Source organism: Chiloscyllium plagiosum, chromosome 15 (genome assembly GCF_004010195.1).
Source record: "Chiloscyllium plagiosum isolate BGI_BamShark_2017 chromosome 15, ASM401019v2, whole genome shotgun sequence".
Lineage (NCBI taxonomy): Eukaryota > Metazoa > Chordata > Chondrichthyes > Orectolobiformes > Hemiscylliidae > Chiloscyllium > Chiloscyllium plagiosum.
In genome coordinates this window covers 75,448,395-75,520,483 of record NC_057724.1, presented here as the reverse complement: position 1 = coordinate 75,520,483, position 72,089 = coordinate 75,448,395, and positions in this window count along the sequence as shown.

The following is a 72,089-nucleotide window of genomic DNA, read 5'->3' as shown; positions in this document are numbered from 1 at the left end:
AGACCATCCTATTTCTCAAGGTCCCACCTACCCCAGAAAGAGCCCCAATTATCCAGGTATCTGATACCCTCCCTCCTGCACCATCCTTGTCGTCACATGTTCAACTTCTCTCTCTCCCTATTCCTCCCCTCGCTAGCACGTGGTGTGGGCAACAAACCAGAGACAATAACTCTGTTTATTCTAACTCTAAGTTTCCACCCTAGCTCCCTGAATTTCTGTCTTAAATCCCCATCTCTCTTCCCACCTATGACGTTGGTACCTATGTGGACCACGACTTGGGCTGCTCCCCCTTCCCCTCAAGAAACACGAAAACATGATCAGAGACATCACAAATCCTGGCACTTGGGAGGCAACACACTGTGAGTCTCTCTCATTCCCACAGAACCTCCTCTCTGTCCCCTGAAACATAGAGTCCCCAATGACTAATGCTCTGCTTCTTTTTCCCCTTCTCTTCTGAGCAGCAGGGACAGACTCTGTGCCAGAGACCTGTGCCCCATTGCTTATACCTGGTAAGCCATTCCCCCCAATAATGTACTTGTTGTTGAGGGGAATGGCCACAGGGATCCTGCACTGCCTGCCAGTTCCATTTCCGTCCCCTGATGGCAACCCATCTACCTTCTTCTTGTACCTGAGATGTGAATATCTCCCTGTAACTCCTATCTATAACCCCTTCCACCTACCAAATGCACCAAAATTCTTCCAGCTCCAGCTCCAGTTTCCTAACATGGTTTTCGAGGAGCTAGAGTTGGGTGCACTTCCCACAGAAGAAGTCAGCAGGGACAGTAGTCGTGACCCACATTCTGTACATTCCCACATTCTGCAGGAGGAACATTCAATTGCCCGAACCTCCATTCCCACTATTCTAAATTCCCATTGAGACTACTGAGAGCTGAAAACAATAAGAACTAGTCACCTTACCAATATGGCAAATAGAACATTTTTCTTTTGGTTCAAGGAGGAGGATGAGTTGGAGACACTATCCAAGTCATGCTTTGGGTAAAGCAAACTGCCCAAATGTATAACTTCACTTACCCAGCAGTCCCATGTCCGCTCCTGCTCAGCGTGCACTCTGCTGATACACCAGGTAAAATTTTATACTTTAAATTTACCTTCCCATCCAGCCCCTGGTCCTTGCTGTCTCTCTTCCCACTGCAACTGCCACTGAAAAATTGATGTTATGGATAAAGGGGATAGACAGGAAAGACAGTTTGTTCGTCCTCATTTCAATTTGCAAGGTGATCGTTATAACTCTTCTACTGGCCAACATGCTGCTTCAATTAACATTCTCCAGATGCTTCTATTGGATTCTAAGAGACGTAGATCGCTGGTACACTTTTAAGAAATCTCTGAATTTTTGGTTAAAGGTTACAGCTGACAATGATTATTGCAGGAAGGAAAAATTAGTTTTCTTCATGTTTATAATGAGTTTTGACTGCAGAGAACAGAGAGATTATTCCCAAGCTGGGAAAAAAAACTGAATAGTTCTTTCTCTGTAACTTGCTCCCAGCTCCAAGCTGTTCAATTACCTGAGAACTAATCACACAGGTGATGGCAAAAGGATCTCTGTCATTGATAACTGATGACAGAGTGGACCAATCAACTTCTTATCACCAACACAAGATGCATCAGTGCATACCTTGGTTTTGAAACATTTACAACCCTGATCCAAGTTAACTTGTTCAAACCGTTATTGAAACCTATTGCAAGCACGGTGTAAACCGATGTGTTTCAAAGCATTCAGTGACCATTTCAAGCATTGGTTCTAAAACAGCTCCTTCTCATTTCAATCCCCAATTTTTTTTTAAAAACAGAAAGTTAAATTACATAGCCTTTGCACAATTAAGGACTATTCCAGTTCCACTCAGGGGAATCTTTACCAGATTGTGACATCCAAGTTCCAGAAAAAAAATCTCTCCCCTGAAATGATGTGGCCAAAACAGAGATTGTTGATATTTTGATGAAGGGCCAGCAACCTAAATTATTCACCCTATTTCTTTATACAGAGACGTTGTTCATGCGACAGTGATCTTCTCTGATTCCTAACATCCATGGTAATTTGATTTTACTTTGATGCTAACGATTATACCTCATTTAAACACTTCTGCTAAGGATCACTGAGCTGTCACATGTGTTTCGGTGCTTCTCAGTGGGTAGCATTCTCAGTTCTGAGTTTGAAAGCTGTGGGCTCAGGACCAACTGCAAAGATCTGAGCTGAATATCTGTGTTGTTGCTTCAAGCAGTACTGCGCTAGAAGATTGCTGTACCTTTAAAGATGACATCTCTCACATGAGACATTGGACCCAGGCCTGGATAGCTCTCTTGTGTGGGCCTTTACCATTGAATCCCAACAGTACGAGAGCAGGCCATTTGGGCCATCAAGTCCACACTGACCCTCCAAAGAGCATCCCATTTAGTCCCACTTTCTCCCTGTATTTGCCATGGCTAACCCACCTAGCCTGCACATCCCTGTACATTGTGGGAAACTTAGCACAGCCAATCTACCTAACCTGCACACCTTTGGACTGTGGGAGGAAACCCATACAGACACAGGGAGAAAGTGCAAACTCTACTCAGTCTTGAGGCTAGAATCAAACCAGGGTCTCTGGTGCCGTGAAATAGCTGTGCTAACGACTGAGCCACATGCACTCCTTGTGATCCAATTGGACTATTTTGATGAAGGAGATAGGGCTTAACACATGTTAATCATCCTGTTTACATCCCATTTACCTTATTAACTTTCAGTCTCCTCTTATCAAATTCATTAAATGAGCACAACTATCTTCTAAAGATGGGAATAAACTGAAGAGATGCCAGTGTTTCTGCAGCTATCTGCTGAATGATAAAGTTATTCCAGGAAGACCATGTGGTGAGAGGGGATCATACATTTGATGTGAAGGATGCCATGGGTGCGATGGGTGAATACTGAAATGAGTCTGGTGAGACACAGCAAGACAACACAATCAGCCTCAGTCTGCAAACCCCCAAAATAACACGGCACAACTTAGACACAAAATGGAATATTCAGCCCAGAGTCTTTGAAATTACCTAAACAGATGATGTAAGTTCATGAATGGCTGCAGTCCACATGCTGTGGGTTGACCCACGATGCCATTGAGGAGAGAACGGAGATATATTTCCAAGTCAGGATGGGGAGAGACTTAGAGGGGAATTTGAAGGTAGTGGTGTTCCCATGTATCTGCTGCCCTTGTCCTTCAAGATGGAAGTGGTTGTGTGTTTCGGAAGGTGCTGTCCCAGGAACCTTGGTGAACATCTGCAGTGCCTCTTGTAGATGGTATGCAGTGCTGCTACTGAGTGTTGGTGGTAGAGGAAGTGAATGTTTTTTTGGATGTGGTGCCAATCAATCGGATGTTTGTCAAGCTTCTTGAGTGTTCTTGGAGCTGCACCCATCTAGGGAGTATTCCCTCACATAGTGAATTCTATATATGTATCATACATACACTGATTTTCATATATTACAGCAAAAGAAGGAATGACCTCGTGGTATTATCACTGGAGTGTTAATCGAGAGACCCAGGTAATGTTCTGGAGACTTTGTTTCCAATCTTGCCTCAGCAGATGCTGCAATTTGAATTCAATAAAAATCCACCATTAAGAGGCTCATGATGAAAATGAATTCATGGTCAATTATACAGTCATAGAGATGGACAGCACTGAAACAGACCTTTTGGTCCAACTCATCCATGCTGACCAGATATCCTAACCTAATCTAGCCCCATTTGCCAGTACTTGGCCCATATTCCTCTAAACCCTTCCTATTCATATACCCATCCAGATCCTTTTAAATGTTGTAATTGTACTAGCCTTCTAAAATACTTCTAAAATAAAAAAAAAGAAAATTCTGCCAGAAACATTGATTTTCCTGCTCCTCAGATGCTGCCTGACCTGTTGTGCTTTTCCAGCACCACTCTAATCTTGACTCTAATCTCCAGTATTTGCAGTACCCACTTTCACCTATTGGGAGTTCACGTCAATTTCTGGTCAATCGTAATTCCAAGTATGTTGCTCAAAATCATCAGGTGAGGAAGATGGAGCGCTTCGAAAGCTAGTGTTTCCAAATAAACCTGTTGGACTATAACCTGGTGCTGTGTGATTTTTAACTTTGTCCACCCCAGTCCAACACCAGCACCTCCAAGTCGAAAGATGTTGATATTGGAGGATTCAGTGATGGTAGTGCCATTGTATGTAAAGGGGCAATGATTAGATTCTCTGTTTCAGACTGCATGTCATCCAGCTCCTCTCACATTTGGACAGGGACTTATGCAACAGAAGGAATTGTACTTCAGGCCAGCAAAGAATGTTCGACTCATCGATTCATTCAATAATGTTGGACAATGCATACACTTCCAGATTATGATTAGATTACTTACAGTATGGAAACAGGCCCTTTGGCCTAACAAGTCCACACTGACCTTCCGAAGAGCAACCAACCCAAACCCATTCCCCTACATTTACCCCTTCACCTAACACTACATGTAATTTATCATGGCCAACTCACCTAACCGGTACAACTTTGGACTGTGGGAGGAAACCAGAGCACCCAGACGAAACCCACGTGGAGAACGTGCAAACTCCACACAGACAGTTGCCCGAGGCAGGGATTGAACCTGGGTCTCTGGCACTGTGAGGCAGCAGTGCTAACCACTGTGCCATTGTGCCACCCTGTGTGGGGTGGATTGGATAAAATGTTATGCAGATTCCTTAAACAGTACACTGGGGACATTTAAGCGACTCTTGGATAGGCACGTGGATGATATTAAAATAAAGGATATGTTGATTAATTTGATCTTAGAGTAGAACAAAAGATTGTCACAACATCAGGGGCCAAAGGGCCTGTAGTATGCTGTCCTGTTCTATGTTCTATGTTCTATGTTCTGTGTTCTAATTCTATGTTCTAGTATGGCTTCAAGTAAGAATTAGAAGAAATGGAATCCGTTCGGCCCAACAAGTCCACACTAAATCTCCGAAGAATAACCCCTCAGACCAAATCTCCTACCCTATGTTTACCCCTGACTAATGCATGTATCCTACACATCCCTGAATATTATGGGCAATTTAGCATGGCCAGTTCACCTAACCTGTACATCTTTGGATCGTGGGAGGAAATCGGAGTACCTGAAGGCAACCCACGCAGACACGGGGAGAAAGTGCAAACTTCACACAGACTGTCACTTGAGGCTGGAATCGAGGCTGGGTTACTGGCGCTGTGAGGCAGCACTGAGCCACCGTACCAGAAAGGTATTTGATTGTTTTGCATATTTTTTCTGGTTTGGGGATGAAGTAAATCGATGAAAGTCAATGAATAGTGTGATAATTCCAGTAAAATAGCAGGAATAAACCATTTCATCAGCAGAGTTATAATATAAAATGAAGCCCCAGGTTTTCTGTGGTGAAGTTTGCTCAACAATAAGGGAGCAGCATTTCCAATGTATGCAATTTGGAAATGCTCATTTCCTTTAACAAGACTTAATTCTCTAATCAAAATATTAAAGAAGTGTTAATGGCTTTGGGAATGGGCATTTAAAGAGAAAAATGGTTAATTATTTTAAAACTGCATTAGTGATTTGTTCGACCTCTCCCAGCAACAATCTCTGTATCAACATCAGTAAAACTGAAGAACCTGTATCGAGGTACCTTTGCATCTAAGGTGGAGCTGTAAGTGGTGATTTGTAAACTTCTCCATGCACTCATTTGAGAACACATGACAATAAAGCTTATTCAAACAAAGGAGCTAGTCACTGACTTCAGGAAGTGGAGTGGAGGGCACACCCCCATCAGCACCAATGGTGCTGAGACACAGATGCTCCAGAGTGTCAAATCCTGGGCGTGATGATCACGAACAACCTGCCCTAGTCCATCCACGTCGACACAATGGTCAAGAAAGCACAACCATGCCTCTACTTCCTCAGGAGGCTAAGGAAATTCAGCGATCCACAAGGACTCTTACCAATTTATTTAGATACACCGTAAAAAGCATCCTTTCAAGATGTATCATCACGTGGTATGGCAACAGCTCTGCCCAATACCACAGGAAACTACAGAGAGCTGTGAATAGAGCCCAGTCCATCACACAAAGCTCCATTGTCTCCATCTTTACATCCCACTGCCTTGGGAAAGCAACTAACATAATCCCACCCAGATTATACTCTTTCACCCTCTTCTAACAGGCAAAAGATATAAAAGTTTGAATACGCATACCAACAGATTCAAGAACAGCTTCTTCCCCACTGTTATTAGACTTTTGAATGGACTTTTGAAATATTCATTCTGACCTCTCACTTCCTCTGCACCTTCTCTGCAGCTGTAACATTGTATTCTGCACTCTGTTCTGCTACCCTGATGTACTTAGTATGGTACAATCTGCCTGGATACCACACAACACAACACTTTGCACTGGTCCTTGGTACATGTGACAACAATAAATCAAACTCAAACTCAAACCATCCATCTCCTCACAGCTTAAAAAAAAACTCGTAAAAGATGGAGGACAGAGGGATGATGATAAATGTAACATACATAGGACACCATCACGGTGTGTAGTGACTGCCTTTAGAAAGAGGCTTTAATGAATCTGTAGCAGTGGATTTGAAGGCTTGTGACAGGACAATAGTAAGTTAGTCTTGCAGTTCATAGCCATGACAACCAGACTTAGTTGTCTGCAATAATATATAGTCAAGAAAAAAAGAGATTTTACACAAAGTAGAGAAGAAATGGATAGGAACTGGACTGGAGGAGTTGGTTAAATCCCTAGCTGATAATAAGAATGGGAACTTATCACTGATGATTTTAAGGATATTGTAGTAATGACCACAGCATTCAAACGTCCCTTTAATCATGGAGCGTATGGACCTGGTGGAGGAGGTGATGGCTTAGCAGTACTACTATGAGACCAATAATTTAGAAAAAGCAGTTAATGTACTGGGGATTTGGGTTCAAATCCTTCTACAGCAGATGATGGAATTTGAATTTGAATTCCATTTTAAAAAATATCTGGAATTACGAGTCTACAGATGACCAAGAAATGATCGTTTGGGGAAAACTCTTCTCATTCACTAATGCCTTCCCTTTCAGGAAAGTAAATCTGCCATCCTCACCTTGTCTGGCCTACATGTAATGCCAGATCCACACCAATTGACTGTTAACTGCCATCTGAAATGGCCTAGCGGGCACTCAGTTGTATTATGGTTATGAAGTATCAACAAAGAAGTAAACCAGAGGTCCCACCTGGCATTGATTTTAAAATAGCTCTGTTTACCCAGCAAAGTCTCTCTTACTAACACCTGGGGGTGAACATTAGGAGAGCTGTCTCACAGACAATTCATGCAACAGCCTGACATAGTCATACTCCTGGAATCATATATCCCAGTGGCCACCATCACCATCCCCGGATATGTCCTGCCTATAGTGTTCAGGGATGCGCATGTTAGGTGCATTAGTCAGGGGTAAATGTAGAGTAATAGGGTAGGGGAATGGGCATGGGTGGATTAGTCTTCGGAGGATCGGTGTGGACTTTTTGGGCCAAATGCCACACTGTAGGGATTTTATGATTCTATGATCAGCAGGTGGTGTACAGTTGGAAGGGAGTTGCCCTCGGAGTTCTCAACATTAACTTCAGATCCCATGAAGTCTCATAGCATCAGGTTAAACCTGGGCGAGGAAACCTCTTGCTGATTACCACGTACTGTCCTTCCTCGCCTAATGAATAAGTACTCCTCCATGTTGTACAACATTTGGAAGAATCACTTGAGGGTGGAAAGTGCATAGAGTGTCCTCGGGATTTCAATGTCCTGACTAATGAGTGCAAGCATTCTATATGCCTTCTTGACCACCTTATCCACTTGTGTTACTGCTTACAGGGAACAGTGTATCTGTATGCCTAGATCCCTCTCTATGTTAATGTTTCTAAGGGTTCTGACATTTACTGTATACTTCCCACTTGCATTAGATCTTCCAAAATGCATCACCTTGCATTTGTTCAGATTGAACTCAATCTTCCATTTCTCCACCCAAATTTTCATCCTATTTAAATCGTGATGCATCCTCTGGCAATCCTCCTCACTATCTGCAGCCCCCCCAACCTTTGTGTCATCCAGAAAATTATTAATCATGGTCCCTGCATTCTCCTCCAAATCATTATTTATATATTACAGACACCAGAGGTCCCAGCACTGATCCCTGTTCAAAGATCACCAGTCAGCAAAACACCTTTCCACCACTAGCTTCTATGATCAAGTCAGTTCTGTCTCCGTCTTATCAGCTCAATGTGGGATCCCATGTGATTTCACCTTCTTAACCTGCCATGAGGGACCTTGTCAAAGGTCTTGCTAAAGTCCATACTGACAACATCCACTACCCTGCCCTCATCTTTGTTGCTTCCTCAAAAACCTCAATGAAGTTTGTGATACATGACTTTCCCCACACCCAACGATGCTGCCTATTGCTAATAAGTGCACAGTTTTCCCAAATCCTGTCACTGAGAATCTTCTTCAATAATTCCCCCATCACTGATGTAAGGCTCACCTCACTGCAATTTTCCAGATTATCCCTGCTGCTCTTCTTAAACAAAGGAACATCATTGGTTGTTCTCCAGTCCTCTGGGATCTTTCCTGTTATTAAAGAGGATATAAAGACTTCATACAAGGCCCCAGCATTTTACACCCTTGCCTCCATCAGTATGCTGGGATAGATCTCATCAGGTTCCGGGGACTTGCCCACCTTAATTAAAACTCTAATTCTCTTATTAAACTCCCCTTTACACAGATGGATAGATATAGACAGGGCCAATAAAAAACATGGACAGAGGGTAGAAAAACTGAAAAGCAGTTCAGCTGTCTTTGTTCACAAGATCTGTTGAGTTGATTCTTGCTGATCAGGAGGCCTCTTCTGGATCTTTTTACAAAATATTTATAAAATTTACAGCATGCAGCTGGTCCATTTATAAAAGATCCTCAACTTCTCAACTAAAAATTGCAGCTTACAGAAACTGAAGGAAAGAAAAGTTGGTTGTCTTCCAGTTTCAAGTGGCTTACTGCAGAGAACGGAATGGCTTCTTCTTGTTGGTGCAGATTTAATCACTTCTCACTTATCTTGTTCCCAAACCCACGCTGTTCAGTTACTTGAGAACCAATTACATGGTTGTTGACAGGCAAAAGGCTTTTGTTGTCAATAACTGGTCAGTAGTCTAGAAACCAGACACCTTCTCATTTCCATCTGAATCCAGAACATTTCAGCACCAGTTTATCTGCAATCAGAACTTTAGCTGTTGCTTGTTCAAGCAGCTATTTACATACTGCTTACCTTGAGTGTCAGGACACTTGCTTCTCAAAATGTGCGAAAATGGTTAGCACTGCAGCCTCACAGCACCAGGGTCCCAGGTTCGATTCCAGCCTCGGGCGACTGTCTGTGTGGAGTTTGTATGTTCTCCCATGTCTATGTGGAGTTTGCACATTCTCCCCATGTCTGCGTGGGTTTCCTCTGGTTTCCTCCCACAGTCCAAAGATGTGCAGGTTAGGTGAATTGGCCATGTTAAATTGTCCATAGTGGTAGGTGCATTAGTCAGAGGGAAATGAGCCTGGGTGGGTTACTCTTCAGAGGATCAGTGGACTGGTTGGGCCAAAGGGCCTGTTTCCACACTATACGAAGTCTAAGTATAAAATCTTTTTAAACACTGGTTCTCATTTTGGTCTCTTGCACATAACCAAAAAGAAACAAAAATAGAAGTTGCTGGAAAAGCTCTGCAGTTCTGGCAGCATCTGCGGAGGGAAATCACAATTAACATTTCAGGTCAACCTTTGAAGGGTCACTGGACCCAAAACGTTAACTCTGATTTCCCTCCACAGATGCTGCCAGACTTGCTGAGCTTTTCCAGTAAGTTTTTTTTTGCCTCTGCTTTACAGCATCCGCAGTTGTTTCGGTTTTTAACAACAAGAAAGACACGATGTTTACACTGTCAACTTTATTGTATCCCAATTAATTCATTTTTATTTGACCAATATACCCTACTGCACTCAATTTGTTCCAGATCATAAACTTTTTTTTTAAACTTGAATGAAGCTTTGCAGTAAATGTTCTAGTCTTTAAAAGTCAAGGGAAATGAGTAAAATACACCTGTCACCTGCCCATTTTCCCGTGATATCATCTTTTATTTTTATCCCAAAGCAGTTTGAGTGACCTCCCACTGGCTCTCTATCCTCTCCCAAGCAGGATTTCAATTTTTGCTCACCTGGAGGTTGACAAGTTTAGAAAAGTAAAGAAGGACTTTATTCCCTCATAACTGAACTGATGAAAGGACAGTAATTTTACAACACATCTATCAAACTCATGAAATGTACTCCTCAAGGTCAATCTGAATGTCATGAGGCACCAATGTCCTTCTTTTCTCGGACAATTCTGAACACCTGATTATTGCAGATAAAGGACTGACTGGTGAGGCACAAGAACAAGAAAAAGCTTTGTTTCTCCTGGAGAATGATTACAAAGAAGACAGCACTGAATTATCATTGCTGCCCGAAGGGGTCATGAATGGAAAGATGGCATTATTAGAGGGAGAGCAGGGAAAACCACCAGCAAGTACAACAAACATTGGCTAAATTTGCGAAACTTGTTGGGCCGAAGGGCCTGTTTCCACACTGTAATGTAATCTAATCGAATCTAAGATATGATCGATGGTTTGGCAACATGTGGTAAAGGTGTGGGAACCAGAAAACATTGTACAAGTTCCGAAATGAACATTGCTATCGGAAAGTGTAATTGATTGGCAAAAAAAAATTGTTTAATGTCAGAAGGTGAGAAGATTTTGCAGTATTACTTCAGAATGAGGTGGAGTGGAGGTTATAGTCCAACAGTAACAAGGACCATACACCAGACCCACGATAGCTGTGAGAAGTAGATGACCTTATGATTGAGATATTTCAGTGGCTGCTGACAAGTTTGAAGAGAAATTGACAAAAGATAACAAACAGAAGCAGTTAGAAAGCTGGAAAGAAGTTGGTGTACATACTGAGATGCCAATGGGGATCAGCTAGAGTGATGCACAGATAGACATTTAATGGAAATATGCTTCCTCATAGTATACAGAGGTCTAAACTCAGGCCAATGACTTGTGGGATTTCAAAGAGAGATATGGTGATTGAGATATTCAAGTTGATTCCCCTCCAGTAGGAAAGGTGAACCTGAGGATTTTCTTGATTCTTTGAGCAACATATTGCCAGGAATGTACGTCCAAAACTGTAGTCCTGAGTTAGGTCAGCCTGGTTGGAAGCAGAGTGTACTTAGTTGAAGTTAGAATGAATCAAAGATCTTGCAGATACTGGAGATCTGAAATCAAACACAAATTGCTCAAGAACCTCAGCAGGCCTGGCAGCATCATTGGCAGAGAAATAGACACTTGGATAATATTTTTCACAGACAAAAGCAGAAATTGCTAGATAAACTCAGTAGGTCCAGCAGCATCTGTGAGAAAGAAACCAAGTTAATGTTGTCAACAAGGATCATTGGACATCCTGTTTTACTGGTTCCACAAGCAGAAATTTGGAAAAATCTTTATGATGTGGTTCAAGCAGAAAGTGCAGAAGAAACTCAGCAGGTCTGGCAGCTTCTGTGGAAATAGAAGCAGAGTTAACAGTTTGAGTCCAGTCCAACTTTTCTTCTGAAGAAACATTTCAGACTTGAAATATTAGCATTCGTTTTTTTTGTCCATAGATGCTGTCAGATCTGCTGAGTTTCTCCAGCACTTTATGGTTTCTGTCAGATTTCCAACGTTCACAGTATTCTGTTGAGATCTTTCTGATGCACATTGATGAATTTTTGTGGGGAGTTTCTGAAGACATCAAGCCATGCATGATAGATAAAATGAAAAGGATTTTAAGATCGTAAGCCAATCTTAAATAGAGAGGATGAGATACCAAGCATAACTACTTGGAAGTGACCTTGCAACAATAATCTGAATTAAAATATGTAAACCTTATTCCAACAAATGGGTTTAAGATGTCACAGAAAGACCGTGTAACCAAGGCAGAAACAAAACAATTGATGAATTTGGTGGCTAGTTGACCTGGTTGTGTAATCAAAGTGGACTCAATGCCAGATTTGATCTAATGGAACTGAGTGCCATGTGAAAACAAGCTATGCTTGAGAAGGTTTCTGAGACAAAATAAACCAGTAAAAGAAATTAAATTCAGAGAAAAATACATTCAGAGATACAAAGTCATGTTCAGTGATACTTCAGATGGAAAACTTCCAGCAAGTTTGGCAATATTCACTCTTCAGAAGTTCTAAAGAAACTGTATTGGACTTAAAATGTTAACTGTATTTCTCTCTGCAAATGCTACCAGATATCTGAGCTTCTTCAGCAATGTTTTGCTTCTTTTTTAGATAGAAACAAACAGCACAGAAACAGAACCTTCTGTCCAACTAGTCCATATCGAACATAATTCCAAACAAAACTAGTCCCACCTGCCTGCCCCTGACCCACATCCCTCCAAACCTTTCCTATTCATGTACTTATCTAAATCTCTTTTAAACATTTGTAAATGTACCCATATCCACCACTTCCTCAGGAAGTTCATTCCACATGCAAACCATCCTCTGTGTAAAAACAAAATTACCTCTCATGTCTTTTTTAAATCTCTCTCCTCTCACCTAAAAAATGTGATCCCTACTCTTGAAATTCCCCATCTTAGGAAGAAGGCAACCACTATTAACTCTATTTGCACCCCTCATTATTTTATAAACTTTTGTAAGATCACCTTTCAATCTCCTATGCCCCAGTGCAAAAAGTCCCAGCTGTTCTTTATAACTCAAACCTTCTCTGCCTGGCAGCATCCTGGTAAATCTCTTCTGAACTCTCTCCGGTTTAATGATATCCTTCCTATAACTGGGCAACCAGAACTGGCCGTAATATTCCAGAAAAGGCTTCACCAATATCCTGTGCAGCCTTAACATAATGTCTCAGTTCCTATACTCAAAGGACTGAATAATGAAGGGAAACACGCTAAATGTCTTTTTAACCACCCTGTCTGGATGTGACGCAAAATCTGGGTTGCATTGCATCAGGTCCCAGATATTTGTCCAACTTTATATTCTCTAAGACCTCCTGAACTTCCTCTTCTGTAATGGTGGAGGGTTGCTCTTTGGACTGCAGGTCTGTGAACCGTTTTTAAACATCAAAGTTTATTTCACTACCTTTTCTTGACTCCAGTTCTTTCACCACAGTAAAAATTGACGTGAAATATTCATTAAGCATCTCTCCCATCTCCTGGGGTTCAACACAAAGGCAACCTCCTTCATTTTAAGAGGTCCTACTCTCTCTCTAGTTACCCTCTTGCTCTTAATGTATTTGTAGAATCTCTGGATTATCCTTAACTTTATCTATCAATGCTATCTTGTATACTCTCTTTGCATTCTGATTTCTTTCTTAAGAATGCCCCTACACTCTTTACATTGATTAAGAGATTCAATTGAATCAAGTTGTCTATGTCCAAAATAAAATTCTCTTTTAATTCTTGACTAGAATCTCAGTATCTTTATTCATTCATTGTTCCTTAATCTTACCAACCTTATTCTCATCTTCACATTCATAGGATGATAAAAAATAGGAGCAGGAGTAGGCTGTTTGGTCCCTCGAGCCTGCTCTGCCATTAAAGACTTTTTGTAGACTCAGCTCCATTTACACACCCACTCCCCATAACTCTTAATTCCTCAATTCCCCCTCATTGAGTATATTTAAGATGGAGGAAGATAGTTTCTCGATTGTAAAAGGGATCAAAGGTTATGGAGAGAAAGCAGGAAAATGGGGTTGAGAAACATATCAGCAGAGCAGGCTCGATGGACTGAATGGCCTAATTTCTGCTCCTATGTCTTATGGTCTTTATAGTTCAAAAATATATCTTTGTCATAAAAACATTTAAGAAGGTAGTCTCAACTGCTTCACTGGGCAGGCAATTCCACAGATACACAATCCTTTGGGTGAAGAAGTTTCTTTTCAGCTCAGTCCTGAATCTGGTCCCTCTTATTTTGAGGCTATGCCCCTTAGTTCTAGTTTCAGCCATTATTGGAAAGAACCTCCTTGCTTCTATTTTATCTATTCCATTCATAATTTCATCTGTTCCGATAAAATCTCCCCGCATTTTTCTAAATGCTAGTGAGTATAGTCCCAGTCTATTCAATCTCTCCTCATAAGCCAACACTTTTAATTCTTAAATCAATCTAATGAAGCTCCTTAGTGCCAATACATAATTTCTCAAGTAAGAATACCAAAACTGTACACTGTACTTTACTGTTACTTATCATATTCTTTGTGGTAAAGAACATCAAATGCTGCCCATTGGTCTGAATAACCAAAAAAATAGAAAAGTTGAGCCTGCTGACACTGTTAAAAGTTTTCATTTTGCAAGTGTACAGTGCACACTTCCAGCATCGCTGCCAGTACTGCGATGACATCACTCAATCCTCATCCCTGATATTTATTTTGCTTGTTTAATCACTGCCATGTTTTATGCAAATCCCAAAGGGCACATGTCAAGGACTGTGTGCATTTGCAATCAGATTCTTCTGGTGGTGTTACGAGATCCAGCCCACTTGGAGTCATAGAGTCATAGAGATGGACAGCATGGAAACAGACCCTTCAGTCTAACCCGTCCATGCCGACCAGATAGCCCAACCCAATCTAGTCCCACTTGCCTGCACCCGGCGAATATCTCTCCAAACCCTTCCTATTCAGGTACCCATCCTGCCTCTTCAATGTTGCAATTGGACCAGCCTCCACCACTTCCTCTGGCAGCTCATTCCATGCACGTACCACCCTCTACGTGAAAAAGTTGCCCATTAGGTCTCTTTTATATTTTTCCCCTCTCACTCTAAATCAATGCCCTCTAGTTTTGGACTCCCCGACCCCAGGGAAAACACTTTGCCTATTTACCCTATTCATGCCCCTCATAATTTTGTAAACCTCTATAAGGTCACCCCTCAGTCTCCGACGCTCCAGGGAAAACAGCTCCAGCCTGTTCAAATCCTCCAACCCTGGCAACATCTTTGTCAATCTTTTCTGAACCCTTTCAAGTTTCACAACATCTTTCCGATAGGAAGGAGACCAGAATTGCGTGCAATATTCCATCAGTGGCCTAATTAATATCCTGTACAGCAGCAACATGACTTCCTAACTCCTGTACTCAATATTCTGACCAATAAAGGAAAGCGTACTAAAGGCCTTCTTCACTATCCAATCTACCTGCGACTCCACTTTCAAGGAGCTTTGAACCTGCACTCCAAGGTCTCTATGTTCAGCAACATTCCCTGGGACCTTACCATTAAGTGTATAAGTGCTGCTAAGATTTGCTTTCCCAAAATGCAGCACCTCGCATTTATCTGAGGCATCCATCTGCCACTTCTCAGCCCATTGGCCCATCTGATCCAGATCCTGTTGTAATCTGAGGTAACCCTCTTCGCTGTCCACTACACCTCCAATTTTGGTGTCATCTGCAAACTTACTAACTGTACCTCTTATGCTCACATCCAAATCATTTATGTAAATGACAAAAAGTAGAGGATCCAGCACCGATCCTTGTGGCACTCCATTGGTCAGTCTGAAAAACGACCCTACACCATCACCCTCTGTCTTCTACCTTTGAGCCAGTTCTGTATCCAAATGGCTAGTTCTCCCTGTATTCCGTGAGATCTTATCTTGCTAATCAGTCTCCCATGGGGAACCTTGTCGAACGCCTTAGTGAAGTCCATTTAGATCACATCTACCGCTCTGCCCTCATCAATCCTCTTTGTTACTTCTTCAAAAAATTCAATCAAATTTGTGAGACATGATTTCCCACGATGATTTCCCACGCAAAAAGCCATGCTGATGATCCCTAATCAGTCCTTGCCTTTCCAAATACATGTACATCCTGACCCTCAGGATTCCCTTCAACTTGCCCACCACCGAGGTCAGGCTCACCGGTCCTTGGCTTGTCCTTACACCCTTCTTAAACAGTGGCACCACGTCAGCCAATCTCCAGTCTTCCGGCACCTCACCTATTACTATTGATGATACAAATATCTCAGCAAGAGGCCCAGCAATCACTTCTCTAGCTTCCCACAGAACCTGACCTGCACATCTTTGGACTGTGGGAGGAAACTGGAGCACCCGGAGGAAACTCACGCAGACCACAGTAATAACTGATGCAAAATACTCATTTAGTATCTCCCCCATTTTCTGCGGCTCCACACAAAGGCCACCTTGTTGATCCTTGAGAGGCTCTATTCTCTCCCTAGTTATCCTTTTGTACTTAATGTATTTGTAAAAACCCTTTGGATTCTCCTTAATTCTATTTGCCAAAGCTATCTCATGCCCCTTTTTTGCCCTTCTGATTTCCCTCTTAATTATATTCCTACTTCCTTTATACTCTTCTAAGGATTCACTCGATCAATCCTGTCTATACCTTACATATGCTTCCTTCTTTTTCTTAACCAAACCCTCAATTTCTTTAGTCATCCAGCATTCCCTATACCACCAGCCTTTTTTTTCACCCTGACAGGAATATACTTTCTCTGGATCCTCGTTATCTCATTTCGGAAGGCTTCCCATTTTTCAGTCTTCCCTTTACCTGCGAACATCTGCCCCCAAATATTCTCAAGAAATGTAATACGGTAGGCATGATATAAGCTGAGAACAGAAATTGCCGATAGAATGGCATGTGGACAATTGTTCTCTTTTGGACCTTTCTCATTTAGTAAAGGCTGACATGGAGAAAGGATCAAGCATTGTGTGTGAAAGGAACTTTGGAAAGGAGAAGATTTCTAAAATCAAATGGATTGACCTAAGTCGCTGGCTGTCAAACTGTTCTCCAGAGATTGAAACAAAATACTGTGGATGCTGGAGACCTGAAACAATCACAAAGAATGCTGCAGAAACTCAACAGTAGTGGAAGAGAGTTAATGCTTCAGATCTGATATAATTCTTCTTCAGAAGATATACCAGCATTCCATTTGATATTCTTACCAGTGCATAGCAGTGAGTCCCAGAACCAGGAAAATTATCACTTGATAGTGAACTTTGCTACAGAAACCAATCACAGCTTCCTGTGATCTTTTGGTTACTTACTATCCTATTCACAACCCCAAGCTCTTCAGGTACCTGAGAACCAATTGCAGGTTGTTTTCAGGCTGAAGAATTGTTTGATCAGTCATGATTCTATTGAATGGTAGAACAAACGTGAGGGGGCAAATGGCCTTCTTCTTTTGGTCTCATAGATTTATAAAAGGCCTTTATCATCAATAATTGGTCATTAGTTTACAGACCAATCAGCTTGCAGTTGATAGCTGAATCTCCATTTGCAGACATCCTTGGCTCCAGCTCATCTGCACCTTCTCCTGCGACTACTTGAGCAGGCAGCTGTGTAAACAGTGCTGACAATGAGTGTCAGGTTACTTGTTTTTCAATCTTTCAGCAACTCCTGGCTTTAAGACAATGATTTTTCCATCTCCGTCTACAATTAAAAATACAGAAAATTAAAGAGACATTGTCTTCACATTTCTCCAGGCCACTTTATTATTTGTTCATTCTCATTTTATGAGTCAGCCAAATTTGGTGATTGCTTTTCCAAAGCTTGAGTTGAGCTTTTCACCGTGAGATGGGTTTCCTGTCCTCACAGCTCTCAGGTACCAGAATTTTCTGACTGCTTCATGTTGTATCTCAATGAGTCAGATCACACAGCATCCTACCCCATTTTCTTTGGAGCATCACTAAACCAGGTCATTAGATCATCGTTGCATCAATGTTTGTGGAATTCTGCTGTGGGCAAATTGATTGCTGTTTCCAACATGACAATAGCAGCTCTAACATACTTTGGGATATCCTGAATTATTGAGAGACATTATATAAATGAAAGTTCTTTATCTTTCTCCCTCTCATGGTATTGTCTGTAGCAATAAAGGATATTCTTTTCTCTTCTCATTCCCTCACCCACAGGAATAATTTAATCCTTCCCTTTCTGAGACCTCTTTAACTCTACTGTCAATGAGACCAGAAGGAGTTGATTACAATTAAGTTTCCAAATGGGTGTTGTGACCCACTATACATTATAAAAACTCTATTTACATGTATGAAAAAAAATGATAGCAGAAACAGGAAAAACTCCTCTTCTGCAGTGAAGAGGAGTGATCTGTTGATAAAAGCAAAAAATGCTGTGAAACTCAGTAGATCTGCAGCATCAGTGAAGAAAGAGAGATAGGGTTAATATTTTGAGTTCAATGACTCTATGTCCAGTTCTGGTCACCCTGATATTATTAAACTGGGGAGGGTTCAGAAGAGATTTACCAGGATGCTGCCAGGACTGGAGGGTTTGGGTTATAAGGAGAGCCTGGGACTTCTTTCACAGGATCTTGAGAGATGACCTTATAGAAGTTTATAAAATCATGAGAGAAAGAGATCAGGTGAAAGGCTGGTGTCTTTTCCCACGAGTGGGGCATTTCAAGACTAAGAATCAAATTTTTAAGAGGACAGGAGAAAGATTTTAAAAAAGACATGAGGCAACCTTTTTACATAGAGAGAGATTCATGTGAGGAATGAACTTCCTGAGGAAGTGGTGGATGAGGGTACATTTACAACATTTTTAAAAATTTGGATAAGGACATGAAACAGAAATGTTTGGAGGGATATGGGCCAAATGCAAGCAGCTGGGACTAGTTTAGAATGGGATTATAGTCAGCATGTACTGGTTGGGCCGAAGGGCCTATTTCCGTGCTGTATGACTCTATGATCCTTCATCAAGACAGTTCGGTTTCTCTCTCCACAGATGCTGCCAGATCTGTTGAGTTTCTCCAGCAAATTCTGTTTTGGTTTCAGATTTCCAATATCTGCAGTTAAAACTACAAGAAATTGGAAGGGACCATTCGACCCCTCAAGACTGCCATTCAACAGGATTATGGCCAATCCTACATTCCTTGCACTCCCTTTCTTACTTTTTTCTCATTATCCTTGATTCCCCGACTGATCAAGAAATTCTCTCTCTCTGTCTTAAATATGCACAAGAACTCTTCCCCTACAGCTCTCTGTGGCAAGGAGTTTCAAAGACTCTCATCTCTTTGAGACAAGACATTCCTCCCCATATCAGTACTACGCTTTATTTTAGTGAATTTTATTTATCTCTGATCTTCGTTCTCCCTCTGGGTACCATGCACCTGATGAACTATCCCAGGCAGGTGACATGTGCTATTGGAATTCTGCAGCCTTTAAGTTATGGTTAGCAATATTAAAAACTGGCTGTTAATGGCTTTCTTTTGTATGCTGTTTTGACAGCGACATTATCCGAATATTTCAAATGGTTTAGTGCCTCCATTAAAATAGTGGAGAGAAAAATACATATACATTTTTGCTAAGAATTCTCCTGCTATCTCAAACAATAAATCCCATACAATGCATGCTCTTATTCTGGCCACAATACCCACTTAAAGATACATGACATATTTCCTGGATTTATTGTTACAGCTTTTGCAAGCACTTTCTTGGCTGAAATTTCTTTGCTAGCTCAATATGAACTTGGTGCCTGCAACGATGTCCCTTCATCACACAGACCGCAGTGCTTCATTTAGGAAGCTGCCTCACCAACACTTTCTCAAGGGCAACAAGAGGAACAATAATTAACTCTTTCCTGCCCAGAGTGTAAACTGATTAACAATAGTGTACGGCATGTCAGAAAAGGCAATTACAAATTTGTATCATATTACAAAATGTGATAGGAGCAGCCTATCACATCTGCTCCTCCATTCTTTGAGGTGATGACTGATCCGATCATCCTCAACTCCAACTTCCTGCCTTTTTTGACATCATCCTTGATTGCTTTCCTGATTAAAAATCTGTCTTCCTCAGCTTTGCGCATAATCTGTGACCCAGCCTCAGCTTCTCTCTGTGGTAAAGAATTCCACACGTTCACCAGCTCCTGAGACAAAGTATACCTGCTTACCTCTGTTTTAAAAGGGTGACCTCTTGTTGTGAGTTTATTCCTTCTGGCCCAAGACTCCAAGGGGAGGTGGCAGCTTGATGGTATTATTGCTAGACTATTAATTTAAAGACCCAGTTAATGTTCAGGGGGCAAGGGTTCGAATCCCACCGCCGGCCAAGGGTAGCATTTGAGTTTAATAAAAAAAGTTGGGAATTAAGTGCCTAGTGAAATGACACACCTGGTTCATTAATCCCGTTAGGGAAGGAATCTGCTGTCCTTACCTGGTCTGGCCTACATGTGACTCCTAACCCACAGCAATGTGGTTGATTCTTATCTGACCTCTGGGTAATTAAGGATGGGAAATAAATGATGGCTTGACCATCAAAGGTCATGTGATGCAGCCTCTGCAAAAAGGTTGGAACAAGAGCAGAATCTGGCAGTAATGGTGCTGTTGAATCCATATGTTTATAACATGCATAACTAAAGCCTGAAGGAATGTGTTGAGGTTTGGCATGTCCTTATCAAAATAAATAAAGCAATAATAAAAACAATATAAGTTTAATGTTGGCATCATTCAAGGGGTGGTCAGGTCTCTTGTATGTAGAAACATAATGTTTGTCTTTTTAACTTCTTGTTTTTTCTGATCTATGGCTGTACTGTGTATAGCTGTTATGTAACTTTTTAATTCTTCATTTCTCTATCCTGTAATTAAGGATTGTACCTGGGTTCTCTGGACCTAAGATGGTGCCATGTGTTGGTGACATTATTACACTGAAACTATTTTGTAATTGAAGAAACTGTACCAATTTACCTTTGTACATAAGATTGTGCTTTAAGTGGCAACTTATAAACTTTTCACTGCCCTCATTTGATTACATGTGACAATAAAATTAGCTCAACTAGATGCAAAATGAAGGGATTGGAAATGGTTTGCTCTGTACAAGCGACCATCACTGGTAAAATACCATTGCAGGCAACAAACTAATGGGCATCGTGCCCTTGCCATTCACCTGATATCGTGCCCCAAGCACTCAAACCTCTCTTGGTTAGTTGGCAGGTGGCGTCAATATCCTGTTAGAGTGGGGCGGAAAGTTGACAGCAAAACTGCGTGGTGGTACCTATCAAGGACTGAACAGGCATTGGTTCTTTAGTTATATAATACATGGCTGAGGAGACACCTGACGGAAGCTCGGATGACATGGAGATGCTGCTCCAACATTTGGAAAAGACAGACACTCAGGTTATAAATGTAGGGCTGTGGGTAATAGGGAATTCAGGGGAGACATCAAAAGTGGTCAAAATGTATGACTTATTACCATAAAGCATTGATACATTTGAGGGAATCTAGATAAGTACTTCAGAGAGAAGGTAACAGAAGGACATGGTGACATGCAGAGATGAGGTAAAAATGGACAGGATGCTGATGAGAGGCAGATTAACCCATGGGTTCAAAAGGCCCAGTCCCCGAGAGATAAAATTTTGTGTCATCCTTGAAGTAATTTTTATTTGCCTTAAGTTCACTTAAACAAGGTTCAAACTCGTATTGAAGAAAAGGACACTTATAATAGCTCATTTGATGGAAGAATTCTGGTGAATTTCAGAATCTGTTCCAGGGTTGATTAATCTTCTGAATTCTCCCATCTAAGTTGGCTATTTTTATGATGCATCGTGAAGACTTGCACAGTACCTTTTGTCACCAGAGGACATCTCAATGCAATCTTTCGGTGCTTCAGTTCCCAATGTAAGCATCACATTTCTGGAAAATATATTGCCAACAACACGGGAAAGTTGAGCACAATGACGAACTGACACTAGTGAGGTGGTGAAGCTTGGGGCAGATCAGCCATAACTTTATAGACATAAAAATAAAGTAAACATAAAAAGAACTGGAGATCTGAAACAAAAATTGAAATTGCTGGAGAAACTCAGCAGGTCTGGCAGCATCTGTGGAGAGAGAAGACAGAGTTTTTGAGTCAAGTGACTCTTCATCCGAACTGATCTTACTGAGCAGCAGCACAGGCTAGAGGGGTGAATGGTCTTCTGTTGCTCCTATTTCTAATGTTTGTATCATCACAGGAAGGAACAGCTAAAAGCTTCAAAGGTTAAAATGGTATGTGACTATGTGCATAGGGTGAGAACTAATCGGCAACATGTCACAACTCTCCTCAACCTAGGCCTGACCATTGGGCTTGCAACGATGAGAAATGCTTTCATTCAGAGGGTTTCAAAGATTGGAAATTCCCTACCCCAGAGATCTGTAACAGATGCTTGGTTTGTTGGGTAATCATTGAATTTCATAGTGATAAGAATGGAGCCAGATCTTCTGGAAAATCATGCTCCCATCTGGTGCATCATGTCCAGACGAAGGAAATCCAGACTTTTTCGATATTGAAGCAGTCCAAGTACAAATACAGTAAGACCCGGACAATATCAAGGAGTGGACAGACAACATCAGAGTTACCATTGATCAGAATCTGCACTGGATTAACCATATGAGTACAATAGCTGCAAGAATACTAAGAATCATGCAATGGGTAACATCCCTGCTAACTCCCAAAGCCTGTCCGCCATCTACAAAGTACAAGTCAGGAGTGTGATGGAATACTCCCCACTTGCCTGGATGGGTGCAGCTCCAACAACACCATCCAGGACAAAGCAAACTACTTTATTGGCATCACATCCACAAGTATCTACTCTGTCCACCTTCGATGCTCAGTAGCAGCATTGTGCACAGTCTACAAGATTTACTTTTTAACAATACAGAGCAGAACAGGCCCTTCAGCCCTCGTTGTTGCGCTGACCAGTGAACTAATCTAAGACTATCTCCCTACACTATCCCATCATCATCCATGTGCTTATCCAAGGATTGTTTAAATCTCCCTAATGTAGCTGAGTTAACTACATTGGCAGGCAGGGCGTTCCAGATGCACTGCAGAAATTCAGCACCTTCCAAACCCATGACCACTTAGAAGGACAAGAGCAGCAGATACATGGGAACACCACCATCTGCAAGTTCCCGTCCAAGCCACTCACCATCCTGACTAAGAAATATTGAATTGAATTGAATTTATTTCACGTGTACAGAGGAACAGTGAAAAGCTTTGTCTTGAGAGCAATACAGACAGATCACAGAGTTAAAGAGCATAGATAAGTAAATAATAGGTAAACAGTGGCAAAAACAAAAACATAGGTATAGGCGAGTGTTAAGAGTTTGTGAGTCCATTCAGTATTCTAACAACAGTAGGGTAAAAACTATTACAAAACTGGCTGGTGTGTGTGTTCAGGCTTCTGTACCTTCTCCCCGATGGTTGAGATTGTAGAAAAACGTTGCCAGGGTGGGATGTATCTTTGAGAATGCTGGCGGCCTTTCCTTAACAGCAGACCTGGTAGATGGATTCGATAGATGGGAGGTTGGCCCTTGTGATTGTCTGGGCTGAGTTCACCACTCTGTGTAACCTTCTCCAATTTTGAATGGTACAGTTGCCATACCAGGTAGCGATACATCCAGATAGAATGCTCTTGATGGGTGACCTATAAACGTTGGTAAGGATATTCGCTGTCATGCCAAATTTCCTCAGCTGCCTGAGGAAGAAGAGATGTTGTTGGGCCTTTGTAACCAGTGAGTCCACATGAAGAGCCCAAATATGTAACTGTTCCTTCATTACCACTGGGTCAAAATCCTAGAACTGTCTTCCTAAGAGCATTGCGGGTCAACCTACAACACATGGACTGCAGCTCAAGAAGGCAGCTCACCACCAGCTTCTGAAGGATAACTAGGGATGGGCAATAAATGCTGGCTTAGCTAGTGATGCTCATGTCACATGAGTGAATACAAGAAAACAGCATTCATAGATGATGTCAGGAAACAATTGCTTGCAAGAAAAGAAAGCAAAGATCTAGACTTCCCCCTGTCAAAGCTAGGAGTCAACTGATAAGTCCAAAACTGAGGTTGATTGGATGGAACTGAACTGAATTGAATTGAATGATTTATTGTTGTTTGTATTGAACACCCTGCCATTGCCACCATCTTGAAAACTTGTGCCCCCACTATCGGCTTGATTCCTACACTGGGCCCACCCACATCAAAGTTACTTCGTTGCCATCTCCCACCGTTGGGCCCACCCCCACACTGGGCTCACTCTGTTCCACCGCCCTCACCATACTGGACTCACTCTGTCTACACTGGCCTCACTCTCCCTCCCCCTACACTGCGCTCACTCCATCCCCTCCCCAACACTGAGCTCAGTCTCCCCCAAGAGCTAACCCCTGACCCCACTGCTGCAAGTGCTCACAAGGCCGGCTCCCCACCTCCCAAAGACACCTGAAAAAGCCTCCAAAGAGAGAAAAAGGAAAAACAGGAAGAGAGGAAAAAGAAAATAGGAAAAGCAAAAAGCAAAATCTAAAAGAGCAAAAAAAAACAAAGGAAACAGACGGAAGTGGACAAGCCCCAGACCAGGAGCCCAGACACCGCATTGCTACCCTGCCACCATCTTAGACTTGGGACAGTCTCCGAATGATGGAGAAGGAAGGATGGAACTCGTGGGGTGGATTGAGAAACTTTATAAACTGTTTGAGAACAATTCAGAGTCTGTGTGAGAAGCTAAGTTTGCACCATTTGTGCTGGCCAAAGGTGGTGATGGCTGGGTCAGTGACTTTCCAAAAGCACATCGAGGCCTCTGCACATGCCCGACTCTCTTGGGCCTGGTAGCCAATCAGGATAATACTTCTAGAGAGAAAAAGAGAGTTAATGTTTTGACTCTTTTGACATCTTCTTCTGGTGAAGAGACGCTCAGCTCACGATGTTAAGTTTTGGAGGTGCTGGTGTTGGACTAGGGTGGACAAAGTTAAAAATCACACAACACCAGGTTATAGTCCAACAGGTTTATTTGGAAGCACTAGCTTTCGGAGCACTGCTCCTTCAGCAGGTGGTTGTGGAGTATAAGATCATAAGACAAAACATTTACAGCAAAAGTTTCCAATGTGAAATTATATCCTATAAAATTATATCCTATATGGGACGGCATGGTGGCTCAGTGGTTAGCACTGCTGCCTCACAGCGCTAGGCACCCGGGTTCAATTCCTGCCTCGGGCAACTGTCTGTGTGGAGTTTGCACAATCTCCCCGTGTCTGCGTGGATTTCCTCCGGTTCCTCCGGTTTCCTTCCACAATCCAAAGATGTGCTGGTCAGGTAAATTGGCCATGCTAAAATTGCCCATAGTGTTAGGTGCAGGGGTAAATGTGGGGGAATGGGTCTGGCTGGGTTGCTCTTCAGAGGGTCAGTGTGGACTTGTTGGGCCGAAGGGCCTATTTCCACACTGTAGCTAATCTAAAAGACCAAAGGCTAGTGCTTCTAGATAAACCTGTTGGACTATAACCTGGTGTTGTGTGATTTTTAACCACACAATGTTAACTCTGCTTTCTCTCCACAGTTGCTGCCAGACCTGCTGAGTCTCTTCTGCATTCTCTGTATTCATTTCAAATTTCCAGCATCTGCACTATTTTGCTTTTACTTAATAATATGCTTGTTTGTGAGGAGTGTTAAGGGTGCTGTGAGTAGATACAAATCAGCCTTGATTTAGCTGAATTGGGGATGTGGTGGGGAAAAGACACTGACATGCTTGACCAGCCATGATCATATTGAATGGGGGGGCTAAATGACCTACTCTGTTGCTACATGACTAACAGGGTCAAAAAATTATGTGGTTACAATGTTTTGTTTTTGAGTCTATTTTCAGATAGAAGAGTTCGATGAAATTTCACACCCCTTACTCAATATCCACCTGGTTAACATCTTCAAGTACAAACAGAAGGTGCTGCAAATGCTCAGTTGTTCCGACAGAATGTGCAGAGAGAGAATCTCGAGATAACATTTGGAAAATTTCACCAGATCCAGCAAATCTTTCAGATATAATTGTTTAAGCATCACACAACACCAGGTTATAGTCCAACAGGTTTATTTGGAAGCACTAACTTTCAGAACACAGGTGGACAACCACCTAATGAAGGAGCAGCGCTCTGAGAGCTAGTGCTTCCAAATAAACCTGTTGGACTATAACCTGGTGTTGTGTGATTTTTAACTTTGTACACCCCAGGCCAACGCTGGCACCTTCAAGTCTTGGTGTAAGTAAGTAAGTACACAGGGAAAGAGGAAATGGGGAAAAAAATCAAACCAGAAGGTCAGTGACAATGTGGAGAACAGGAGTGATTTTTATGAAAAAGAATGATTCATTTACAGGATATAGGCTGCTATGTTTCACAGTTAGCTTGCAAGAACACCTTTAAGAGAAATGCTAAGGATATGATCAGTGTATTGAGGGCGGCATGTTGGCTCACAACACCAGGGACCTGGGTTCAATCCCAGCCTCAGGCAACTGTGTAGAGTTTGCACATTCTCCCTGTGTCTGTGTGGGCTTCGTCCAGGTCCTTCCATTTTTTCCAAAGTTGTGCCGGTTAGGTGAATCGGCCATGAATAAAGTGTCCGTAGTGTTCAGGGATGTGTAGGGAATGAGAGTCTGAGTAGGACAATCTTCAGAGGGTCAGTGTGGACTTGTTGAGCCAAATGGCCTGTTTCCACACTGTAGGGATTCTATGATAATATGTGATGACAGGTTGTAAAGGTTTCAGACTCTATCTTAACTTTAGCAACTTGAAGCATGATATGGTACTGAAAACATGCTGTTCTTTGTTAATTGAATCATTTAATATTATCCCAGACACAGAATGTGCCTGTGAATGTGATGCCTATGTATCTTAGTGAGCTCTAATAAATATTTGTTGGATCTTTCTATACCCCCTTATGCTTAACCTAGTTTTGACTGGAGGCAATCACATATGAGTGGGCATCACTGGCTTGACCAGTGTTTATTGCCCTTTCCCTAATTGTTCTGGTGAATGTGATAGTGTATTACCTTCTTGATTTGCTGCAGTCCACATACGTTAGGTGGACCCACAATGTCATTGAGAAGACAATTCCAGGATTTTGATCTAACAACAGTGGAGGGAGGATGATATATTTCCAAGTCGGGATGGTGTTTTGATTGGAGGGGAACTTGCAAGTGATAGCGTTCCCATATATGTGCTGCCCTTTGACCAGGGTGTTAGAGATCATGGCTTTGGAAAGTGCTGTCAGAGGAAATAATTGTGTAAGAACACAGATAGTTAAACCCTGGAACAGGAGTAGGCCATTTCCCCCATCAGCCTGCTCTACCTTTCAATAAGATCATGGTTTATCAAACACTCCAATGTTTTTACTCACCTCATCCTGTAATCTTCTACTCTTCAGTTCATCAGAAATTACCTTAAAAATACTCAGAGACTGAGCTTCCACACCCACAGTAGTAGAGCAGGTTTATCACGCTCTGTGTAAAATAGTGTCTCCTCATCTTGGACCTAAGTGCCATCACCATTATTTTTAAGTTGTGCCGTCTGGTTCTAGACTCCTCAGTTGAGGGAAACATCTGATCTGCATCAACCCTGTCCATTGTTTTCAGCATTCTGGAGGTTTCAATGAGATCATCACTCACTCTTTGAAACTCAAGAGAGTGAAGGGCCAGTTTGCTCAACTTCAATCTGTGGGGCAGTCCCACCATCCCAGGAATAAGTTCATCAATGGGACATGTCAGGAAACAAAACACACAAACAGCGAGAACACCTAATGCCCAAAAAATGATAATTGTTGAAGTCAATGATTGGCCCATATACTGGTAAAACACAGACTGAAAAACTTCTGTCACTTGAGTTCCCGTCAACAAACATCTTTATTTAGACAAATATTCCATCTATATGTTGGAATAGAGATATCACTAATAATGATGCTGTTTTATAAAAGCTTGAATGATTGGCTTCAAGACTTTAAGACCACTGCTGTAACTGCATTTGAGTTGAAGTCTACTCCTTCCAATATATTCGATGGCACTGACTCTGGCAAGATGCCAACTTTTGCTGCGCAGAAGACAAAATCAAAAAAATAGATTTAACAAAACCAATTCAATAGTGTCAAACACATGAAGTTATTTATTAAAAGCACTGGCATCTGTAATTGAATCTGTGAGATCTGATGAAGACTAATTGTAGGCTGTTTGGTTGAACTGCAAACGTCATGCTACAACATTCAGGCTATCTCCAAGAGCAGAAGATTTTTTGTTATTCACAGTCAGTGAAGATCATAACAAATTCATTTCCACTTTTCAAGCATTCAACGAAGATATTACCATGACCATTCTTTTGTCATTCTTGGTCACTTTATTTTTATTAAACAATTATTCAATTCTCCTTTAGGCAAGAGTTTGTCCCTTGAATCAAAGCTTTTTTATTTCTCATTTTTTTTGGTGAATGAAAGCAGATTGCTTTTCTCAAAGCTTGAGCCAAAGGTTGAAGTGGTTCATTTATGTAACTTGGAGACAGAACCTTCATCCTGATTCACTGAAGTGTTTAAGTAATAAACTAAGCTGTCTGTGTCATTTGTATGATAACTCATGTTTACACTTCATGCATGAGGGATAAATTGAAAGGGATAAATACATAAAACAGAGAAACAACTCTTAAAAATAAAAGAATAAGTTTCTGGATATACTCAGCAAGCCCGGCTACATCTATGCAGGGTGAAACATAATGAATGTTTAATATTAATGTCAGGGATCATTTCGGGAGTTTGTTGGAGATGCTGGAGTTGAGGGAATGAGGCACACCCACTCACGTTGAGAGGATACCAAGGGATGACACTTCTATGGCCTCTCTGTATGCAAAGGTATCCTGCTGTCTTCTGAAGATGGATGGGTACACAGAGGAAAGTCAAGGCAGCCTGTTCCCTCTTGCCTGGTCACCACTGTGCAGTATCCCAGGTGAGAACAATGACATGCAGTTCCAAGTGCACAACCAGAGGCCAGCAAATGGTTCTGGTTCCCTTTTGTGGTCACCAAGCTCAAAATTCTAATAGGACTAGACTGAGTAAATAAAGGAATGATGTTTCTAATGACAGAGGAGTCCAGACCTAGGGATCACAATGCACTCATACCCCTGTGACATGGAGAACACATCGTCTGGATGGGCTCCTCCTTTGCCTGTCACCACATCTCCAGAGGTTTCCATTTAGCTGTTACCAAAAGATGGTCTTTAGCCTGACCTCAGGATTGGCCTGGCCTCCAACAGTCAGAGTCCACAGCTACCACCTGATTGTGACCCCGATTCCAGATTGCGCACTCAAGTAGGTGGCTTTGTCCCTGCTAGTTATGGTTGTGGGTGGAGCTTTGTCATGATATACCCTCTGAGTCTTTAGAAACAGAGAAAACCAGGAAAGGAGTAGGCCATTCAGCACTTTGAGCCTTCTTCCCCAATCAATATGACCATGGCTGATCATTCAACTCAGTATTGTGTTCCTGTTTTCACACTGTGCCATTCAAACTCTTTAGCCCCAAGCTCATTGTCTAACTCCTTCTTGAAAATATTCAATGTACTGGATCTATGGCTTTCTCTGGCAGAGAATTCCACAAGCTTACTGACTTGCTGAAGAAAGTTCTTCGCATTTAAATGTTGTGGTTTGACTCAATCGTTCGATTGTGATCCCTAGTTCTAGATTCCCTGGTCATCAGAAACATCCTTCCTTCATTTGCCCAGTCAAGTCCTGTTAGAATTTTATTGGTTTTAATGAGATTAGATTGGATTAGATTAGATTAGATTCCCTACAGTATGGAAACAGGCCAGTCAGCCCAACAAGTCCACACTGACCCTCGGAAAAGAAACCCATCCAGACCCATTCCCCTACCCTATATATTTACCCCTGACTAATGCACCTAACATTATGGACAATGTAGCATGGCCAATTCACCTGGCCTGCACATCATTGGATGTGATCCTCGGATGAAATCCATCCTAAACTCTAGTGACTATAATCCTAATCTATCCAGTCATTCTTCATATGTTAGTACAGTTATGCCAGACAACCTTCTAGTAAACCTCTGTTGTATTCCCTTAATAACCAGAATGTCCTTCCTCAGATAAGAATACAATACTCTACGTGTGGTCTCACTAAGGTCCTGATGAAAGGCTTTTGCCCGAAACGTCAATTTTCCTGCTCCTCAGATGCTGCCTGACCTGCTGTGCTTTTGCAGCACCACTCTAATCTAACTCTCACTTAGGTCCTGTACATTTGCAGCAAGACATCTCTGCTTCTGTACTCAAATCCCCTTGCTATGAAGACCACATTCCATTTGCCTTCCTCATTTGTCTGTTGTACCTGCAATGCTTACTTTCAGCGACTGGTATACAAGGATACCCAAGTCTCATTGCGCCTCTTTCTTTCCCAATTTATCACCGTTCAGATGATAATCTGTCTTCTCGCTTTTGGTATCAAAGTGGATATCCTCACATTCTCACATGTATCCACATTATACTTTATCTGTCACGCATTTGCCCACTCACTCAACTTGTCCAAATTGCACTGAAGCATCTCTTTAGCCTCCTCACCATTTCTGTCCCTACCCAGTTTTGTGCCATCACACCAGGCTTCCAGTACATTCATTGCACAGTAGCAGAAGTTGGACTTGCAGTATTTCACTCCCTTTTCCCATCTCTCTCTGTCTCCTTAATGCCTAGAGGTTGATACCTCACTCCCTTCTCTCTCCAGAGCTGCCTCATTGTCCACAGTTACTTGGCTTCTGACCTCTCCATCTAATTCCACAGCTCCTCCATTGATAGCATAAGACATCGAATGTTGGGTACTCCTTCACTATCTTTACCCTCTCTCGTGTTGTGGGCCTTTATATCCCTCAGAAAGAAAATGGGAGTAAGTCTCCAGAAAAAGTATGACTGATGCTCAGGTAGGTACCATGGCTGCACAAACAGATGCCAAATAATTCTCTTACTGAGTGACCAAAGCTTAGCTACTATTTGCAAGGCACATGTGAACGTAGGAGGTATGGTTAGTAAGTTTGCAGATGACACCAAACTTGGAGGTGTAGTGGACAGTGAAGAAGGTTACCTCAGACTGCAATGGGACCTTGATCAGATGGGCCAATGGGCCAAGGAGTGGCTGATGGAGTTTAATTTAGATAAATGTGAGTGGTTGCATTTTGGAAAGGCAAATCAGGGTAGGAGTTATACACTTAATGGTAAGGTCCTGGGGAGTGTTGCTGTACAAAAGAGACCTTGGAGTTCAGATTCATAGTTCCTTGAAGGTAGAACCCGTTTCGACAGCCTCAACCGTGATCTTGGATTCATGTCTTGTTACATGAGACCCCACCATGGAGTTCTCTATCTGTAAAATCTTTCTTACTGTCCTGTCCTGTTTTGACACCATCATCTTGATAAATTGTTATGCTCTCTCTACCCTAATTTGTTTGCACCATTTTGGATTATTTATTACTTTGGTTCAACCCTCGGCATGTGACTCTATACCTATCATGTTATTCCAGTCGTTTAGTTTGTCTCCAGTGCCACCTTACTTTTAATTTTTTTGCTATTATTTCTCTGCCTCATTTAATCACGATGATAGCTCATCCCTTTGCTTATTACTCAGCTGTTGATACTTTGCTCACACCGTCTGACACTTTTGATCACCTGCAGAGACTTATTTTTCAACGCTCCACTCACACCATTTGTGTCTGTCGATTTCCCTGCTCTTGATTTCTCTGCCTATAAACTCTGTTAAAAATCACATAACACTAGGTTATAGTTCAACAGGTCTATTTGGAAATACAGAATTCTGTGTCTCATGATCCTGCTCCACGGGTACCTGATGAAGGAGCAGCACTCCAAAAGCTAGTATTTCCAAATGAACCTGTTGGATTATAATCAGGTCTTGCGTGATTTTTAATTTTGTCCACCCCTGTCTGACTCAGGCACCTCCACATTATATAAACTCTGTGTCTGTATGCTTCTCTCTCACTTCACCTGGTGAAAAGGCTACATTCTGATAGCTTGTGATTTCAACTAAACCTGTTGGACTATAACCTGGTGTCATGTGACTTCTGACTTTGTCCACCCCTGTCCAATACTGGCAGCTCCACATTAAAGGAGGAAAGAAAGAGAAAGAGAGATAGGGAGAGTTTCAAGGTAAGGAACTAGGCAGTTAAAGGCAGATATTTTGTATGGTATCATCTACCTGTCCTACACACAAAACAAAACTTTTCATTGAACCTAGGTACATGTGACAATAATAAATCAAATCAAATCAAATCAATGCCTTCCAATTTAGAAGTAATTAGAATTAGGTTGCCGAAAATAACTTCAACAAAAACAAGTATCGTAAAATATACCACAACCCGATAGCGCGTGTGGAGAGGGGGTGGTGTTTGTGTGAGATCACATTTACTTCAGACTAGAAATGTTGCAAATAACTGGAGAGTTGTAGAGACATAAGAGAGTTAGTGAGACATAGGGACGCTTTTGCCTGAAACGTCAATTTTCTTGCTCCTCAGATGCTGCCTGACCTACTGTACTTTCCCAGTACCACTCTAATCTTGACTCTGATCTCCAGCATCTGCAGTCCTCGCTTTCGCCTATGCTACAAGGAAAGACAGGAGCAAGGATGCAGGACAAGGATGAGGATTTTGCAAGTGAAGCATTTATAAAGGTCACTGAGTACAAATGCGGTGGTTGAATGGGACTTGGTGTGTGTTAGGTTAGCAGTTGAAAGGCACTGGTCAGTTAGGAGTCTATTGAAATATATCTGTCTAGAATTAACAAAGGAATGGACGAGGGTTCCAGCAGTAGGTGACTTGTGGTAAGAGAGGGGGAAGGTGATGTTTCAGAGTGTGGCATGCTAATTATCGCACTGACACAATGAGTGCTTGCATATTAATTATTCAATCCGTACAGAGGATAGTCATCAATTCTCACCTATAACTTTCCATTTCTGATATTTCAGATAAGTAACAATTCTTGTGTGCTCCGAGAACATCATTAAATAATGCTCAGATAATGAAAGAGTCTTGTTAAAACATCCAGGCAAACAAATCTGACACTTACTAACTAATTGGAACTTTCAACTAACGGATGGTGCTGCTCATATGACGTCGGAATATAATTGATGGCAGTATCAATATTCCAGCCAGTCTTGCTCAATGCAAAAGAAAAATGTGAAGAAGGATCAAAACAGAATTGTTATTTTCCCTGCATCCATGAATTGCCCTCAGGACGAATTGCAGGGATACATAAAATGAATAGGAAACTGTGGAATGTGAGAAGCTGGGATGTTCTTCAAAAGGGCTGTAACGGATCTGATGGGCTGAACAATCTCCTTTCGCAATCTGCTATTCTATCAATCAAGAAAATGAGGCTTTTTATTTCTGGAATTCCCTCTCCACATTCTTCCATATCTATGCCAACTTTCGTGCATCAGTTAAAAGTTATTGCATGAGTCCTTGTGATACACTGACAGTGTCGCATCTCTAAGCCAGGAGGCCTGGTTTTGAATCCCACCTGCCCTAGGATTGTGTCATAGCATCTCTGGACAGATTGACTAGGAGAAGAAAATGTCACAACATTAACCAGGTTCCTGGTCACTCTTCAAATATTTCCTTCTTTGTTCCAACGTTTGTTTATTATCTCATTATGTCTCAGCAAAAACCCCGACTAATTTTTTTTTGTCACAGTTAACATACAGACGCAGAAGGAAAACATTTTTTCTCACAGAGAGTAGTTAGGGTCTGCAATTGTACTACCTAGAAATGTGGTGGATCTAAGTTCAATTGAGGCATTCAAGAGGAGTATTGGATCGCTATCTGGATAAAATCATACATTTGAAGATAAGGAGAAAAGGCAGGTGATTGACACTTGGTAATACTCATTTGAAGAGCTGGTGCAGACACCAGAAATAACTTCCTTCTGCGCCATAACAATTTTGTGATTCTGTATTTCACATTCTTGCTGTTTGAATGTACAATCCCAGTCACTGAATGGACGTATACAAATACAACAGTGGGGCACACATTGCAGTGAAAGTCATCGCTAAAGCTGACAGTTCTTGATAGGCTGAACATCTTCTTTACATTACCCTCCCCATCTGTGGTGGATAGGTGGTGTTTTACGTACTCCCAGCACCAACCCTCATGAGAGGAGAGGGCACTTTGAAAACATAAAGTTTGATTCAAGCCATGGGCTGCAACACCTCTTTGATGCCATTGGTTTTTCAAAGTCCCTTGTTCAGTCCAAGAACATACATATGCAGTGCACTCCAGAACTGGCCTGACAGACTGTGCATTATTGACAGCAACTGTCTGGTGAGGTATTTCACAACATCATTACTGAACAGACATTGAATTTCCAAGGGAACACTGCAAGTATGCTTCAAGAAAATTAAACCATAAATTAAAATAACAGCATATACTAAATTAACATCCAAAACATCCAAGAATCAACTCTTTATATGACCTCAGCATTGTCGTGGTTGTGGAGGGTCAGTCTTCTCAGTTCCAGGACATCTCTGCAGGAGTCCCTCAGGGTAGTGTCCTAGGCCTAACAATCTTCATCTGCTTCTTCAATGACCTTCTCTCTGTCATAAGGTCAGAAGTGGGGATGTTTGCTGATGATTGCATAGTGTTTAGTACCATTCGTGACTCCTCAAATACTGAAGCAGTCCATGCTCAAATGCAACATGGCCTGGACAATATTCAGGCTTGGGCCGACAAGTGGCAAGTAACATTTGAGTGACGCATATGCCAGACAATGACCATCACCAAAAAGAGACACTGTAACCACTGACCCTTGACATTCAATGGTATTATCATCAACGAATCCCCCACTGTCATCATCCTTGGGGTTATCGTTGACAAGAAACTCAACTGGACTCACCACATAAACACAGTGGTTACAAGACCAGGTCAGATATTAGGGATATTGCAGCAACTAACTTATCTCCTGACACCCAAAGTCTATCCACCATCTACAAGGCACAAGTCAGGAGTATGATGGAATACTCCCCACTTACCTGGATGGGTGCAGCTCCAACAACACTTAGGAAGCTTGACACCATCCAGGACAAAGCAATCCGCTTGATTGGCACCACATCTATAAACATCAATCCCTCCACCACCAGCGCCCAGTAGCAGCAGTGTGTACTGTCTACAAGATGCACTGCAGAAATTCACCAAAGATCCTTAGACAGCACCTTCCAAACCCACGACCATGTTCACCGAGAAGGACAAGGACAGCAAGTACTTGGGAACACCATCATTTGCAAGTTCCCCTCCAAGCCACTCACCATCCTGAGTTGGAAATATACTGCCATTCTTTCACAGTCGTTGGGTCAAAATCCTGGAAGTCCCTCCCCACTAGTATTGTGGGTCATCCCACAGCAAGTGGACTGCAGTGATTAAAGAAGGCAGCTCACCACCAGCTTCTCAAGGGCAAAAAGGGATGAGTTATTAATGCTGGCCTATCAGCGACACCCAAGTCACACAAATGAATAAAGAATAATTCATTGGACATCAGATCTTTTCACTTATTCTTCCATGAGATGTTAATGCAGCTTAAAAAAGCCAGCATTTATTGCCCGCCTTTAATTGCCGTTGAACTGAATGGCTTGTTAGGCCATTTCAAAGGCAGTTCACAGACATCCACATTGCCGTGGATCTGGAGTCACATGTAGGCCAGACCAGGTAAGAGTGGCAGATTTCCTTCCTTAAAGGATATCAGTTAACAGATGGGATTTTAGAAAACTGAGTGTATTTTCATGATCACTGCTGGAAAAGCTTTTTATTATAATTACAGGGAAGGACGTGATGCAGTGGTAATATCACTGAGCTATTAATTGAGAACTCCAGACCAATATTATGAGGGCATTGGCTTGAATCTAATCATCTCAATTTTAGTTAGATCACACTTTGAATATTGCATACAGTGCTGGTCACCACCCTACCAGAAGGAGGTGAATGCTTGGAGAGGGTATAGAAAAAGTTTACCAGGATGTTGCCTGGTATGGGAAATTTTACCTATGAAGAAAGTTTGGATAGACTGGGTTTGCTTTCATTGGAACATGAGGTTGAGGGATGACCTGGTAGAAGTTTATAAGATTGTGAATGGCATGGACAGAGTGGGAAGTACAAGGTTTTTTCTCAGGGTGGAGGGATCTGCTCTCAGAAGGACCAATTCCACCATAGAACGTCCCAGGTGGCCTCCTCCTTCAAAGATCGCAATTTCCCCTCCCACATGATCAGCAATGCCCTCCAGGACATCTTCTCCACTTCCCGCATCTCCTCGCTTGAACCCCACCCCTCCAGTTGCAACAAGGACAGAACAACCCCCCACCTCCACCACCCCAGATCCTCATCTTCCACCCCACCAATCTCCAGATACATTGCATCATCCTCCGCCATTTCTACCACCTACAAACAGATCCCACTACCAGCGATATATTTCCCTCCCCACCCCATTAGCATTCAGGGGAGGCTATTCCCTCTGTGACTCCCTTGTTAGGTCCACACACCCCCCAATCCACCCTTCACTCCTGGCACCTTCCCCTGCCACCACAAAAGGTTCAAAACCTGCGCCCACACCTCCCCCTTCACCTCCATCCGAGGCCCCAAAGAAGCCGGCCACATCCATCAGTACAGTGGCTACAAGAGCAGGACAGATACTAGGGATACTGTGGTGACTAACTCACCTCCTGACACCCGAAAGTCTATCCGCCATCTACAAGGCACAAGACACCGACCTGCACTTCCACACACATCATCTGTTGTGTCTATTGTTCCCGATGTGGTTCCCTCTACATTGGGGAGACAGGATGCCAACTTGCGGAACGTTTCAGAGAACATCTCCTGGACACACTCACTAAACAATCCCTCTGCCCATAGCTGAACACTTTAACTCCCCCTCCCATTCTGCCAAGGACATGCAGGTCCTGGACCTCCTCCACCGCCAAACCCTTACCACCCAACGCCTGGAGGAAGAATGCCTCATTTTCCTCCTTGGGACCCTCCGTCAGAGGTTGAGGGGTGACCTTGTAGAGGTTTACAAAATCATGAAGGGCATGGATATGATAAATAGACATAGTATTTTCCCTGGGGTCAGGGAGACTAGAACTAGAGGGCATAGGTTTATGGTGAGAGGGGAAAGATATAACAGAGACCTAAGGGGCAACTTTTTCACACAGAAAGTGGTACGTGTATGGAATGAGCTGCCAGAGGAAGTGGTGGAGGCTGGTACAATTGCAACATTTAAGAGGCATTTGGATAGGTATATGAATAGGAAGGGTTTGGAGAGATACGGGCCAGTTGCTGGCAGGTGGGACTAGATTTGGTTGGGATATCTGGTCGGCATGGACGGGTTGGACCGAAGGGTCTGTTTCCAAGCCATACATGTCTATTTATTTATTATTTAACCACACAGGATCCATGTGAATTTCACCAATTTCCTCATTTCCCTTCCTCCCACTTTATCACAGATCCAAACTTCCAACACGGCACCACCCTTGTGACCTGTACTACCTGCTCATCTTCCTTCCCACCTCTCCGCTCCACCCTCCTCTCTGATCTATCACCTTCACCCCAACCTTCATCTACTTATCACATTCCCAGCTACTTCCCCTCAGCTCCACCACCTCCCATTTATCTCTCCGCCCCCTTGGCCCACAAGCCTCATTCCTGATTGAAGGGCTTATGCTCGAACCATCGATTTTACTGCTCCTCGGATGCTGCCTGACATGTTGTGTTTGCCCAGTACCACACTCTTCAACTCTGGTCTGGACTGTATGTGACTCCACACCCACAGCAATGTGGTTAACACATAACTGTGTTCTTGACAATTAGGGATAAGAATTAAATGCTGGCCTAGCCAGTGATGCCCATGACCTAGAGCCTTTTCTTCACAACTGAATTTAAATCCCACCAATTACCAGGGTGGGATTGGAATTCCAATGCTCTTGATGAGCATTAACATGAGGTTCTGGGTGACTCGTCAAATGAGATTATGAGGGTGTCACTACCTTTCCTGGTTGTTTGACAGAAGGGCTTCAGGACTTTAAACATTCACTCTTTTTCACTATCGACAGATGCTGAGTTTCTCCAGCAATTTCTGTTTTTGTTTGATTGACAGTTTTCCTAGTTTTAACTTGCTTGTGCATTAATGATTTGGCTTTCTATTTTACCTGTTTATTTATGCTCTCCCAGATTGGAAACTAGTGCATTTCCTTTGTTTATACAGGTCTGCTCGTGGTAAAGAACCAATTATATCACATTCCTGTTACATTCAATGATTTGCTTTTATGAAAAATACAATTGCATGAGACAAATGCATTCTGGAAATCAGTTATTTCTCATCATGTTAAACTGTTCCCAATCCTCTAGGGGCAAGCACATTCAATAATTCTGCAAACTTCATTACAAAATGAACATTTCTGAAGTTTTTTTTGCATCATAAGCAAGTAATTTTTTACACCTTGGAGAAAACCTATTTATTGCACTTTAATATACCTCACATCTCCTCTGTAATCTAATCCTCAGAGGATTTTCTGCTCAGAACAACAAAGAATTATGCAAATTGATAGTTACTTAGTATTAATATTTGAAATTGTATTGATTCAGTAATATTAGGCAAAAACTATTCTTAGTTTCATAAGTGGTTGAGCATTTAATATGACATGGACGAAAATTATTTTGCTTATTGTGTCTGCATTGGCTCTTTGAAAGGCTGACCTTATTAGCTCCACCACCCTGGAAATATATTCTCGTCATTTCTTTAATTAACTTATAGGAAGTGGGCTTTGCTGGTTGGGCCAGCATTTATGGCTCATTCCCAGTAGCAACAGAGCTATCAGAAGGTGGTGAGGTGTTACCTTCTTAGAGCCATAGAGTCATAGAGTCATACAGCATAGAAACAGGCCCTTCAGCCCACCACGTCTATGCCGACCAACAAATAACAAACTGCACTAATCCCATTTACCTGGATGAGGTCCATAGCCCACTGAGACCCGGTATTTTAAGTGCCTGTCCAGATGCTTCTTTAATGTTGCAAGACTGCATGCCTCCATCACCCTCTCAGGCAGCATGTTCCATGTTTGTACCACCTTCTGGGTGAAAACAGTTTTCCTCAGATCCCCTCTAAATCACTTACTCCTCACCTTAAATTTCTGCCCTTAGACACATCTGACATGGGGAAAAGATTCTCATGATCCTCATGATTTAATTCTGTATACTTCAGTCAGGTCCTCTCTCAGTCTCCTCTGTTCCAGGGAAAACAAACCCAGGTGAACCAGTCTCTCCTCATAGCTGAGACTTTTCATCCCAGGCCACAACCTGGTGAATCTCCTCTCCAGCCTCTTCAGTGCAATCATGTCTTTCCAATCATGTACTGACCGGAACCACACACAGTATTCCACCTTTGGTCTAACCAGTGCTCTATAAAGTTGTAACAAGACTTCCTTGCTCCTGTATTCTATGCCCTGCTTAACGAAAGGAAACATCCTGTATGCCTCCTTCACTTCTTTGTTTACCTGTCCTGACACCTTCTGGAATCTATGAACTTATATACCAAAGTCCCTTTGGTCCTCAGTAGTCCCTCGGAACCTACCATTCATTGTCTATGTCCTTCCCTTGTTAGGTTCCCTCACCTCACACTTATCAGGATTAAATTCTATCTGTCATTGCTCTGCTCTGATTAATATTAAACTTTAGCCTGAGGTCATCCTCATCACAATCAACAACACTATGTTCTCATGCCATCTACAAAGTTACTAGTTGCACAGACTACATTCACTTCCAAGTAGTTGATGCCATCGGGGTGGGAGCTCCAGGTTTTTGATCCAGCGACAGTGTAGGAATGACAATATGTTTCCAAGTCAGGACGGTGAGTGACTCAGATGGGAAATTGCAGATGATAGTATTCCCATATATTTGCTGCACTCATTCTTTCAGATGGAAGTGATCGTGGGTTTGAAAAGTGCTGTCGAAGATCATAGAAGCCCTAGTGTGTGGAAACAGGCCAATTGGCCCAACAAGTCTACACCAACCCTCTGAAGAGTAACCCACCCAGACCTATTTCCCTACATTTACTCGTGACTTAAGCATCTAACCTACACAAAGGGCAATTTGACATGGCTAACCCACCTAACCTGCAGGTCTTTGGGAGGAAACCAGAGCACCTGGACGAAACCCATGCAGACATGGGAGAATGTGCAAACTCCACACTAACAGTCATCCAAGGCTGGAATCGAACCTGGGCCTCTAGTGCTGTGAGACAGCAGTGCTAACCACTGAGCCTAACCACTCCTAACCACTTAGGAGATGCAAATTCCTGACATGTAAGTCAGGCAGGTGTCTTATGGCTGCTGCTTGTCGATCGTTGATCCCTGTTACCATCCAAATTCATCATGATGTCTTTGCAAACACCACGGCCCCTATCCTCCTCTGCTCATCATGCACACAGGCCAGCAGCAGCAAACCATAATCCCCACCACACCATCATTGCTGTTCTTAGCCCAACTCTCACTACCGCACCCCTTCAACACTTTATCTTAGAGCTCAGGACATCGAAATGCTTCCACAAGCCAATTGCTACAGAGGGACGCATATGTATCTCATGAATCTACACAGATACATCTTGTAGCTCTTAGCTTAATGCTCATTCAATTCTCACTCACTTGAGGCTGCTAAACTCTCTGCTATTCATTGCTTCTGAATACACAACCTCTTCAATGCCTCAGGGACAGAACACCAATTTGTTGGGCTGTTTGTGGGCCAATTTATCCTGCAAAGAGCCGAAGCTATGGATTGAGAGTAGTGAAAGTCAGTGGAAGTAAACTTAGTGGTGATGCAGAAGCAGGAGAGGTAGCATGGCGTTCACAATGACTGATTAGAAAACACAGAGATCAGGCAGACTTAGTAGTTTGGGATGACGATGTGGCAGAGTTATAGAGTGAGTGAAAGCCATGTGATCAGGACGGAGCAGACATGAGAGGCTGGCACTCATCCTTGCAGAATTTGGAAGGTTATTGACCTTTTTCCTACCTTGCTGTGCACCTGACCACTTCGGCACACAGCACTGAACTGCAATTCCAACTGTGCCCAGACTTGCTGTGACTGGCCGTCTGGCCTCCACCAGCAGTATGCAGGAAATAAGGAGTGTCTTCCTCTCTCTCACACTCCTTGTACCAGGTCCCTGTTTGCAAAGCAAGGAGCTAGCTGGACCTTTGGGACCATTTCCACAGTCACTGGAAGTGGGATGTGTCTGGGGTTAGATATGATACCCATGGTGTGAATACTGAAAGATCCCAGCTGTGGCAAGCAGATCCTGCTCTCTGGCTGTGCCAAGCATATCAATAGACAATAGACAATAGGTGCAAGAGTAGGCTATTCGGCCCTTCGAGCCAGCACTACCATTCATTATGATCATGGATGATCATCCACAATCAGTATCCTGTTCCTGCCTTATCCCCATAACCCTTGATTCCACTATCTTTAAGAGCTTTATCTATATCTTGAAATTATCCAGAGACATGGCCTCCACTGCCTGATGGGGCAGAGCATTCCATATATCCACCACTCTCTGGGTGAAGATGTTTCTCCTCAACTCTGTTCTAAACGGCCTATCCCTTACTTTTAAACTGTATCCTCTTGTTTGGGACTCACCCACCAGCGGAAACATGCTTCCTGCCTCCAGAGTGTCCATTCCTTTAATAATCTTATATGTCTCAATCAGATCCCCTCTCAGTCTTCTAAACTCAAGGGTATACAAGCCCAGTCGCTCCAGTCTTTCAGCGTAAGGTAATCCCGCCATTCCTGGAATTGACCTCGTGAATCTACGCTGCACTCCCTCAATAGCCAGAATGTCCTTCCTCAAATTTGGAGACCAAAACTGCACACAATAATCCAGGTGCGGTCTCACCAGTGCCCTGTACAGCTGCTATACTCAATTCCTCTTGTTATGAAGGCCAGCATGCTATTAGCTTTCTTCACTGCCTGCTGTACCTGCATGCTTGCTTTCAATGACTGATGTACAAGAACATCTAGATGTCATTGTACTTCCCCTTTATCCTGCTCTCTGGCTGTGGCCTCTTTAAGGTAGGATGCCAAAGATGCCAGTTGAGTACTTAATGAGGCAAAGAGTGGATTATTGTCAAAGTAAAGTCACTCTGAGCCATGGCAGACCAGGCAGCATGAAAATCACTCAACAAAACACTTTAACTGTAAGTAGGGAGATTGTTTGCACTTTCACTGTCATGGTTACAACCAGGTCTGGAGGGATGATTGCATTTTTCTTTCCTATGCCTCAGGTTGGTTATAACGGAATATGAGATTTTGAAAGCATGTGCTTTCACAATTCAATATGTAGTAATTCAGCTTGTACAAAGCTATATGACAAAATAAGCCAGCCCAATCTCTTGAGTCAACAAAAAATAAGAAGTTGGTTTTCATGTAAAACTCACTCAATTAAAGTCTTAAACTTAAAACCCACCACAATTCAATGACATAAACATAGACATGCCAGAAAGTGGAAGCTAGGGTTAGAAAAGAATTAAAATGCATTTGAGAAAGAAAGTTTTTTTTAACTCATTCATGTGATGAGGGCAACACAAACTAGACTAGTATTTATTGCCCATCCCTAATTTCCCAGAGGGCAGTTCCACATTGCTGTGAATCTAGAGTCACATGTAGGCCAGACCAGGTAAAGTTGGCAGCTTCCTTCCCTGAAGGTCATTTATGAACCAGATGAGTTTTTCTCCTGACAATCAACAACAGTTTCATGGTCATCATTAAACTCAATTCCATATTTTTATTGAACTCAAATTCGACCAACTGCCAAGGCAGATTCAAATCCGGGTCCCCAGAGCATGAGCTGATGAAATAACTCCACAGAGGCTGGTATCCATCACCAAGTCACCCTTTATTTACACTGACCCAGCTCCCTTAGAGCCAGCTCTCAGAGGAACAGAACCTCTGACACTCCTGCTTTTTCTCTGCCAGGGCTCCCAGATTGGACCAGATTAACAGCCCCAATCAGGGATCGACATTCTATGAGGTCTATCTGGCTGACTGTTTTAGCCAGATAGACCTCATAGAATATGGTTCCCTATTTGGGGCTTGGCCAAGTGGTACTGTCATTAGATTATTAACTAGACACTTAAGTCTCTAATTAATAATCTATTGACAGTACAATTTGGCCATCACTTACCCCTGCATGCTTTATCAGTGATCATGAAATCTCCATAGATTGTGGTGGATGAAGGCTGATAGTTTATATGGAGGTAGTTCCTTTCATACTGAGATTTATCCTTGTTCTAAGTGGAATTCCTTTTCGGTATATTTCCCTTTCTCTTTTGCTATTTCCAAAATGTAAAGGAGATGGATTCCAAACTTGTTAAAAAAAAGAACTATTGAGAGGGATCTAATGTTGCTATTCTGTCCTGAAGGTCTTCTTGATGTTATTCACTTCAAGAACAAACAGAAAAGCTTATTATCATTGCATTTCAAAAGGGGGCAAAGGGCACAGACAACAGCTGACTATTGTCACACAATGGGACAACTCATGTCAATGAAGAAGTTTCAATATCCCACTGACAAGGCCAACAAAATGCAATTATAATGGATCAAAGAGTCTTGAACGTGTTTTTTTTTGCATAGTGGGCTTTGGTGAGCATTCTTTGTCTCTGGCACTTTCTGCAGAAGAGAAGTTTGTTGTTTATCATCCTTAGGTGTTTCTCTTAAAGAATTCAAATATTGCAGGTATGTAGTTCTGTGGGGAACTGCCATGAAATGTCTCCTTGGTCATCTGATTTCAGAGTTTCCTGAAATTTTGGCCACATTTTAAGATCAGGTGACTTCTGTTTCTGTTTTAAAACTAGCTTGCTTAATGCTATTTTCTTAAACACAAAATTCTCACCTTTTAGACTTAAAAATTAAAAGTTCTCCTGTGAAAAACTAGTGCCATTTCATCCCACTAAGATCAAATTGGGATTTGAGGGCATGGTTCATTATAAGGCAATGTATGAATAATAAAAATGATTCAAAATACCACACACATTTCTGTTCTATCAATTGATGACCATCCTCAAAAAGTGATAATCTAACCCCACCTCTTGACATGCAATGGTGTAACCATTACTGAATCATTCATTACCAAATTCTTGGGACTCACCATTGACCAGGAACTTAATTAGCCAAATGAACACAGTGGCTACAAGAGCAGGTCAGAACCTAGGAACACTGCAGTGAGTAACTCAACTCCTAACTTCCCAAAAGTCTATCCACCATCTACAAGGCACAAGTCAGGAGTGTGATGGACTACTCCCCACTTGCCTGGATGAGTGCAGCCCCAACAACACTCAAGAAGATGGGCACCATCCAGGACAAATCAACCTGCTTGATTGGCACGACATCCAGAAGAATCCACTCCCTCCATCACTGATGCTCAGTTGCAGCAGACGGTGTGTACCGTCTCCAAGATGCACAGCAGAAATTCATTAAAGATCCATAGACAGCACTTTCTAAACCCACAACCACTTCCATTGAGCAGAAAAAGGGCAGCAGATACATGGAACCACCTCCACCTCTTCACTCACCATTCTGACGGAGACACACATTGCTATCCCTTCACTGTCGCTGGGTCAAAATTCTGGAATTCCCTCCTTAAAGGCATTGTGGGTACGTGCAGCACATAGACTGCAGCAGTTTAAGAAGGCAGATCACCACCACCTTCTCAAGGGTAACTAGAGATGGGCAATTAATGCTGGGACAGCCAGCAACATCCCCATTCCATAAGTGAATAAAAGAATAAATTCCTTTGGGGTCAAGTGTGAGATATTATCGTTTCTGACCCTGCACCCTCTTAAAAACAGACTCTCCCTTCTCTAAATTGTTAGGTTTCCCAACTGGCACTAGCACCAACCATGTTAATTGCAGCCAAGTGACTCTTTGTTGTTTGTGAGACAGCATCACTACTATGGTTACACTGGTGCATGGAGCACTGTGTGGTTTGGCTGAGGTTTAGTCCATCATCACAGCTCAGCTCCATCACACATGAACCTGACTGCTCCTTCTCAGCGATTTTGGCAAATCGCATTCCTCGGGGGTGAGTGGGTGACAAATCCTTTCTGCCTTCCTATGGTTCTCCGAGACTTGGATCCATCAACTTTCTTTTGGTGAACCTGACAACAACACTGCGGGGCTGGATGAAGTTTACAATTTGTTCTTGTCCCTTGGCTTTTGTTCTAAGCCCCTCTGGCTCTTCAACTTTGTGAGGCATCACCCTCACTTTCCCTTGACTTACTTGGAAGTTTTTCTGTTCCCCAATTCAACTTAATATGAAAATGTCTACGGCCAAGCTCTGTGACTCTCATCTATTATCTCCTAAACCTTCTTGGATCTGTTTTGGCTGACACAGGGGCTCAGTGGTTTGCACTGCTGCCTCACAGTGCCAGGGACCTGAATTCAATCCCAGCCTCGGGCGACTGGCTGCATGGAGTCTGCACATTCTCCCTGTGTCTGTGTGGGTTTCCTCCGCGTGCCCCGGTTTCCTCCCACAGTCCAAAGATGTGCAGATTAGGGTGGACTAGCCATGGGAAATACATGGTGACAGGGATGGGGTGGGATACTTTTTGAAGGGCTGGCATTGATTTGATCTGTTGAATGGTTTACTTCTGCATTGTAGGATTTCTATGATTATTTCATTCCTTTTTACATCAATCGCTCAGCCTCAGCCCTTCAAACCTTCCCACGTTCTATGCCAACTTTTTCTGACTCTGCGAGTCTGGTTTATGGTTTTCTGAGATGCAGTGGCATTTTCTGAGTGTAGCCTCAAGGAATCTGTAACCCTGCTGTGGGTTCTTTGAGCTTCGCTTCCCACAATGCACTTGTGCAGATGAGTACTGATCTCCTTTCGACTGTCTAGCCTCTCTGGACTCCTCCATTTTACTGTGATTGCACCTTCAAGCCAGTGAGGAATCCCCGTGGAATGGATACACCTGAGACTACAACCTGGCAAAATGTGCTTAGGATACCCAATGACACGAGATAAGCTCGCTCCATCTGAAAATGTTAACCATTGGAACCTCAATGCGCTATCCTATGTGTTCTTTTAGTAGTTATTTAATCAATCTGATTTTGGCTGGGAAATCTCAATTTCTTCATTGTCAAGGATTTTTGAGCAGCCAGTATTCGAGAAGGTTAAAATCACACAACACTAGGTGATAGTCCAACAGGTTTATTTGGAAGTACTAGCTTTCGGAGCGCCGCTCCTTCATCAGGTAGCAAGTGGGGCAGAATCATATGACACAGATTGCATTGTAAAAAATCAAAGTGTCATACAACTGATGCAATGTATTGAACAAACCTAGCTTGTTGTTTAGTCTTTAATCACTTAGAATGAAGTGCAAGTTTTGATTCATTAATATGTAAATCCTAGAACTTCTTTCAAGTCACATTCCTGAGATAACTTAAGGTTTTATATTTAAAAAAGTGATATCTCAGCTCCGACAATGCAATGAAAGTGTGAGGTTAGAGTTTGCCTGTATTCCAATCTTGAGACAGACTCGTTCTATTTCCAAAGTAGAAACTTATAAAAAGTCACATGGACAGATTGCCTACAGGTTGTGTGCTTTTTGAACAAAATAGAATGTATCTGCAAATACAAAGCTGCAAATGCAAATTCACCCCATAGACTTATATGTGTGTGTGTGCATGCGTGTGGAGGATAGAGAAAGTAAGTGTACATGCGCGCGTGTGTGTATGAGAGAGAGAGTGTGTGTGTGTTTGTGTGTGAGTATGATGGAGTATATGCCTGTGAGAGGATGTGCGCTTGAGTGTGTATGTGTATGACAGAGGGTCTGTGTGAGTATGTAACAGTGCATGTGTATGTGTGTGTATAGTGTAATGGGGTCACCTGTAGTGTGATATGAACCTAAAGGTCCTGGTTGAGGCCATTCTCATGGGTACCAAACTTGGCTATCAGCCTCTGACCGGCCACTCTGCATTGTTAGGTATCTCAAAGTCTGTCTTGGAGTATGGTCACCCAAAGAACCGAGGCCGAATGTCCCTGACCGCTGGAGTGTCCGCCAACTGGGACGGAACACCCCTGTCTGACGATTGTTGCGCTGCTTGGTCTCACCAATGTATCATACCTTGGGACATCCTTACCTGCAGCGTATGAGATAGACAATGTTAGCTGAGTCACATGGGTACCTGCCGTGCATGTGGTGGGTGGTGTCTCACATGTAATGGTAGTACCTGATGAAGGTGCAGCGCTCCAAAAGTTAGTACTTCCAAATAAACTAGTTGAACTATGTGATTGTGATGTGATTTTTAACTTTGTTCACCCCAGTCCAACACCGGCACCTCCACAATATTCAAGAAGTCACTGCACTCCTTCCTTGCTCGTTTAAAATAGTGAGAGGTCAACTTTTCCTTCAACACAAACTCCTGGGTGTAATCTCAGTTAATTGCCACACCTCAACAGACACTGACCACCTTCAGTGCCATGAATATTGGTTTTTAGCAGGCAGACTCTCCATGAGTCTCGTGTCTGACATTTTCCTTTAAATAGCCTGATTTTCAGCACTGGAAACTCTTGGCCTGGTTTCCTATCCTGATTCCCATTCCAAATGAAGGGCTCCACCCTGAAACATCGATTCTCCTGCTCCTTGGATGCTGCCTGACCTCCTGTTCTTTTCCAGCAACACACTCTCAACTCTGATCTCCAGCATCTGCAGACCTCACTGTCTCCTGGTTTCCTATCTGCCCTCCATGTGATTTCTTTTCCTCCTTTTGAAATTCAGGCACAGTCCTCCCTTATCCTTGTGGTTTCCACTTTCTCTCCAGTCTGTTTCAGGGCCATTTACCTTTCCCTGTCTCTCTCTCTCTCTAGTCTGTGAGAGTTTTCAATCCTCAGACTACCTCAGTTTATTACTTAGTGTGTTAACTCAGTCACCAGCTTTGATAGCAATGGGGAGTAAATACTTGAGGGAATTATTTTGCAAAGATTTCGATCGGTGCATTCAATTTTAAGTGCTCATAGCCAGCAATCAAAAGCAACACGCTTAAGACATTTCAATTTAATCGATGTCCAGTCAGACCATTTTCTAAGGGTGAAGAATTTCCCCTGCTATGCCTGCAGCATCAGTTTATATGTGCTTAACATAGCATTTTTCTCTCTCTCACAATTTGCTGAAATTTTATCAGACAGCAGGGACTAAGCTGCATGAGCTTTGCTTGTTAATTTGCTCTGTACTAGCAGGACCCAGCTCACTTCCTGCGAAATCAGCTGGTGAACTTGTCTCTCTTGTTCCAGGGAGTGGTGATCGCCTGGTAGGATTATTGCTAAACTATTAAGCTAAAGGCTAAGGTAATGTTCTGGGTGCCTGCATTCAATTGTTAGACTGACTGATTTTTAATTCAATAAAATAAATCTGGAATTAAGAGTCTAATGATGACCATTGTCTATTGTCAGGAAAACCCTACATGATTCACTAGTGTCCTTTGAGGAAGGAAACTGCATCCTTACCTGGTCTGCCCTACAGGTGACTCCAGACCCACAGCAATATGGTTGAATCTTGACAGTCCTCTGGGCAATTAGGGATGTGCAATGAATATTGGCCTAGCCAGAGATGCCCATATCCCATGAATGAATAAATAAACAAATAAAAAGACCAAGTATTGTCTGCAGTCCATGGAGTGTCTGTCACACATAATGAAAGGTGGGATACCATCAAGCCTGCAATCTATCTGAGGTTTTGGTGCAGATTTGATGAGCTGAATGGCCTCTTTCTGCATTATAGTGTTTGATTGATCGATTGTTGTCACATGTACTGAGATACAGTGAAAGGTGTTGATTTGCATGCTCGACAAGCAGATTATACCATACAAAGTCCATCAGGATAGCAGAACAGAGTGCAGAATACAGTGTTACAGCAACAGAGAAGGTGCAGAGAGAGAGAGAGACCAGGATTAATATTTGAGAGGTCAATCCAAAAGTCTGATAAAAGTAGAGAAGAAGCTGTTCTTGAATCTCTTCCTTTGTGTATTCAAAACTTACATCTTCTGCCCGATGGAATAGAGTGAGAGAGTGTACCTGGAGTGGGAGGGGTCTTTGATAATGTTTTATGATCTGATAGGCCTACCAAGTATGGAGTTTCTCTTTAGTCACTTGATCAAAGCCACTCATTATTCTGAACCACCGTGATAATTCTCAGGTTGACCTTCTTTGCTGTAAGGAGACATGGTGAACATACCATAATTCCAAAGGACCAAAAGACAGTCCACCTAATAGACAGCGATGACTGATGGTGCTTTACCCTGAGGATTGCTACACCTCAGGTGGGGGAAAGGTTGAGAAGGGATGAGGCCTTCATGGATGAACTCAGACAGCGTGTGAATTGAAGCCATGTTGTTAGTTTCATTCTGCATTGCAAAGCTGCCCTCCAGCGAACTGAGCTAATTGACACCCTCAGAACAGGAGAACGGGTCACCGGATGCAAAACATTAATTTGATTTTTCTCAACACATACCGCCAGACCTGCTGAGCTTTTCCAGCAATTTCTATGTTTGTTTCTGATTTACAGCATCCACAGTTCTTTCAAATTTTATCCAACCTCTAAGGGGAGCATTGACATTAAACTTCTTTTCATTATCTAACTAAGATTCAAAGCTACTTTCACTATGAAATGGACTGAGGATTGTCCTTTTGTGAATCTCCTGACAATCTCCCACATTCTGAAAGTTTACATTTTGCTATTATAATCATGATTCTCTCAGTATCAGAAGTGTAAGTAAACCATTTCTAATGTGGTTCAGCAACACTTCAAATTGTTTCTATTTGCAAGTTGCTTCTTCCTCATGCAGTATATCAAATTAGGGAGACTTTTTCTTTAATGAACAGTCCAAATATTATTTCCCTGTAAGTGTTCACTTGGGTTGAAGAGCAAAGATGTCAGCATTTTGCAATGATTTCAGCACAAACTCTGTAATTATCTATAATTAGAGACAAATTAAGAATGTTCTAACTCTATAAAATATTAAAAGTATTGTGGAAGCTGGGAGGATAATGGCCATGTGATCGAGCACAGAGTTACTTCACTCAGAGTATATCAGGTTCAATTTGCCTGTAAACATGCTCCCAGTGCAACATCACTGTCCAACAAAGATTGTCTCAGTAACACAATTACAGATTAACACCCAAAATCTTTGAATACATTTTTTCTCTGAGTGCATTAGGGCAAAAGACATTGGCGCATTTGTCATTCCAACATTCTTTTCCTTTCCATGCAAACTGCAACAACTCAGAAACACATGCTCCTCCCCTGTCCTCTGGCTCCATTCTATCTCCCAAACCCACCTGTTATTGGGTGTTTATTTTCCCTTCTGACCTCTTGCTTTCTCATGCTGAATGTTCTGTATTCAGTTAGAGACAAAAAAAACTGCAGAAGCTGGAATCTAAAGTAGGCAAGCAGAAGGCTGGGAGAACACATCAAGCCAGGCAGCATCAGGAGGGACAGGCAGGAGGCTGGGAGAGCACAGCCAGCCAGGCAGCATCAGGAGGGACAGGCAGGAGGCTGAGGGAACACAGCAAGCCAGGCAGCATCAGGAGGGACAGGCAGGAGGCTGAGGGAACACAGCAAGCCAGGCAGCATCAGGAGGGACAGGCAGGAGGCTGAGGGAACACAGCAAGCCAGGCAGCATCAGGAGGGACAGGCAGGAGGCTGAGGGAACACAGCAAGCCAGGCAGCATCAGGAGGGACAGGCAGGAGGCTGAGGGAACACAGCAAGCCAGGCAGCATCAGGAGGGACAGGCAGGAGGCTGAGGGAACACAGCAAGCCAGGCAGCATCAGGAGGGACAGGCAGGAGGCTGAGGGAACACAGCAAGCCAGGCAGCATCAGGAGGGACAGGCAGGAGGCTGAGGGAACACAGCAAGCCAGGCAGCATCAGGAGGGACAGGCAGGAGGCTGGGGGAACACAGCAAGCCAGGCAGCATCAGGACGGACAGGCAGGAGGCTGGGAGAACACAGCAAGGCAGGCAGCCTCAGGAGGGACAGGCAGGAGGCTGGGGGAACACTGCAAGCCAGGTAGCTTCAGGAGGTGATGTAAACTGTTCGAGTACTCTGCAAAGTTCTTTCCCTCTGTGCTCCCACCTCTCAATGAATATCAGGCAAAGCATTACAATGAATTCTTCTTCCATCACCTTCTCCTCTCTGCTTATTTCTTTGGAGAAGTGTCCTTTCCCCATCCCACAGACTCCCTTTACCCCACCTCCAACACTCTCCCTCCACCTGGACCCCTCCCTCAGGTCTTTAACCAGAACCTGACCTGTCCATTGAGAACTATCAACGTGACATGGATCACCTTAATTTCTCAGCCCCAAACCCCCTTACCCATTTGAACCTACCTCCCTCTGAACTGACTGCACTCTGTGGTCTCAGATCCAACTCTGAATTTGTCCTTCGGCCTGCCAATGAGGGTGTTGCTGTTGTTGTCTGGCAGACTGACCTCTACATTACAGAGGCTGATTACCAGCTCTCAGACACAGCCTCCTGCTTCCCCCGGACCGTGATCCCACCATGGAGCATCCGGCTACTGTGTCCACAACAGTCATGAAGCTCATTACATTGGTGATCTCACTTGCACTGCCTCCAAGCTTAATGTCTCTCAACCCTACAAAGCCCACATCCACCTCCTTCCCAAAATCCAAAACGAGAACCCATTGTTTCTACTTGCTCTTGCCCCATAGAGCTCAGCTCTTCCTTCCTCGACTCAATTTTATTGCCCCTGTCCAGCACCATCCCATTTACTTCCATGATTCTTCTCACACGTTATCTCATAGAGTCCCTCCAGCGTGGAAACAAGCCATTTGGCCCACCAAGGAGAAAGTGAGGACTGCAAATGCTGGAGATCAGAGTCGAGAGTGTGTCGCTGGAAAAGCACAGCAGGTCAGTCAGCATCCGAGGAGCCTTTCCTAATGAAGGGCTTATGCCCAAAACGCAATTCTCCTGTGCCTCGGATGCTGCCTGACCTGTTGTGCTTTTCCAGCACCACACTCTCAACCTACATTTGGCACAAAAGTCCACACTAACCCTCCAAATAGTATGCCACCCAGACCAATTCCACTACCCTATTACTTTACATTTATCCTTCATTAATGCACCTAACCTACATATCCCTGAACACTATGGGCAATTTAGCATGGCCAATTCACCCTTACCTGCACATCTTTGAACTGTGGGAGGAAACCCACGCAGACACAGGGAGAATGTGCAAACCCCACACAGACAGTCGCCCAAGGCTAGAAGTAAACCTAGATCCCTGCTGCTGTGAGGCAACAGTGCTAACCACTGAGCCACCATGCCACCCTCAGTTTCAAAATCTCTATTTCATGGCCTCCAGCTGCCTTCTCTTTACCATGGACGTGCAATCCCTTTAAACAACCATTCCCCCACTAGATTATGTCAGGGCTGTCTGCATCCTCCTGAAAACAGACCTGAACTGTTCCCATCCACCACTACTCTCCTCTGCCTGGCTGAGCACGTCCTCACTCTGAATAACTTCTCCTTTAACTTGCCCCACTTTCTTCAGGTCAGGGGTGGGGGGTGGGGTGGGGAGAGCGTGGGTTGTGGTGGGGCCATGGTGCCCACATGTGGGGTATGTGGTCATTCCTATATCCACTACTATTCCGGCCCCCACCCACAACTGTTTCTCTGGTACATTGATAGTATAATCAGTGCTGCTTCCCTATCACATTTGAAATTGGAGAAGTTTATCTATTTCGCTACTAATTTCCACTCCTCTCTCACCTTCACCTGGTCCATCTCTGACTCCTCCCTTCCCTTCCTCGACAGCTCTATTTCTATTTCTGGGAATAGATTGGCCACTAATATCCACTGCAGAACTCACCAGGTCCCACAGTTACCTGGACTGTACATCCTCATACCCTCTCATTCCATTCTCTCAGTTTCTCCATTCCCATCACATCTGCACTGATAAAGCCACCTCTCACAGGAGGGCCTCAGAAATATTCACTGAGGATTTCCCGCCACTGTGGTCAACCGGGCCCTCAGCTGAGTCTGACCCAATTCCCACACTTCTGCACTTACTCTTCTCTTTCTCCCGCAACACTGATCGGCATCCATGAGGAGATACCCTTCTGCCCTTGCTTCCAACCTCTTCCAACATCGCATGAGCCTCTCTCCCCGCAATCCCAGACCTATGAAAGCCTTCCACTTCCATTGATCTTTGCCCTCAGTCCCCCCGTGGTCCTGGGACTCAAAGGATGTTCTTCCACCAGAGCTGAAGTGTCCTGTAGTGTTTCACTGAGCACTGAAGCTACCTGCTGGTGTCTGACTGACTTGTAGCTCTCACTGGGGTCTGGATTAATGGAGAAGACATGCCAGTTTCCTCACTCCTGCCCAATTGGTTTGTCATTTGATGGATCTTCGCTGGAAGAGACAGGGAAAGCATTTCATTGCCTGTCCAGATGTCAGGCAAGACACTTGAAACTGTGACCAGATTTCACACCTTGGTAACTTATTTTTGGTGTTGTCAGTTAATCATTTGGGAATAATAACAAACAACATTCAGGCCAATGACGACCTTGCAAAGTCTGATATAACTGTGCCATAGAAAAAAGCAAGCCCATACTTACTGCAAAGCAACTATCAGAAATTGCAGTTGAGTTAATTTCTCACACTCCCAGTCTGATGATACACATTTACTCCAATTAGCCTACCAAATTATTCATGTATTCAATCGACACAGTCAATTTGCACTTCTCATTTGCCAGCATTTCCATGTCTTTCTGTTCCCTGCTGAATCAGCAACTTGACCTCTTCAAGTGAAGTATATCAAGAAAGCTGATGAATATTATACTTTGGAGCAATCCAGTCCAATCATTAAAAATAATAATCACAGTTCTGATGGAAAGCTGTCACTACATCCTAAACAACATTAAATGGTCACCGACTTTTCCATATATTTAACTGTGATCTCCAAATGAACATAATTGGGGTTTTAGTGCATTAATCGCAACAATGATGCTTCACCATTTTGTTAAGAGTCACTCCCTCACTTAACATGGACGATTGAGTCTCAAAGTTTGGAACCGCCATCAAAAGAAATCTTCAAGTGACCTTGAACAAGATTGATCTTCATCTGAATTCATTCCTCCAACTGGGCTTTGCATGAGGTTTTGTATAATGAATGAAATAGATGCTGACCCGGTCACTGCTTCTGTTCTCTGTTGATGACTGAGTCCTTGTAAGGGCTCCATCAGTTGTAAGAGAAGACATTTGAATCTCATCAATTTCATTCCCTGACACAAATCCTATGAGAGAATTGAATAAATCTTCACCCGTTGTGTCATTTTTGTATGTTATCAGCTTCCATAGCTCCCCACACACACAAAAAAGTACATTTCCATCAAAGAGGCTGAGCTGTAGAGTTGATTCAGCATTACTGCTGATCTTCGTGACTCATTCAAGGGCATCAAAAATGTAACAATTTTTTCAATTGCTGACAGATTTGCTTAAAAAATATCTTTCACCATCAGCTTATATCATTGTATATCGCCTGTGATAGAAAGATTTGCCTCAAGGTTTTCTGCAAAGTCATTTTCATTCTTGTCATGCAGTGCAGCTTTTTTTTTGCCACGGCAACTACATAATGAGCCCAAAATGGTTCTCATACATTGTCAAATGCAAAGAAGCAGCTTCCTTTTTCCTTACAGTTACTTGCTGTCTTCTTTGAAATCTTTTTCTTTCCTTTGGTTTTAGTTTCTTCTACATCCTCTTCCAGATTTCTCCATTTTTATTCTTTTCTTTTCCCTTTTTTTGAGTTATTGCCTCAAGCTCCACAATCTCTCCTGGAATTCTGCCCTCCTCCAATCCTATCCCCTTTTCTATCACAGACTGTGATCATTCCAGCAAAGCCTATTCCCTTAACTTTGCAATGACCTCCTCCAACTTCTCTAATCATTGACATCTGACCCCTTGAAGACAGTCATCATACAATCACTACATTGTGGAAGCAGGGCATTCAACCCACACTGACTCTCCAGGAGAGCATCCCACCCAAATCTAACCCCTACCCTGCATTGCCCAACGCCAATACCACCCAACCTGCACATCTTTGGACTGTGGGAGGAACCCCACGCAGACACGGGGAGAATGTGCAAGCTCCATACAGACAATCGCGTGAGGCTGGAATCGATCCTTGCTGACTAGTGCTCTGAGGAGCTAGCAACTGAGCCACCATGCCACTCTAGTTTTTGAAAGCTCCTTTCTCATCCATGCTTGTGATCATCTGTACCCAATATCTTGATAATAAAAGCTAACCATTGCTAATGCTGGAAGTCTGAAATAAAAACAGAAAGTGCTGGAGAAACTCAGCAGGCCTGGCAGCATCTATGGAGAGAGAAACTAAGTTAATATTTCAAGTCCGACACACCACTTCATTGGATTTGAAGAATCATATTGGATTCAAAATGTTAACTCTGTTTCTATCTTGACAGAAAATCTGCCAAAATTGCTGAGCTGCTCCAGCACTTATCAACAAACACATTGAGTTAGACCCCATCTACAACACCCTGAGAAAAGGAACAGGAAGTGACTTCACCACAGGAAATAACATCACCACAGGAAATGACATCACCAACCCAAAGAAACCCAAACATATAAATAGAAAGCAGGAATTATCAGCAGTGGTTCGCTATAGGCCCACTGATGATGTTACATAGTAGGGTGACGAAACATCTGGAAATGAACCTTCCAGCTCAGCGAGCAAACCTACATTCAGAACCTCAACCTGAACTACAAATCTTCTCAAAACTCACTTTCTGTTTTAATTTCTAATGTCTTGTGACATGACTTTGTATGAATTTTAGCTTGCTAATCAACCTTTTGAAGCACCTTAGAACGTTTGTTTACATGATGACCATGAATCCATTGTTGATTGTTGGGCAAAACCCAACTGGTCCATTAATGTTCTTCAGGGAAGGAAACTGCCATCCTGACCTGGCCTGGCCCAGTGTGGTTGACTCTGAACTGCCATCTTAAGAATGGACAATGAATACAGGTCTAGCCAGTGACACCCTCATTCTGTGAATGAATAAAAAAAGCTCAAGTGCATGCAACTATTAACAATCCTGAAAAATATCATTATGTCCCTTCCATCCCAAAGTAGCCTGAAGTTTCACAAGAAGAAAAGGCAAGCATCTTATAAAGCACCTTTCATGATCTCAAGATGTCCAAAAATGTTTTAAAATGTTTTACAGTCAATGTAAATCTTTGAAGTACAATCAAGGTTACAACAGAGCACACAGATATCTCCCACATAATGACATGATAATCACCAAATAAGCTGTTTCAGAGATGTTGATTGAAGGACAAAAATAGACCAGGATTCTGTCCTTCCTGCACATCCAACTGAAACTTGTGTCCTCTTAGTTTACTACCTCATCTGAGGGACTGTCTCCCCTGACAATATAGCACTCCTTCCACATTGCACTGGAGGTGTCAGCCTGGATTATGCTCTCAATTCTTTGGCATAGAGTTAAAGCTGACATCTGTCGCATTTAATTTTGGATCCTGTTGCTCTGTAATGCAGATAAACTCTAACAAATTCCACTCGACTGCTTCTCAGATTGCCAAGAAGTTTTGCTAATTAATTATAAGTAATGATGTCAAATCAAAATATTATGCAAAATAGAAATGAAATTATTACAAAATGGGAATCAAACTAAATTTACGTGCTCTGATGCAGGTATCAAATAATTTCAATCTTTCTGGACCTGAAGCCTGCTTAGATTTTAACTCTCTGTGCTATGGCAAATTGGTTAATATATGCCATGTAGAAATGATAAGCTGGAAAAGGGCTCATGCCCGAAACGTCGATTCTCCTGCTCCTTGGATGCTGCCTGATCTGCTGTGCTTTTCCAGCAACACATTTTCAGCTCTGATCTCCAGCATCTGCAGTCCTCACTTTCTCCATGTAGAAATGATAAGCTGGAAAAGTTTAATTCGCTATTTTGAAAAGTGAAACCTGTTAGTTTTTATAACAGCAAAGCATTTTATAATTGTCCAGTTGCGCATTCATTATATCAGCCGCAAGCCAAATCATGCAGTCTATTGATTGCATTGCTTTACTGAGGTTCTGTTCTAAGCAGATTTCAAATCTATTGCTTAAAATGTTAAATTCCTGCATTAAAAATGAAATAAGACTTAATCATTTTTTTTCTGAGAGTGTGGAGATATTGCACTTAAGTGAAAATTACGTCATTTCTTCTATTTGAAAGGATCTCAAGAGCTTCACTATTGCGATTGTATGACAAACACAAAGATAAAAACTTATTAAATGCTCTTGATGGCAGTTTTGGATGACCCATTAATACTTTTAATGATGATCATCTGAATTGAATTTTGCGACATGGAGCATCCACTTTGTGGAACAAAGTGGCAGATATTTGCGGCTACATTAGTTTGTCATCACTTCCATCACATTATCCAAAGTGGATTGCATTTATTTCAGTTCCACCAACAGGTACATCCTAAACCTTAACCCATGGTTGCATCTGTCAAAGCAAACATTAAAGCCCCTGTCATGCAGGCTCCTGCCCTCCTGCATCATATTGTGCTGCAGGGACCCTGGCACACAGGCCAGTATTTCTGATCTGTTGCACTTGAAATTTTGATTCTCCTTTTTGTTGGAAGCCAAAACTATACCGGGGAGCCTGATTTATGAACAATTGTCTTATGAATGTGCCTACTTACAAAAGCTAATGCGCACAGAAGTGTAATGTTAAAGTATTGACATATGAACATTTCCTATACTTATGGCTGGCTCACAGAGTCATGGAGCATGGGAACAAGCCTTTTGGCCCAAATCGTCCATACTAATTTGGTTTCCTGATCTGAACTCGTCCCATTTGCCTCACGCTAAATCTTTCCTGTTCATGTGCCTTTTAAATGTTGTAACTGTACCCTCCTCTACCACTTCCTCTGGCAGTTCATTCCATATACACACCACCCTTTTTATGAAAAAATTGCTCTCAGGTCCATTCTCATCCTAAAACTTATGGCTCTTGCCCAAAATGTTGATTCTCGTGCTCCTCAGACAAGCTGTGCTTTTCCAGCACCCCACTCTCGACTCTGCTCTCCAGCATCTGCAATCCTCACTTTCTCCTAAATCTCTAGTTTTGGACTCCCCCACTCTGATGAAAAAGCTTTTGCTATTCACTTTATCTCTGACACTCAAGATTTTATAAACTTGTGCAAGGTCACACCTCAGCCTCCTATGTTCCAGGGAGAAAAGTCCCAACCTATCCAGCCTCTCCTTATAACTCAAGTCCTACAGTCTCAGTAACATCTTTGTAAATTGTTTTTGTAGCCTTTCCAGTTTAATAACATCCTTCTTATAGCAGGGTGAACAGAATTGTATGAAGCACACCAAATGTGGTGCTAACAATGTCACATACAGCTGTAACATGATGTCCCAACTCCTATACTCAATGCTCTGACTAATGATTGCAAGTGTGCCAAGTGCCTGCTGCACCACCCTGTCTACCTATGATGTCATTTTAAAGGAACTATGTACCTGCACCCCTAGTTCTCTCTGTTCAACAACACTCTCCAGCATCCTACCATGAATTGCATAAGTCCGACCCTGGTTTGTCTTACCAAAATGCAAGACCTCACATTTACTTGCATAAAACTACATCTGCTTCCTTTATATTGTCCTGCATTGTGTTGCGAATTGTGTTCAAGTCAACTTACAAATTGATTCCAGAATGGAAACCATTCGCAACCTGGGACTGCCTGTACTCTGGTTTTGAAACACTGATCTTGCCTATCCTTCACCAGCAATGTTTACCCCCTCCACAAGTGACTGCAATGGTTTAGGATAGTAGCACACCATAACATTTCTACGGGCAATTAGGAATGGGCAATAAATGTTGACAGAGGCAAACGTTGTCCACATTCAGTGAGCAAATTTCAATCAAGTTACAAAATGAACAATTATTGAAACAGTAACCCAATCGATATCTCTCATGATTTGTTCCCATTGAAGCCGACTGCCTCATCTGAATCAGGAAGTTATGTGTTCCAGTTCCTCAAAGAAGGTTTGAGCACATTATCTTCAATAGCACTTCAGTGCAGTACCATGGGATGCTACACTGTTGGATGTGCAATCATTTAAATGAAATGTTAGACAGAGATCGCTGTCCACTGTTCCAAGTGGATGTTGGAAGTGTATGTACACTAGTCACTGCACATAAACATATAAGTGCAGCAGCCAAATGGTATGCTGGCCCTCATCGCGAGATAAATCATATACAGGAGTAGGGAAGTCTTGCTGCAGTTGTGCAGGGCCCTTAGTGAGACCAAAGTAGTGTGTTATATGCAGTTTTGGTCTCCTCATCTGAGGAGGAATGTTCTGGTTATGGAGGGAGTTCATGAGTCTGATTCCTGGGATGGCAAGACTCCCCTATCAGAAGAATGTTGTGAAACTTGAAAGGATTCAGAAAAGACTTACTAGGATGTTGCCAACCTTGGAGAGTTTGATCTACTGGGAGAGACTGAATAGGGTGAGGTAGTTTTCGCTGGAGCATCAGAGGCTGAAGGGTGACCTGTCAGAGGTTTATAAAATCATGAGGTGCATGGATACGGTAAACAAACAAGGTCTTTTTTCTGGGGGAGTACAGAACTAGAGGGCATAGGTTTAGGGTGAGAGGGGAAAAACTTAAAAGGGACCTGAGGGACAGTTTCTGTGTCTCTGCAGTGAAAGAATTGAAAACTTGAAGAAAGCCTGTTATTCTCTCAGTTGCTGCAAGCTGCTATCTTTCAGCAGGAATCAAGAGTCTTTATAATTCGAGTACCAATCACCCTGTGCCTCCCATGGACAATGAATGACTGGAGAAAGGAGATCCGACAACAGAAGGACATGGGAAGCAAGAGATAAATCGCATCAAATCTTCTGGGCTGTTGCCAGTGAACTGTCTTTTCCCAGTACTTTTTCTCCACTCCTAGTGTTTTTTCCATTTGTCTTTATGTGTACATATGGCAACTTCAAAATGGAGGTTAGAGTTTCTAATAATGATGTACAAATTTGTTCCTCTGAGACAGGCAAGAAGGGGTATAATTAAGGTGCCTTGGATAACAAGAGCAGAGGAGCTTCTTGTCAAAAGGAAGAAAGAGGCTTACATAAGGTGGACGAAGAAAGGGTATAGCACAACTTTAGAGGATTACAGACTTACTGGAAAGGAGCTCAGAAATGGACTGAGAAGAGCCAGGATGGGGCACGAGAAAGGTTTGGTGGGAAGGATTAGGGAGAAGCCAAAGGCATTTTACTCTTACGTGAAGAATAAGAGAATGATCAGGGAAAAGGTAGGGCTGGTCAGGGATAGAGTAGGGAACATGTGACTGGTGTCTGTGCAGAATTGTTTGCTTTGGTTTCCACTCAGGAAAGGGCCCTTGTCGTGAATGAGAACTTTGAGGAGCTGTGTTATAGGCTTGACCAGATCAAGATTGATGAAGTTGATGTGCTAGAAATTTTGGCATACAGTAAGATTGGTAAATCCCCAGGGCCAGACCAGATTTATCCTAGACTGCTCCGGGAAGTGAGAAAGGAAGTTGTTCAGCCGCTGGTGAAGATTTTTACTTCCTCACTCTCCATGGAGGTCGCACCGGGGGATTGGAGGGAGGCCAATGTTGTTCCTCTCTTAAAGAAGGGCAATAGGGAAATCACTGGCAATTACAGACCAGTCACTCTAACGTCTGTGGTCAACAAGATTTTTGAAAGAGTTCCAAGGAATAGGATTTATGACTATTTGGAAAAGCATAGCATGACTAAAGCCAGTCAGCATGGCTTTGCGAGGGGCAGGTCGCGCCTCACAAATCATATTGAATTCTTTGAGGAGGTGACAAGACTGGTCGACGAAGGTCGAGCAGTGGATGTGGTGTATATGGACTTCAGCAAGGTATTTGATAGGGTTCCCCATGGTAGGCTCATTCATAAAGTCAGAAAGTATGGGATACAGGGAGATTTGGCTATCTGGATTCAGAATTGGCTGGCTGACAGAAGGCAGAGTGTGGTTGTAGATGGAAAGTACTCTGCCCGGAGGCCAGTATTGAGTGGGGTCCCGTAGGGCTCTGTCCTTGAGCCTCTGATCTTTGTAGTTTTTATAAATGACTTGAATGAGGAGGTTGAGGGGTGAGTTAGTAAGTTTGCTGAAAACACAAAGGTTGAAGGTGCCGCTGATAGTATTGAGGGCTATTGCAGGCTACAGTGTAACATAGACAGGATGCAGAATTTAGGATTAAAGACAGGATTCTTGGCAGTATGGAGGAACAGAGAGATCTTGGTGTCCGAATACATAGATCCCTCAAAGTTGCCACTCACGTGGATAGGGTCGTTAAGAAAGCATATAGTGTTTTGGCTTTCATTAACAGGGGGATCAAGTTTAAAAGTCATGAGGTTTTGCTGTAGCTGTACAAAATCCTGGTGAGACCACACATGGGATATTGCATCCAGTTCTGGTTGCCCTATTATAGGAAAGATGTGGAGGCTTTGGAGAGGGTGCAAAGGAGGTTTACTAGGAAGGCTTGTCCTACGATGAGAAGTTGACTAAGCTAGGACATTTCTCTCTGGAGAGAAGGAGGAGGAGAGGTGACCTGATTGAGATATACAAGTTAATGAGAGGCAGAGACTTGATAGAGTTGATAGCCAGACATGTTTCCCCAGGGCAGGATTGACTCCATAATGGTTCATTGTTTTACGGTTTTAGGTGGAAGGTATAAAGGAGACATGAGAGGAAGGTTCTTTACACAGAGAGTTGTGAATACATGGAATGCATTGCCTGCGGTATTAGTGGAGGCAGAGTCATTAGGGACATTTAAGTGACTGCTGGACATGCACATGGATAGCAGTGAGTTGAGGGGTGCGGAGTTTAGATTAATTTATTTAGATTAGGAATAATCCTCGGCACAACATCGTGATCTATACTTTTCTATGTTCTATATTCAAGTTATAATGAAATTATGTGTTGATAGTTTGTAGATTTGTTCACCTGTGGTTCAAACTTATTTACTTGTTGAGAATATTAGTCCTTGTTAAGTACAGGAACTGGATCAGTGTTTTCTGTTAAACTAATTTGATCCATCAGGTAAATTGGGGACTTTCTGTACTTTGATTAAATCATTTACTTTGGTAGTAACCCTGGAAGTCATGGACCTTGAGAATCAGCATGATTTCCCAAATGGGTTGTAAGGAGACTAAGATTGTTAAAGTTGCTTCATTAGTGCAAATCATCCTCTTGGCCCCTCTAAATTGCTTTTTGGTTTTCTGTTTCACAGGTCCAGTGTGTGTGTGTATGTGTGTGTGTGTTCTTTATGTATAAAGTACTTGTTTGATTCCAGCAAGAACATAAATAGGATAAAGGGTAAGAATTAAAACAGAGAGGAGGAGAAATCACTTCTCTCAAAGGGTTGTGAATCTGTGGAATTCACTACCCCAAAATGCAGTCTTGCTTCGGACAGTGTACTGAAGAGGTGGGTGTACTGTACCTTCAAGAAAGTTAAAAGCTTGCAGAACTGCCTGACAGCACCAAGTGTTCTGAACAAGATATAAATTAACCTTTTGGTGCAGCAGCTAGTGTAGCTTGTTGCCTGGAGACAAAAAAAAACAAATTCAAATTAGGCCAATCATTTTAAATTATGCTGCAAAAAAATACCAAACTCCCATCAAGTTTAACTTGAGTATATTGACAATAGTAAAAGCCAATGCTTTGGGGGTATAAGAGCGGGGAAAATGGAACAGTTGGGAGACAACTGCTCAACACCCAACAGATGTAAGCTGCTAGTCAGAACTCTCAAAGAAGTACTTGTCTGGTGAAGGAGTTTGCAAAGAGAAAAACATCAACATTGATCTGGAGAGCAAATCTACAGAAGAAGATATAAAGAAAAGATTCGACCGCTGACTGGTTTTGAAATTTGAATTTTTCAGTAAATTTTAATCTGGGGTTTTATTGGACTAGTATTACAGAAAGGAAAATAAAAGACAGGTTAGAGGAAGGAGTTGAAAATAGTTGTTAGTTAAATATTTTCTGTTATACTTTAAGAAATAAAGTTGTTAATTTTTACTTTAAATAGTTCTTGGCCTTTTGAATTTTCACAGAATACTGCAGAGGATAAATCTTTTCTGTGTTGCTGGTCTAAATTAAGCAGGAGGGTTTACCCTGTGATGTAACAACATTGAATAAAATTTAAGGAAAAGATAGACAGTTTTTATTTAATCATTGGTTGAAGGGTTATAGAAGTCGGGCAGAAAAGAGGAGTTGAGGCTGAGATGAGATCAGCCAGGATAGTATCTAATAGTGGAGCAGACATGAGGGGCTGAATGGCCTCTTCCTGCTCCTAGTTCTTATGTTCTTACATAGAAACATAGAAGATAGGAGCAGGAGGGGGCCAGTGAGCTCTTTGAGCCTCCTCCGCCATTCATCGTGATCATGGCTGACCGTCCAACTCAATAATCCAGTCCTGCTTTCTCCCCACAACCTTTGATCCCGTTTGCTCCAAGTGCTATATCTAGCCAGTTCCTGAATACATTCAATGTTTTGGCATCAACTACTTCCTGTGGTAATGGATTCCACAGACTCACACTCTTTGGGTGAAGAAATGTCTCCTCATCTCCATTCAAAATGGCCCACCCCGAATCCTCAGACTGTGACCCCGTGTTCTGGGTACACCCACCATTGGGAACATCCTCCCTGCATCTACCCTGTCTAGTCCTGTTAAAATTTATAAGCCTCCATGCGACCCCCCTCACTTGTCTGAACTTCTGCAAAAACAATCCTGACTGAGTCAATCTCTCTTCAGTCAGTCCCACCATCCCTGGAAGCAGCCTGGTAAACCTTCGCTAGAGACAAATAAACTGCAGATGCTTGAATCCAACATAGACAAGCAGGAGGCTTGAAGAACACAGCAAGCCAGGCAGCGTCAGTTCTGAAGAAAGGTTACACCAAAACATCGACTTTTCCATCTCCTGATGCTGTCTGGCTTGCCGTGTTCTTCCAACCTCCTGCCTTGGTAAATCCTCACTGAACATTAGACACTTACCACGAGAAGATTTCAGTATAGCTGAAATAAAGCACTGGACCATGAATGTCATGATATACAGCTCTTCCTTCAGGTGGACTAAGTTAAAAACTATTTCTCTGAAAGCTGTTGGGACAAACTGAAATTAAACCTGATCAAAAGAATTACCAAAGTTCTGGAAATACGCTGATGGCCTCATATTGAACAACAGTGAAGTGCATTGTTCTCAACCAACAGCTGACACCGAAAAATGGAAGTTATTCACTTGTTGAAAGTTATTCACTTGATCATTGAAATTAGTCACAAAGCAGCTACTCAAAGACAGTGTTATAATAATCCTAATACTAGGACAGATTAAGAGTCAACAACTCAATAGTGGATTGTTGCCTGTTCCTAATTACTTCCACCAGTTTTAAAAATGTTTCACCAAGTGCGTTGTCAGTGAAGTGGACAAACGAAAACTAAGAACATAGAACATAGAACAGTACAGCACAGAACAGGCCCTTCAGCCCACGATGTTGTGCCAACCATTGATCCTCATGTATGCACCCTCAAATTTCTGTGACCATATGCATGTCCAGGAGTCTCTTAAATGTCCCCAATGACCTCGCTTCCACAACTGCTGCTGGCAACGCATTCCATGCTCCCACAACTCTCTGTGTAAAGAACCCGCCTCTGACATCCCCTCTATACTTTCCTCCAACCAGCTTAAAACTATGACCCCTCGTGTTAGCCATTTCTGCCCTGGGAAATAGTCTCTGGCTATCGACTCTATCTATGCCTCTCATTATCTTGTATATCTCAATTAGGTCCTTCTCCTCCTCCTTTTCTCCAATGAAAAAAGTCCGAGCTCAGTCAACCTCTCTTCATAAGATAAGCCCTCCAGTCCAGGCAGCATCCTGGTAAACCTCCTCTGAACCATCTCCAAAGCATCCACATCTTTCCTATGATAGGGCGACCAGAACTGGACGCAGTATTCCAAGTGCAGTCTAACCAAAGTTTTATAGAGCTGCAACAAGATCTCACAACTCTTAAACTCAATTCCCCTGTTAATGAAAGCCAAAACACCATATGCTTTCTTAACAACTCTGGCCACTTGGGTGGTCATTTTAAGGGATCTATGTACCTGCACCCCAAGATTCCTCTGTTCCTCCACACTGCCAAGAATCCTATCTTTTATCCTATACTTAGCTTTCAAATTCGACCTTCCAAAATGCATCACCTCGCATTTATCCAGGTTGAACTCCATTTGCCACCTCTCAGCCCATCTCTGCATCCTGTCAATGTCCCGCTGCAGCCTACTCTTTCTTTGACCATTCTCTTATTCCTCACATAAGTGTAAAATGCCTTTGTGTTCTCCCTAATCCGTTCTGCCAAGCCTTTCTCGTGCCCCCTCCTGGCTCTCCTCAGACCATTTTTGAGCTCCTTCCTCGCCTGCCTGTAATTCTCTAGAGCACAAAGAACAGTACAGCACAGAAACAGGCTGTTCGGCCCACAAAGACTGTGCTGACACATGATGCCTTCCTGAACTAAAATCCTTTCACTTCTATGTGCTTTCATATCCCTCTATTCCCTGCCTATCCATATTGAGACACATAAATTCACACAATATTTCATCTCACTTCTTGAGCATCTTATCCACTTGTGTTGCCACTTTCAGGGAACAATGAACCTCTATGCCTGGAATCCTCTGTATATTGATGGTATTAAGAGTTCTGCGATTTATGTATACTTCTGTCCTGAATTAGATCTTCCAAAATGCATCACCTCACATTTTTATGGATTAAATTCAATCTGTCATTTCTCTGCCAAAGTCTCCAACTGCTCTATATCCTGCTGTATCCTTTGGCAATCTTCCGCACTATCCGTAGCTCCCCAACCTTCATGTCATCTGTAAACTTATGAATCAGACTACCTACATTTCCATCCAAATCATTTGTATAGATTGCAAACAACAGGGTTCCCAGCACTGATCTCTGTGGATCCCACTGCTCACAGACTCCCAGGCAGAAAAACGCATTCCGATGCTACTCTCTGTCTTCTATGACCAAGTCATTTCTGTAGCCACCTTACCAGATCACTGCGGATCCCACCTCACATCATCTTCTGTATCAGCCTGCCATGAGGGACCTTGAAAAAGCCCTTGCTAAAGTCCACATGGAAGCATCTACCATCCTGCCCCAATCACTCATCTTTGCCACTTCCGCAAATAATTAATCTAGTTTGTGAGACACTACCTTCCCTGCACAAGGCAACGCTGTCTATCGATAATAAACCATTTTTTTCCAAATGTGAGGAAACACTATCATGAAGAATCTTCTCCAATAATTTCCCTACCACTGCTGTAAGACTCACCAGCCTGTAATTTCCCAGATTAACCCTGTTGCCCTTCTTAAATAAAACAAAAACATTGGTTTCTCTCCACTCCTCGGGGACCTTTCCTGTGATGAAAAAGGATACATAGATTTCATACAAGGCCCCAGAACTTTGGGCACCTATCTCATAAAACATAGAACTCAGCATTCTGGGATAGATCCATCAGGTCCTGGGGATTTGTCTACCTTAATGATTTTCAAAACATACAACACTTCCTCCTTTTTTTGTATTGATATGCCCTAGAATATCACCATCCGCTATATCTTTCTCCTTAGTGAATCCTGACGCAAAATATTTATTAAGGAGCTCACCCATTTCCTTTGGTTCCATGCATAAATCCCCTGTTTTTTTCCTTGAGACACTATCCTCTCCCTAGCTACCCGCTTACTCCCTCTATATGTTTAGAATGTCTTGTGATTTTCCTTAATCTTGCTTTATAAGACACGTCATTACTTCTTTCACCTCCCTATCTACTTGTTTGAGTTCTTTCCTGCTATTTTCATATTTTTAGAGGACTCTGTCTTCAGTTTCCTAAACTATCCCTATATCTCCATTTTTTTCTGACTAAACTCTCAATTTCTCTTGTCATTCAAGGTTCCCAAATCTTGTCATCCTTATCCATTATTGTCATAAGAGTGTGCAGGTTTTGAACTCTAATCTACTGGCCTATAAAAGATTCCCACATGTTAAATATGGATTTATCCTCAAACAGTCAAACTCAGCCTACATTCCTCAGTTCCTGCTTAATATTGTGGCAGTTAGCTATCTCCTCATTTAATACTTACACCGAAGATTACTCCTATCCATAATAGCTGCCAAGATTGGACTGGGCTGGTCTGGGTCAAAAAAAATCACAATACACCAGGTTATAGTCCAATGGGTTTATTTGAAAACACAAGCTTTCACAGAGCTGCTCCTTAATCATTACTATCACCTGACGAAGGAGCAGCATTCTGAAAGCTTATATTCTCAAATAAACCAGTTTGACGATCCCATAAGTAACACCCTTGGAAAGGGACAAAGAGTTCAGTTTGTGGATTAACTGGATTTTATTTCCAAACCATCCTTTATGAAAAACACCATTGAGCCTTCCCCAAATTCCCACAATATTTACCCTCTATGTCGCTCTATCCATCTGAGAAAGGATATCACCCACAGCGATTTATACCGTTGAGCTGGGTCGTTGGAATCCCCTTCCTCTCTGATGAGCAGCTGACCCTCTCCCATAAAGGTGAGTCTCTCAGGTCAATGTGAATTTTCTCACTCTCTGTCCAGATGATCAGAGCTCCACTGCTGGATCAGGCCAGTTCTTCACTGAGGGGCTGGCTTCCCAGTGTGTGATTTTACTGCTCCCTCGGATGCTGCCTGAACTGCTGTGCTTTTCCAGCACCACTCTAATCTCGACTCTGGTTTCCAGCATCTGCAGTCATTGTTTTTACACTTTTTATTTAATCGTGCCGCCCCCCCCCCCCGCCCCCCTCCACCTTACCCCGACCTTCCTGAATATTCTGTAGCCTTTGGCCAATAGGGTCATGAGCCAGATTCAGCACATCCAATAGGGTTGTACAAACACCCTTCATTGGCGCCAAGCTGGTGAGTTGTTCAGTGCACATCCTCAGGCAGTGGCTGGAAGTCATGGTGCCAAAGTCTGATCAATACTTCTCCAACACACAAGCCTCAAGCTTGGCTGTATATGGTTCCCCCTGAATCTCTGTGACCTCTATGACCTTGATTTTCACCATTCCCTGTGGCCAATAGCTACTGGCTGCTGTTTAATTTAGCTTGGGCCAATTTTCCAGCAGGCCTGATTTCTCTGTCTGTGGGTTAATTTAGAATGTCCAATATTGGGTCTATGGTTGCTGGAGAACAATCCTATGCTGGGAAAAGTAGAAGATTGTAAAAAATTGGACCAGGAAATCTGAAATAAAATCATAAAATGCTGGAGAAATAGCAGGTCTGGCAGCATCTGTGGAGAAAGAAACAGTTAGTGATTTAACAGTTATGATTCCAAGTCTCATGTGGCTCTTCAGAAGAAGAAGAATCTAGCTGAATTCAAAATATTAATTCTGTTTTTTCTCTCTCTACAAATGTCACCCAAGAAATAAATTACCTTACATTAAGAAAAAGAAGTAATTCAGCTTAGACAGCATTGCTGTCTGGATTTACCAAATCGTCACTGTTAAGATTTCTCGAATCTGAACCCATGCCAGTTTCTGTGTAACACTGCGGCCTGGCTTTTCAATCACCAGAATCGAAAAATAAAATGGCAAAACCTGCAGATGTTGTAAATCAGAAGCAAAGACAGAAGTTGCTGGAGAAGCTCAGCAGGTCTGGCAGCACCTGTTCAGCAAAATCAGAGTTAACGTTTCGGGCTGAGTGACCCTTCCTCAGAACTGATGGTAGCTAAGAAAGTGTCGGTTTATATGCAGAAGATAGGATAGGGGTAAATGACAGCTGGGGATGGAGTCTCAAGAGAGAAAAGAATAGTTGGACAGACAAAGGAATGGTTAACTAGGGGTCGAGGGGCGAATAGCTATTAATGGAGATTGTTAGTGACTAAAAACACATAGTATGTAATGACAGACTATGTAATAACAAGGCCTGGTGTGTGGGGTAGGGGGCTAGGATATGGAAGAGTTCAGGCCCTAAAATTAATGAACTTGATATTGAGACCGGAGGGCTGCAAGGTCCCCAAATGGAAAATGAGGTGTTGTCCTTCCCAATTGCACTGAACTTTGTTGGAGCACTGCAACGAGCCTGACACAGAGATGTTGGCCAGGGAACGTGTGGTGTGTTGAAGTGAAAGGCAACGGGAAGCTCAGAGTCTTTTTGTGGCAGAATATAGGTGTTCTGTGAAGGGGTCACCCAGTCTGCACTTCATTTCCCCAGTGTGGAAGAGACCACCCTGTGAGCAGCGAGTGCAGTAGACTAGATTATGGGAGGTACAGGGAAAGTGCTGTTTCAACTGAAAGGTATGTTTGGGCCCTTAGATACTGAGGAGGGAAATGTGCAGGAGTTACACCTTCAGCAGTTGCAGAGGAAGGTGCTGTGGGGCTATGGGGGGGTGGGGAGGTGTTGTGAGTGAAGGAAGAGTGGACCAGGGTGTCCCGGAGGGAACGGTTCCTGCAGAAGATGGACAAGATTGGGGAGGGGAATATGTATCTGGTGTTGGCATCTCACTGGAGGTTGTGGATTGATGCCTGATGATCTTCTGGATGTGGATACTGGTTGGAATTTAGGGAAGGACATGGGGAACCCTATTATAAGTAACATAGGAAATAGGAGCAGGAGTCTGCCATCTGGCCCTTTGACGATGCTTCACCATTCAATAATATCATGGCTGATGTTTTCATGTCTTCAGCTCCACAAACCTGCCCCCTCACCATAACAGTGATGCATGGTGGCTCAGTGGTTAGCACTGCTGCCTCACAGCACCAGGGACCCAGGTTTGATTCCTGCCTCGAGCGACTGTCTGTGTGGTGTTTGCATGTTTCCCCTGTGTCTGTGTGGGTTTCCACTCACAAACCAAAAATGTGCAGGTTAGTTGAATTGGCCATGCTAAGTTGCCCATAGTGTTCAGAGGTGTGTGGATTAGGTACACGAGCCAGCAGAAAATGTAGAGTTATAGGGTAGGGGAATGGGTCTGGGTGGGTTACTCTTCAGACGGTCAGTGTGGACTTGTTGGGCCAAATGGCCTGTTTCTACACTGTATTGATTCTATGTTTCCTTTACAGTTCAAAAAATATCAATTTTAGCTTTAAAAACGTTCATTGACTTCACCTCAACTATTTCACTGGGCGGAGAATTCTACAGATTCACAACCCTCCGGTTGAAAATGTTCCTTCTCAGCTTGGTCCTAAATCTGCTCCCCCTGATTTTGAGGCAATGCCCTATTGTCATAGTTTCACCCATCAGTGGAAACACTTACTCTACGTCTATCTTATTTATTCCCTTCATAACGTTGTATGTTTCTACAAGATCCGCTGCATTCTTCTGAATTCCAATGAATATAATCCCAGTCTACTCAGTCTCTCTTCATAAACCAACCCTTCACCTCCAGAATTAACCTAGTGAATCTCCTCTGCACCCCCTCCAGTGCCAGGACATCCTTTCTCAAGTAAGGAGACCAAAACTGCACACAGTAATCCAGGTGTGGCATCACCAGCACCCTGTACAGCTGCAACATAACCTCGCTGCTTTTAAGCTCAATTCCATTAGCAATGAAGGACAAAATTCCATTTATCATTTTAGTTATCTGCTGTACCTGCAGACCAACCTTGTGTGATTCATGCACAAGGACACCCAGGACCCCCTGCACAGCTGTGTACTGCAACTGTTTGCCATTTAAATAATTGCCTTTTTATTGTTATTCCTACCGAAATGGATGACTTCACGTTTATTAACATTGTACTCCATCTGCCAGACCTTTGCCCACTCACTTAAAGTATCTATGTTCCTCTGCAAACTTTCACAGTCCTCTGTACACTTTGCTCAGCCACTCATCTTAGTGGAATCCGCAAATGTTGATACCTGGCCCCCAACTCCAAATCATCTATGTAAATTATGAATAATTGCGGCCCTAACACTGATCCCTGAGGCACACCGCTAGTCACTGATCGCCAACCATTCATCCCCACTTTTTGCTTCTTGTTTGTCAACCAATCCTCTATCTATGCTAATGCATTGCCCCAGAATACTATGCATCTTTACTTTATGCAGCAGCCCTTTTGTATGACTCTTTGGCGAATGTCTTTTGCTGTTGCTGGAGGGAAGAGAGGGGGTTCAGGGTGGAAATATGGGAAATGGTCAAACCCGGTTGAACGCCCTGTCAACGACGGTGCTGGGGAATCCCCGGTTCAGGAAGCAGGTGGACATTTCAGAGGCTCATTTGTCGAAGTTGGCCTCATCTGAACATATGCCATGGAGACGGAGGAAATGAGAGAATGGAGTGGAGTCTTTACAGGATGCAGGGTGTGAGGATGACCAGGTAGCTTTAGGAGTCAGACAATCAAAAATATTGTCGCTTCTGGGGCACTTCCATATTCACTGAGTGCTGGGCACCAACACCACAAGCTCCACAGAAACAAAAAAGTTAGAAAGCAGCAAGAAGCCATTTAACCCCTCAGTTCTGCTCCGCCATTCAATATGATCATTGCTGATCATCGCACTCAGTACCCTAATCTGTGGGCAGCATGGTGGCTCAGTGGTTAGCACTGCTCCCTCACAGCACCAGCGTCCTAGGTTCGGTTCCAGCCTCAGGTGACTGTCGTGTGGAGTTTGCATGCTCTCCCCGTGTCTGTGTGGGTTTCCTCCGGGTGCTCTGGTTTCCTCCCACAATCCAAAGATGTGCAGGTTAGGTGAATTGGCCATGCTAAATTGTCCATAGTTTTAGGTGCATTAGTTAGAGGGGGGTGGGTTACTTTTCGGAGGGTCGGTGTGGACTTGTTGGGCTGAAAGGCCTGTTTCCACACTGTAGGGCATCTAATCTAATCTTACTCTCCCCACATATCCCTTTGTCAACAAGAGAAACCTCCTTCTGGAAAGCAAAGGATGCTTTGGTCTCAACCACTTTCTGTTGTAATGAATTCCACAGGCTCCCCCTCTCTGGGTGCAGATATTCTCGTCATCGTTTTCCTGAAAGGTTTACCTCTTATCCTTAAATGATGAAATGAATTGAATGATTTATTGTCACTTGCATTTAAAAAATAAATACATTGATAAATATAATATGTCGTCACGCTCAGTCGCCATTTTGATTTGCAGAAGATATTA